Below are 66,701 nucleotides of genomic sequence, written 5' to 3'. Positions count from 1 at the left end.
CATCATGGTTATCAAAAGCAATCTGAGACAAATTTCAAGCTAGCTTCCCAAAGCTCAGTTTTGACTCTATGCAGGACAGGAGAAGAAATGGGTGAGGTTTTGACACCGATCTTTACCTCCAGGAGTAAACTTACTCGTACAGTATTGATGGTATCTGTCCCAAGCGATAGCTGCTATGAAGTGAAGGCTGGCAAGAGCTGTCATGAAGCCCTGAAAACCATGAGTCTGGCAACCGTCTGAGCCGTAAGGCCAGTACCTGCATGGAGGAGGTGAAGTTGTTATGAAAGCTTGAATTTATGGCAAGAAGATGTGCCACATATGGCTATATTAAGCTTGATCTCACATTACTGAAACTAGGGTTGCTTTTGAAAGCCTTACTAAGGCTTAAGAAAGCTTTTGAAAGCATAAATAAGGCTTTTAAAACTGTGGGAAAGTTACGGAATTCTCACTTGCTATGCATCTACTCTGTGCACATTGGTGATCGTTGGCCTGATTCACAGCTTTGAACAGAAAAACATAGGAATGGATAAAGAAAAATAGCTTTTAAGACATTAAGGTTGGATTGCCAGACTGAAGAATTACTTTCATTAACTTCTGACTGTATCTGTGAATGTTACACTTTGTTTACTTTCTTCTGTGTTTAGCTATGTCTCTTTCACTGACAAAGCCATAGACAATACAATTTTATTTTTTTTCTGTAGAATGCACTATTGGCTACGCATTTATCTTTTTAGTTGTATGGAGGAATTTTTCTTCCATAATAATAATTGCTATAAGGCACTTTACATAAGTTTGCTCAGTGGGGGTGATTGCTTCAATCAATGAAGAAATGCAGCCTGAATTGCTTTCCTACATTGATAACTTTTTAACACTTGGCAGAAGTTGGTAGAGTACCAGTTGTTTTTAAAGCAAACAGTTTTTGAAGGCAATGTTCATATCCTAGAACAATATAAAGTGATGTTGGTGACAATACACATCATTTACTGCATATCGACTTGATATTGAGACAGCTAGCTAAGCAGACAGAGAATAACGTAATAATGAAACTTGCAATCACACAAAAAGTCTCACTTTAATACGAATATTGATGGTTTGCTTTGTATCAAATGCACTTTTTGATTAGAACATCTTTGTTTCTCATTCAGAGAAGTTACTCAAGGTAAGAGTAATGTTACCTCAAAATAATAATACTCAAGTAGAGGTAAAAAGCTTGGTGCAGCAGCTATAGCTGGAAGAACATTTTGTTCAAAGAGTTAGTCAATGAAATGAAACTGATTAAATGAGTTACTACACATCTCTGCCAAGTGGCTTGTTAAACTGAACTTGACTGCTTTGTTTTCATTGAACTGGAATGCATTGACTAGGTCACTCGAAACAACTGTTGCTGTTTAGATTGTTGCTTCTGCTTGGAAGGAGTCAGTGTTTTTCTGAAAAAAAAAAAAAAAAAAAAAAAAAAACTCCCTTCCTAAGTTGCAGCTCAGACAGACTGAATCAAAGAATAAAGCAATATTTTTCTCCATTGATTTTCCTTTTCCTTTCCAAGCCTTGCAGTGCCAGCCGCTGAGAAATATCCCCAGAACATGATAGTGGCACAACCATGCTTCATGGTTGTGGTGACAGGAAATGTTTGCTGTTTGCCAAACATAGTGTGTTGCTAATTACCAAAAGGCAAAGTTTATTTCTCATAATCCCAAAAAGAATTTCAGATGATATTTCCTAAGATCTTGTTGCCAGCATTAACTTAAGAATAACCCATGTGAGAGCTGTTGCATTTAGAGTCTATCCTATCTGAGCCACTGAACCTTTAAACCCCAAGGTCTGAGTTACTTGGAGTTTCCTTTTGTCTTCATGTTGTTATTGTAGTAAGAAAATAGACTTCCTAGACGTGTTGTAACATTAATCACTAAATGCACAGCTTCTCTCTCAAAAATTAAATCTCTTCTTTTTCCAGCAGGGATTTGGAGTCATTAATCCATGCTTTGATCGTCTCTTGGCTGGATTATTGCAATTCTCTTTAACAGACATATCCAGTTCACCCTGTCACACCTTCATCTTGTCCAAACTGTGGTGGTCTAATTTTTGACAAAGGAGCAATGAGTCTTCACTCCTGTTACAGTCTTTGCATTGTTTTTTTTTATTTTTTATTTTTATTTCAGGGTCAATTTTAGCATTCTTTTATTTGTTTTTAAGTCTCTTAAAGTCATAAAATCAGCATATTTGTCCAGCCGACTGCAGCCCTATGCTCCATTTCCCTTCAGGCCAGCTGACCAGATGCTGCAAGTGCTTCCTAAACCAAGGAGGAAATTGAGATGTGATTGAACTTTTTCTCTTGTGGCTCCAATTCTCTGCAATGAAATGGCTCTGTACATAAGACAAGCTAATAACTCAGTTGATATTTTTTGAAAACAAACTTTTTTTCTTAGGGCTTTAGCAAATTGTAGGCTGTTCTATCTGTCTGTCTGTCTGTCTGTCTGTCTGTCTGTCTGTCTGTCTGTCTGTCTGTCTGTCTGTCTGTCTGTCTGTCTGTCTGTCTGTCTGTCTGTCTGTCTATCTATCTATCTATCTATCTATCTATCTATCTATCTATCTATCTATCTATCTATCTATCTATCTATCTATCTATCTATCTATCTATCTATCTATCTATCTAATCTCAGGAGGAAGTCTACCGACAACTCTCTCAGGTCCTAATTTTAATCAGCATTGTTTTCTCATTTCACCGCTTAACATATAGCCACAAGAGGCCCAACCCTTGCAATTATGAAAACAATGCTTACATAACTTACCTCAGAAAGCTGGAAAAAGCTGCGATTGTGGCATTCATGCAGATGCCGATGTCAGCCATGGCTAAACTGAACACCAGGAAATTGCTGGGGGTCCTTAGTTCTCTCACTTTGAGGAAAGCCACGATTGTCACCGCGTTTAGAAGGAAGCCCAGCAGACCTTTTGGCAGAGCGGAAAAGAAATGTTTACAGCCTTATGTATAAAAGCCAGTGCGCACATCGTCGGTCATTACGACACAGGCAAACAGCGGCATCACGTCAGATGATTGCATCCATTTGTTTGTTTACACAACACCAGAGGATTTATTATTCAGAAATGACAGGAATAACGCGCTGACACCATATGGGATCAGTGTCCGAGAAGTGACAGGTTCTGGGTAAATGTGTAAATGTGGTAATGTGGAGCATCGTGGGCACTTTTGATGTCTGGACGGATTCCCAGAGAAAACACTCACCCTCCACAAGCAGACAAGATCCCAGCGAAAACACATCGAACTCGGAGAAACCCTCCGGCAAAGGGTACGACGTGACCATCCTGGCTGCGAGTTGACGCTGTATGTTTCCTGTCCGCTCAGTCTGCTCATTTACAGTTCGCCTCGATGTGATTGTACAGGGTCCGCTTATAAAGGGACATTTCACGTGAAAAGCATGCTTTATTATGTAAAGCCCCCCACCCTCTCCCTTTCTCACTCCCTCTCGCTCTCTGTCTGTCGCCCCAATCCGCGCAGGAATGTCTTAATGAACATAACCGCACAAACCGTGGCGCTTAATGCGCGTTTGCTCCCGTCGCAACAATAAAGCCCTCAGCGAGTTACACAACAAGCCTTTGTGCGTTGCTGTCCCGATGATGATGCAGCCGCTGCAGCTGAGAAAATGGGTTTGATGTCCGCGGTTCTCAACAGGTGTCCGTGAGGATGCGGTCTACCATCAAAGTAAAATATGCACGTTTAAAAGCAACGATTCTGGAGGATTTGCGTTTGACTTCCCTTAGCCAATGCCTTGCAGATCCTTCCTCTGCAATAACAGCTGCCAAACCTTTGGGGGTGTGTGTCTATCAGGTTTGCACGTCTGAACAATGACATTTGTGCCCATTCTTTGCAAAATAGCTCAGAGTAGATGGGTGCCTGTAAACACGATTTCTTTAAATCTGATCTAAACTTTTGCGTTGTAGCTCTGCTTGTATTTTGTTTTAGATTGTTGTCCTGCTGAACTTTCATCTCAAGTCTTTTGCTGCCAGTAACAGTTTTCTTTCATAGTTATTATTCTGACCAACTTCCCTTTTTTATGATTAAGAAACACAACACAACAGCATAAACCACTATGTTTTATGGTAGAAATAGTGTGATGTATAGACATTCCCAGAAGAGTTGTATTTAACATGAGTTGGGTTTAGGTGACTTTTGAAAACCGCACTTAATTTTATTTTGGGGTTTCAGTCAATCAATCAAAGTTATTTGTATAGCACCTTTAACAACAAGGCAATTCAAAATGCTTTGCACCACAAAACCACAAAAAAAATTATACTAACATACAGTCGAGAAACCAGTAACAAACATTACATTTTATCGAGTGTCATCTTCAAGATTCTCAATACTGATCATAATCAAAGTAAAGGGGGCTTTCAGATAATTATGTGCATAAAATAATCATAATAAAAAAACAATCAAATATGCTCTACTTTCTCTCAAAATCTCAGTAAAATAGTCACAAAGTGTTATTGTATTTTATTTATTTTCATTTTTTATATAAAAATTTTTTTTAACTTAGGACAGTGCTCATACTCTTTCACTTATTGACCCAAAGCAATTTCAGTGAATTAGCAACAGAGGCACTGGGGATGCTGTTTTGTATCCTCCTTAATCCTTGATCGGACTTGCAGGGCCCTCTGAAACAGTCGGCCATCTTTTCGTGCAGCTTCAGCTTTTGACAGACACATTGACCTTTAAGGGATTAAGCCCACTGTGTATTTGTTTACAATGATAGCGGATAAACTAAATCATTTTTTGAACCCACAGATGTTTTAACCAAAGCTTTACTCAAGCTGAAGTTCCTCTGCTGTGACCCTGGCAGACAGGAAGATCGGATGCATTGTAGCTGTGACTAAAATATGGCTCAAAAATAGCTGGTTAAAAACAGTGTAAATTGCATAAAGTGTTAGCATTACCCCAAACCTAAAATAGAGTAAATAGCTTATAATTTGTTAGCTGTTAAATGCATCTGCAGATTTTCGTGCCACTGGGCTGAGGGGAAACAAACATGACATTGTTCTACTGTGAGGATTACATGAAAAAACGCTGGTGAAATATAGATGGAAATATGTAGTGTTCAGTCACATGATATCAAGAATCACATGATACAAACAAAGTTTAATACAAAAGATTAGAATTTTTTCTTATTTTTTTAATTGAGTTGTACAAACCCAAAAGATGTTTTTAAATTACCTTATTCAAGTAATCTAGCAAATTTTACTGTAAACTGTAAACTGTAAAAGTGATGATTCATGATGAATATGGTAGATCTGCATCATGCTGATAAATTGCAAAACATGTGGTATCGGTTGTGTTAGGGGTGTTCAGAGGACCCTTTGGGTTTCTTGAAATAATTTTGTGTCACTAGATAACAGTTTGTTTTGCTGCCCAAATTATAGTTTAATAATTTAGCTTATTTGCTGCTTGATCTCTTTTCTTCCACAAGCCTCTCAGCTAGAATGTGGGTCATAATGCTCCAACTTATGTCAGTTTGACTCAAGATTATTCACAAATATATATGTCAGTTCATGTGCAGAATTTCAAACTTCACTCTTTTTATAAAATTTTACTAAGTCAAAGTGAAACACAAAAATGTCTTCTAACAATCAAAACTTTGACTCCAGGAAAAAGGTCTGCCAATATAACATGCCATCTTCCCTTCTCTCTTCTTAGCTGGAAGAAATCCACTGTCTGTTGTGCTAAGAAAGAAAATATTGGATGTAGCTTCCCCTTTGACACTGTCCTACTTTTTCATTGAAATATATGAGACACAGAAAGACTTTGAACAGAATATGTTTTATCTTTTTAATTAAATTGTAATTATTGATGGCCTTTCTGTATTTGGAGAAAGTACTTGTTAATGTAGGGTTAGGGTTAATGATTACCTTTTACTGTTCCATGAAAAACATTTCCATAAATGTTGTAATACATATTATGCATTTACACATATCTTAAAACTGTCATAAGAAAGCCTTCAGATCGCTTGGCAGGACCAACACACGTGTTTTAAAAACCTTTCAACAGCAGAGCCACCTTGTGGTAAAACAAAGCGATGTTCGCTTACATCTCAGCTGTCACAGTAAGGCTGAAATGAACAGCCAACAATTCAGTGCAGAAAGAAAACATCCCAGTGGATTATGACCGTTTCGGAAGTGTTTTTTTTCTTTCTTTTTTTTTTTTTTACTGATGATAAATAGGGACGTCTCCGCGCAGCCTATCAGATTCCGGGATGCTATACGCATCAAAATGAAACGAACGCCAGTTCTTCCTCTAATCCCAGTCTATCCTTTTTATCTCTGGACTCACAGCAGTCAGATCACTATGGGACAGCAAAGCGGGGGAACAAAGCCATGCAGGCGATAGTTCTTTACACGAGAGAGAAAAAATAAGTCTGTTTAAATTTGAGTGAGGCGCAAAGTGGGCGCGCAGGCACACTGCGTATGCGTAAAAGTGGGCCAAGATGTTCCGCGTCCTGCTCCTGGGGCTCTGCGTGGCCACGCTGGAGCTTCCCTCCCCAGTGAGCTCCTGTCCTTCGCAGTGCAGCTGTTTTTACCATAACTTGAGTGACGGATCCAAGGCTAGGTAAGGAAACTACAGAACAAACTACGACCCTGCGTGGTTTATGCGCACGGGTGCATCTCTTCGGATGATTAGATCTAAACCTGAGGACAGATGTTTCAGTAGAGGTGAACTGTGTACAAACGGTAACAATTTAGAGTTAATCTCAATCAAATTTGATCTTTCACAAGATTATCTGTTAAAAGCATTCTTTGCATTATTTCTCAACAATATTTTCCACGATGTTTTTTTTTCTTACCTCACCTGAGTGTGCACGTAACTGAATTTATATGTTGTCATCCAGTTTTATTAAATTAACAATTGATAAAACATTTTTATCCTGCCTGTCAAATATAATTTATGAATATTGGTTTGCCCTTTTCAGAAGCGTGATATGCAATGATCCCGACATATCTCTTGTGCCAGTCGGGTTTCCTGTTGACACATCCAAACTGCGGATCGAGAAAACAGCCATCCAGCAAATCCCAAGCGAAGCCTTCAGCTACCTCTCCAGTCTGGAATTCCTCTGGATGTCTTTCAACACCCTGTCGGCTCTGAGCCCGGAAAGCTTTCGGGGACTGTTCAACCTGGAAGAGCTTCGTCTGGACGGGAATGCCCTCACTGCCTTTCCCTGGGAGTCTCTCATGGACATGCCCAGCCTCAGACTTCTTGATTTGCACAACAACCAGCTCACCTCGCTGCCCGCGGAAGCCACCACATACATCAAGAACCTCACCTACCTGGACCTGTCCAGCAACAGTTTGCTGACCCTGCCGATCGAGGTGCTGACCAACTGGCTGGCTACAAAGCCCGTGCAGGGCCCCGAGAGCTCCAAGATGATTCTTGGTAAGAAGGGACACACGGGCGTCTCTAGGAGGTTTATGAGCTGGATTGTCCTGGGGTGGAACAGCCCATTTAAAAACCATAATAAAATGTCAAATATTTTGGAATAGTAAGATCTCATTTACTACCATTAAAAGATACAAACAAGAATATAAATAAATAAATAAATAAATAAATAAATAAATAAATAAATAAATAAATAAATAATAATAATAATAATAATAATAATAATAATAATAATAATAATAATAATAATAATAATAATAATAATAATAATAATAATAATAATAAAAACTACTCTCCCATGTCACCTGTGCATACCTGCCCTCCAATACACACATAACTTAGCAGTGTATTTTGCTCACTTTATTATATTTCTGTGTGTAATGGAGAATTGCTCTTTGATGGCTGCAGGACAAACAAAATATTTTTAAGCGGCACATAATCTCAACCCTGACCTCAATTTATTTTTAAAATATCCTGCTTAATTCTGAATAATCTCTCTCTGTATTTTTTTTTTTTAAAATGTGCTGCTTCATGATTGCAGTAACACTTAAATGCACTTATCTAACAAAAAGTTTGGACTTTCACATTAGCCAGTGCAAACTTTGTATAGACAAGTAAGACATTTTTAAGAATCATTCATCTGTTTTAACATCTTTTGTGGCACCATTAGTTTGCTTACCAAATGAAAAGGTGAAAATACTTCTTCAAATACATGTATGCATAACAGCCCATGCATGATCTGTACTGAGAGTTTGAACTTAAAACTCAAATATATACAGACCGTAAAAGAAATTAGAACAACAAAATATTAGTACACATTACTGTTTCAATATCTTACACATCATCATCATCATCATCATCAATGTTGTCATTATTGCCATAATCATAACTATGTAGTTTCTGAATTAAATGTAAATCCTCTTACAGGATTATCATCATAGCATCACAATCAGCCATCTGCAGGCCGCTCTTTCACTTTGCACACAGCTGCACTTTTCTGTCTCCTCCTCAAGTTTTGCCTGTTTCTGTTCACCCACAGGTCTCCATGACAACCCCTGGGTGTGCGATTGCCGACTCTATGACCTGGTCCAGTTCCAGAAGTCCCCCACGCTTTCCGTGGCATTTATTGACACAAGACTCCGCTGTTCGGCACCAGAGAGCTTCTCAGGGGTCTTGTTCAGCGATGCAGAGCTGCGTCAGTGTCAGCTCCCACGCGTCCACACAGCAGTGGCACGAGTCCGGAGTGCGGTTGGGAACAATGTTCTCCTTCGCTGTGGGACCATTGGCGTACCGGTGCCAGATCTGACATGGCGCAGGGCTGATGGACAAATGCTTAATGGAACAGGTTAGCTAGTCTTTAGTCTTATCAGCGGTAATTCTGAAATAAACAATGCTCAGGTCGAGCTCTTCATTTTCACCACTAATGCATAAATACAGATCCTATAATTTACAAATAGATTAAAGGATTTACAAATCCTCAATTAATCTACAGTACTTCATACATGGGTTGGACATTTACTGTATCACAATAGTTGCAATGAATTTCAAAATGCGCTTTAATGAATCTCAATAACCTGGTCCAAGTTTGAGCAAAGTATTTCAGATTTACAGATACAATATAAAAGACCTTTGAATTTCCAATTTCAAACTTGATTTCAAATGCCGTGGGGCACTGAAAAGGCTCATTTAAAGTACTGGGGAAAGAAATCTAAAGACATTCAAGACTCATGGCTGCTATGGATTCTGACATGTTTCTTCATCTTACATGTTCTTATAGTGTTTACACTGTAGACAACACAAAGCTTTCCCATTGTCTACCAGCTGGGCATGAAAAAAGCAATAAAAACCATTCAGAAGTAAAACCAACAAACAGTTTCTCATTTGGAACAGATAGATGCCTTTTTCTTTTGCATTTGGTTTATGCTGCTCAGCAACAGGTATTCCTGGGCAGGCAACCATGTGAGTCAAATCAGCTACCACCACAGGGTCTCTGTGTATTGTACATGTGTTAGGAGGATTTTTATACTCTGTGGTCTTGTTGTTAATTAAACAGAGAGCTACTACTAGATCCAGTTGGATTGTAAGTCTGATTGACAGCTGCCGTCTTTACAGACAGTTACACAACATAGACGGCAATTGATGAATAAATATTGTGTAATCAGCTGCCTGGCATTATTTTCTTTTTATTAGCAGAGATCTTCTCTCAGAATCAGGTTCCTATTAGATTTTTGCCATTCTAAAATGTTGTTTTGCTTTCATAATTGCATAATAAAGCATATTCATATCTCTCTTCTACCACAGTACAACAAGAGACATCTAAAGAAGGAATCACCTGGTCCATCCTCAGCGTCCCAGCTGTGTCCTACCGCGATTCAGGAAAATTCATCTGCAAGGCATCAAACTATGCAGGGAATGCAGAGGCTGTCATTTCTCTGGTTGTCTCTAACCCACCAAGACCCGAAGGGAACCAGACAAACACCGACAAGAAGGTCAAAGTCAAGAAGCCAAACCCAGTGGGTAAAGCAGCCTACCAGGAGAAACTGGTGGCCAGATATGTAGTTCCAACTTCCACCTCATCAGCTTTGGCTGCTATGGATTCTGACATGTTACCTGCTGACTCCGAACAGGTCAGCTACACCCTAACTGATGGAGCCACCCAGGATCCCTCCACATCCCCCAACTCAGATGCACTACTGGATCTGGAGAAGACAAATCTCAGCAACCTGGCGGCGAACACTTCATCCTTACAGCAGGACCCAGACAGGGTGGTCCGCTCTGTGAAGGTGGTGGGTGACACTGACAATACAATATCTCTGAACTGGAGAGCACCTAAAGCAAAGAACACAACTGCCTTCAGTGTGCTGTATGCTGTGTTTGGGGAGCGGGACATGAGAAAGATCAACGTTGGAGCGGGACAAACCCGTGTAACTATAGACGGGTTGGTGCCCAGGACGAAGTACATTGCCTGTGTATGTGTGAAGGGGCTCATTCCCAAGAAGGAACAGTGTGTGATATTTTCTACTGATGAAGCAGCTAGTGCAACTGGCACCCAGAAGCTGATCAATGTGATTGTGATCACTGTGGCCTGTATCATTGCAGTCCCCCTCACTGTCATTGTGTGCTGTGGGGCGCTGAAGAGGCGCATTAAAAAGTACTGGGGAAAGAAATCCAAAGACATTCAAGACTCATATGTGACTTTTGAAACACTGTCCCCTGGCACAAAGGCCAAAGGGCTTGAGGGTGAGTACTTAAACAGACTGAATCAAGAGGAGTCCAACAGATTGCTGTCAGCCCGCTCCAGCCTGGACTCCGAGTCAACAGCAAAGATCGAGGGACAACCTAACGAGTACTTCTGCTGACGTCATGCTCCAGCTCTGGCTCCTGCTCCACGCCATCTTCCGCGCAGTCACCCACATCTGCATCCGCATCCGCATAGCAATCCGAAGCCCAATGTCCATCCGCACCATTCTCGTCACCGCCAACACTTTCACCCTCATCCATATCCCCAGCACAATCCTTACTTTCACCCCACACAACATCCTGACGTCAGTCCTCCTCCCACACGCTCCCATACACCCACACCATGGGATTCCCCTCCACCGGTTCCTCCTCGCTGGATACTGCCACCGACTCCACCGCCACAGAGGCCCAACTTCTATCAAAGGACTTTTGCACGTTGCACAATAATGGAAATATCAGTTTAAAAGAAAAAAAATTGGAGCGTTCTGGAAAAGCCTGTCCTTCTTGCAGATGCTCTGCTGTGCATCCGAACATCCATTACTAGCAAGACTTGCTTTTACGTGTAGAAGAATGTTTGCATCACAAAGTATAAGGAAAAAAGTAACATTTGAAGCTACTTGCACGACCCAGCGAAAAAAAACCCTTCTTATTCTAACCTGATTTAAAGGGAACACAATGGTACACACTCCATTGTACATAATATATGTATGTGTATGATTTGTAAATATCGACTGAACCATGTACACTTACATATGCTGTTAATTCTGTGCCTCTGTATATATCTGTCATTAGTTCAGAGAAGATATACACATAGGCATGGTTCAACACTGGTGAGTGGAGGGCAGCTGGAGCTGGAGAGAAGTACAGAAAGGAGTGAACTATGACACAATGTAAATAAGATGGAAATGAAAAGTTAAATCAGTTTTATTCCCCAGCAATGAGAAATGTAAAAAAACAACAACTATGTATCCATTCAATGCCAGCTAGAGGCATCATGACCCTCATTTAATGTAGATCTTTTCATTCCGATCATACCGCACATTTAAAGATGATTAAATAAACTTTTATATATATTTACCTGATATTGTGTGTTCATACTAGTGAGTTACTTAACCTCAACACAACCATTACATTATTTTTTTAATCATATTTCAGCTCAGCATATTTTTATACTGTCTTGTATGTTCTCATTGCTCAAAATGTACCAACTCTTGACCCTCAGGTTTCCTTCTAGTGATGACCTGAATTAATTTTTCCATCAAATCTGATGAAGAAAAGCATACTCAGATCATGCTGCTACCACTTTTTACTAAAAATAATTCTTTCTTTTGGTCATAATCCACATCTCATGATGGTACATGAGGTTTTTGATATTGTTTTCATAACAAAATAGTCTGGCTCTAAACGTTGCCAAAAGTTAAATGCCTTTTTATTGTATTTCTTGATCTTTATGTTGGTGTTTGTTTACAAATATTCTTAAGCAAACCTCTGAGGCCTCTACAGAACAGGTGAAATTATACTAAATGTCATGAATTGTAGTGGTGGAACCGGTGAGGCGAAATGCAGCAGACCCAGATGAGATGAAAGATGATGAGTTTAATGGTGATGATTAACCAGAACAGTTCAACAACCTGGCAGCACTGCTCATCGCAGGTAGCAACAGGTAGCAACAGGAAGCACGAATGGACAAAACTGACACACGGCAGAAACTGACGTAAGGAGACGTTACAAGACGTAGGATCCGACAAGGACACAGGTGGGGTTAAATACACAGAGGGTAATCAAGGAAGGAGACACACCTGGAAAACAATCAAGGGAAGACAGGACAACACGGAGACTCAGAGACACAGGAAACGCAAAATAAACACACAGAAAAACACGGAACATGACACTAAAATTAAATTACACATTATTTGGTGAAATCTATAGGCAGTTGATTGCATTGAATATTATTTAGGGGAATCAGAGGAAAAGTGGCGAAACAAAAAAGAATGCCTCATTTTTTTGGCATTTTATTTATAAAAAGTAAATTTCCCTCCATAAAAGAAGATAACAACCAATATTCCCCAATATTTTAATGTGACAGATTGTGGGAAAGTTCCAATGTATCTTTAGAGAAAAATAGGCTTCCACACTTATCAACAAACAATTATATTTCTGTACTATGGAGTAGCTACAGCCAATTTCTATATAATTCCTTGCAGTTGTACTTTCCCTGACCTACAAGACAGGTATACCGAGCTGATGCCAAAGCTGATACCCGAGAATTAGACGTTCCTTCTTCCTGAACATGTCAGGGATTAAGTTTAATAGGCTTCTGTTGTCTGCTGCCATGGGCATCTCTTTACCACACATACAAACCTCAGACTTCGTCACGGACTATGGACACAATGATTTACCTTCTGGTTGTAATGTTAATAAAAGCTGTACCATGTAGAAGTTATGCTCGATGTTTAAGTGGGTGCAGCTGTATTGATGATCGTCATGGAAGGTAAGACCGGATTTTATTTGGCGCCGTCTTGCTATTTTTTGATGCGCTTATCTGTCTCCGTAAATGGGTCTGATTTCTAGACGAGTTTTGCCAAAAAAGTAAGAGATGAACATGAATACTCTAGTAGTGGTGATCTAGTGACATCCAGTCATTTGTATAAAAGAAAACCAATTTTAGTTGATCAAATACGCTTTTCCACAGGTCACTCATATGTATGGAAGAAAGCGCCTTCGGGGCCATTCCCGACAACCTTCCAGACGATTTGATCAAAATACGGATAGAAAAATCCCACTTCACTGAAATCCCGAGAGGAGCTTTTTCCAAAACACCCGCAGTGGAAAACCTGTGGCTGAACTTTAACGACATCACAGTTATAAACTCAAAAGGTCTGGAGGGTTTGCGGAACCTCACCGAGCTCCGTCTGCAGGGGAACAAGCTGCGATCAGTACCATGGACAGCGTTCGAGGACACACAGAACCTCAAGATCCTGGACCTGAAGCACAACCAGTTGGACGTCCTCCCGGAGCACGCCCTCAAATTTCTACCAGGGCTCACATATTTAGATTTATCCTTCAACCAGCTCACGGTCATATCGAAAGAAGTCTTCCAGAACTGGCCTCTTTACCAGAAAATACAAAACGCAGAGGAGCGGGATGTCACAGCGTCCAGGACGAACGTCGTCCTGGCGCTGCACGACAACGCCTGGCTTTGCGACTGCCGCCTGAAGGGCCTCGTGGAGTTCATCACATCTTTGAGTCCTCCGATCATACTGATGAACTCTTACCTAACCTGCTCAGGGCCGGACTTTAGGGCGGGCAAGTTCTTCCACGAGATCGAGCTGCAGGCGTGCACGAAACCAGTGGTCAGTACGCCGAAGGCGAACATGAGCCTGCCTCTGGGATCCAACCTCACCCTGCACTGCAACGCCAAGGCGAGGCCGGACCCTGCTGTGTGGTGGACATATGGTCTGAAGATAATCAGAGGATTTCATGGTAAGAGTGTGATGGACTGTCAGCTATACTGCAGCTAAGGCGATAAAATTGTGTGAAATTAGATACTTAAACTTACATTTTAATCACAAACCTATAATGCTTATGCCAGAAAGAGTTACATCTGGATATTTGGTATTTATAATAATAAGCGTCATGCTGTGAGACCGCTCTACATCACCATTCATTTAAATTGTTGTAGATTGAAGGGCAGCTGTTTACATAATAATGTCGGGTCATGGTGTTACAGAGTAAAGCTCATTTCACTTGATCTTTATACTGGAAAGTTTCCTGCTGTCCATGACTTTAAACAAGAATCTATGTCTTAAAGTATCAACATAAATATCTACAGTAGCAATATTTGGCAATGTTGCTTTATTTAAACTAACATACACCAACAAAATCAGACCCTCAACATAAAACAAGAGCTGAGCAGCAGCATGTTCTGCATCCAATAAGCAAATAACCCTGCCTTAGTTGCTTAGTTGCCCTCCCCAAACAAAGGGAAATATTGCTATAAACATCTGTTATCTTCATCAGGAATAAAGCTAGGGTTTATTAATCAAATTATAACATATCTGTTGTCATTTGCAGCCGTTTACATAATGATCAAGCAAATAATGATTGGCATTACCATCAATCCATTTACATTACATGCAAATAATTATCGGAAGGCACAAATACTAATACATCTGATTTAAAATTAAACAGCTGAAATGTGGAAAAGCATATGATCAATCCATATACAAGAATTTTTAGAGTTTAAAATTTAGCTACATTGTTTAATATAATTTCCAATCCATTTATAATTTGGGCCTTTCACTTTAATGGAATCCCTGAGAAGAAGAGCGCTTCAAAATTTTTTAAATGAATCTTTAAATAATTTTGTATGTATTACATAACATTTTTGCCCTGCAGAAATAAGTAACTACACATATATTTTCTTTATTTTCTCAGAGTCCCAAGAAAGAGTTTCCGATGACACCATCAGATCCCACCTGGTGATTCCGTCCCTTAGTGCAGCAGACCGTGGGGTCTACACCTGCACTGCCTTGAACTTCATTGGGAACTCCTCGGCGAGCGTCCTCCTGGATGTCATCTCTACTGACAGTTCCTCGTCATCTCACGTTGCAGGCTTCCCAGCTGCATCGGACGTTGCAGATCAAAATGTCTTCATTGACATTCGCATTGCCAAGCAGACAGTGCGTGGCATCTCAATTGAGTGGTTCGCCGCACTAGAACGGCCCTCCGAGACATGGTTTACCATTCACTTTGGTCAAGCTGGTAATGATAAGAAAGAAATGACCTACATTGGGCCAGGTATTCACTCCTACTCTATCTCAGATCTGATACCTGCCACCAAATACGAAATCTGTGTAACTCTAAAGAACCAGATGCCCCGACCAGGCCAGTGCATTGTGTTTGTGACAGGAACTGACATCACAGAGATGGAACAGAGGGAGAAGCTAATCCATATAGTGGTGATAGTTTTAGCCATGGTGCTGGCCGTGCCGATAGGCATGTACGTCTGCACCACTGACACTCGAATTCCCTGCTATGAGGTCATCATAGAGTCATGGAAGAGACGGCAGAGAGAAAGCAACTCATCTGGGATGGAACGGGAGAGACAGGGCACTTTTGACAGCCTGCAGGCCGCCAGTGATGAGGAGCTGGTCAATAAAGATTTCAATGAAGACAGACAGGTGAGGAGGAGGTCTGAAGACAGATTGCGTAAAGGCAAAGCTGATCAGAGCAGACTGACCGCTGAACTATATTGAATTAATAGCACATGAAACATGTCAATTTGTAACCAAAATATTTCTTTGATACATATTCTTTTAGATTTATAATTTAGATGTTTGTGAAGTTAGAATTTTTGCAAAAAATACTATAAAAAATGATAAGATTTTCAAAAGCGACAGATGTAAAAAGAACAAAGTCAAATAAATTATATTAAATCATTCTTTTATTTAGGAAACTGATTAAGTATTCAGTTGAAATATTTTGTGGGCAGCTGCAGCATTTCACAATTCAATCATGCAATTCTGAAATTGTTTAGGTCAAGCTATTGTATTCACGGGTAAAAAAAATATTTTCATAAGTCTGAATACAGTTCTGGAAAAAATGAAGAGCCCACTGCATTGAACCACACTGAAAACCTCCAGGTTATTCCACCAAAGATTGATGTCTGAACTCTTCCTGAGTTAAAACATAATTATTTTTGTTTCTAAAAGAAGATGAACATGTTTTCTGTGCATTATTTTAGGTCTGAAAGCTTTCCATCTTTTTTGTTATTTTGACCATTTCTCATTTTCTGCAAATAAATACTAAATTGTTGCTTGAAATTTCTGAGACATGTTGCCTGTAGTTCATTTAATAAAAGAACAATGCTTGTTTTACTCAAACATATACCTATAAAAAGTAAAATCCAAGAATCTTTATTTTTTAGTGGTTTTTTTCCAGAGCTGTATGCATGTCAAGCCAAAAATGGAGTCTGAGGGAACTTAGAATTTTAATGTGTTATCATTATATTTAAGTTTTGCAAATTTAAAGATTAGCAACTCAAATTTTCCTTGATTAATTTCCAGCACATCTCTCTACCGATGACTCAAAGTAAGGACATATTTAGGACATAATAATAAATGTGATTAGGTTGCTCTTTAGAAAACATTTTCAAATGCTTTAGTTGGTGATAAATGTCCAATTACCATCACCGAAAGCCACAAAGTTCGCTTTCTCTTTACTGTTTACCTGTTAGTGGTCATAATGTTATTGCTTTTTGAGAAACTCAATAAAACTCACAAAAGTTCTTGTTTATATGAAGAATAAATAGAATTTTATTGATCCCACTTAAAATACAAATGAAGTCCTTCAGTTTTTCAATTGGCCAACTGTTGACTTTTATTTCTCCATTTATTCATTTTGTAAAGTTACAACATTCTTCACAAAAATAAATAATAATAAAAAATAAATAATAATAATAATAATAATAATAATAATAATAATAATAATAATAATAATAATAATAATAATAATAATAATAATAATAATAATAATAATAATAATAATAATAATAATAATAATAATAATAGTGAATTAATGCCTTATTACCTTGGGTAATTTTTTTATCTGAATTGTTCACTTAGGGTTTCTCCACTTATTTACTATTTTAATCACATCTTTAATTCAGGCTAGTAATGTACAAACATGTTTTCAACTATGCATTTGTAGATCATGACACAGTTTCATGGTTTGGTTTTAATTCTCTCTTTCTCCATTCTAGGCCAAGGAGGTTGTTGGAAAGATGTGAAAGATGACTGTTGAGTCCCCGTGGTATTTCAAGGATTTGCAATAGTATAGAAAATTTACACATTTATATATTCTACCGTGTGTTTGTTTCTCTCATCATCACTTATTTGCTGATTGAATTTGAATTATGAATTTGCTACTTTGACAATGATTGAAAGTGATGGGAATAAACTTCTACTGTGGGGTTCTGTTGGCTGGTTTCAGTTTTTAGACATATTGGACAGAAGGTAGCCAGCTTCCTAAAATGCTTTTTAAATGAATGTCTTGACTAGTGTATGTGTATGTGTTCTGTTCATATAGTGTAATATTTCTCTAGATATTTGTCTCATAGAATGTCTACATAAGACATCTAGCTGTCGTTTCATTGAAACATTTTATGTTTGTCTTCCTTTTGCCAAAATCTTCCTTCCTTTTGCAATAAACCAAGTATGGAATTATTTTTAAGTAAAATTCTGTTTGATTTATCACTCATGACTTGTACGAAATGTATGTAAAATGTCCTTTTCTTGAGTAAAAACTACTGTAAAGCACTTCCTGTCAAGCTTGCTTATTCCACTAATGGATCTCTGCTTAATATGAGAAAGAAGACAATAAACATGAGGATTTATTGTATGGGCAGAGAACATTTCTCACTTTTAAGGTTGTAATTTAGTAGACCCATAACTAGCAGGAAAAACACAACTGTTTGCGGCTCATTACAATGCTATAAACACAGACTGACTGAAATAAAATAACTTATTTCAGCTACAAGCTTAAGTTTTCACACTGACAAACACAACTTTTCAGATTTCTGAATTGATCTAATGATGTTTGTCTATAAAACAAAACTCAGTTCTACCACCATCTCCTTATTTTTGCCTCTCTATTTTAAGCATACATGTACAGTTATAAAAAGAAAATACAAAATATCATGAGGTTCATTTGTCAAAGCAAGTCAGATAGAATTTTTATTAAACCCCCAATTCTGTTATTTGGTTTGATATAGCTGTAAATCGAAAATTATAATTAACAAAAATGAAAGCTTCAACACTGTGCATAATTAATCTATGTAATGTGAGTAACATGAGAGCCGAGGTACTAAATAAAACGTACCTTTCAATAATAATGTAATTTGTTGAATATTGCTTTGCACATTTTCTGCAGCTCTCTCTCTTGACTCCAAAATGCAGCTACAAGTCACATTTGCACTGACCAGCTGGGACAGATGGCACTTCGGATATGCAGCAGCCAATGGCATTGTTCATTTGACATAATACCCAAACACTTGCAGCCTCTCTAACATCCCTCCCACTGTCACTACATGATCAGATCAGACAAACAAACCGCCCTATCTCTTGCATTTTCCTCTGCTCTCTTCTGTGACAGAAAGAGATCAGTTCAGCTGCGCTTGGATTCATTTAGGATCAAGGTTTAAAACAGCTGACTGAGATTGGCATCTCTCATTTTCTGCTAGGCAGATGTTTTGTTATTGTTCTTATGTGGTTATGTGATTTTGAGGGTGGTGTAAGGTCGCATAGGACAGAAGAAAATGGCTCTTTTATTATTCCCCAATTTCATTTGTTGTAACCACTGCTACAAGTTATTATTCATTCGTGTATTATTGACTTTATTATTCAATATTTGCTCTAAAAAATGACTTTTAGCTTAGTAGTATGATGTATAGTAGATGTAGTATAGTAGAGCTGGTAAACATTATTATTAAAATGATAATAAGAATATCATTTATTATTGATAACTTTTGATAATCCAAAAGTTATCAAGGATGATCTTTTATTTCATATTCGCTTTTAATGGTTAAAATGTTACCTTAAGGTATAATTCTGAAGGACATAAACAATGCAAATAAATAAAATGTCTCCACATTAAGTGAAAGGAATAACATTTTTTATTGAAAGCATAAATGTTTGAACAATAATGAAAAAAAATATTTACTGAAATATATATACCATAAAATGGTAAATGCATCAAATGTGAATATTATCGGTAATGCAGCGCTTCACATCTGCACAAAATATTCAAGACCTTCTTTGTTTGACCACTTTGGCTTTCTTCCCTCTGCCTGATCCTTACAGGACTATAAAATCTCTGGGAAGACGTTTGCATGCTAAGCAAACAATATATTCCCAGCAACAAATCTGGGTCAAATATGTCTTGTCAAAGTTAACACATCATTCAAGAAATAAGAGCTCAGTTATTACAATTATGAGATTGTTTGATCAACCACAACAAAAAATGATTATTCATTTAGAATTAGGATTTCAATAAGAACAATAATACATATGGCAGTTTTTTCCACTTATAAAAATTACATTATATACATGAAATAAAACAGGTCCATATTTTAGTTTAACTTATTTCAACTTATAAGAGCTTGCATTCATGCACACAGAACAGTGCACACACACATACACACACAGCTCTGTTAATGATTGACTTCATCTTTCTATCTATGCCAATTTTATTTGCAATCTCATCACAAGGTGTAAAGAGCGGCAGCTTGTTCTCTTCTGGCTGCAGTAGTGATGGTCTGGTGTTGACTAAACAATAAAAAACATTTCTCAGAAAACTGGACTTGCCAAAAGGACCTTGTGTTGAGATTGCTTATCTTTTTGAAGTGAGGTTATTAATTGTAATAGTTTCTTTATACCTGCATCCAAATGCTGCCACATTAGTGAATTTGTAGAAAATACAAAAAAACCCCTCCTTATATAGATGTGAGGACATCATTTATAATTCCTGATCCACTTCAATATCTGCTTATCTGCAAAGCATTGTGGCATTAATTTCTTCATAAGAACTTGCCACTCGAGGTCCACCAGTATTTTCAACAGAACTCCACCAGTAACTTTTTTTACTGTGATTGTGGCTGTTTTAGTGACATAACCAAACACATGGCAGATAAAGAAAACTGTAATTAAAACTTTGGGCAGAAGAAGAAAACAATACTTATTTTTTTAAAAGTACAGCATGTGAATATCAGCAGGTTTCCTTATATGGATAATTTATATCTCTCAGAACTCACAGCGATACGAACACTGTGTTGATATTGAGGCTGTAGTGAAAAGTTTGTATATGTAAAAGGCTTAAACAGCTGGTCAGATTTTCAACCTCTGCTGTTACATTTATTTCCACAGGTATGAACAGTTTTACTATAAGCCAATTTGCTAAAATAAACTAAAGCTGGGAGTCCATCTAGCTGGCTTTTAGGCTCCCTTCTGAGTTCTTCAAACTTTCCTATATGACATCTGTTTCTGGCAGGTAGAGGAACTATTACCAATAATGAACCTCACTTTACAAAATCTTAACAATCTCTTTTACGTGTTATAAAGTGATGCCATCTTCTTCTGCTCCAGTCTCATCTTCAGTTCTGAAACTAATGCTTTGTTTACAGTGTCCCTTCTGTCTATCGTCGGCCTCTGTTTGGGTTTGGGGACCACAACTGCAGAGACTGTGGGTACGGTCCAGTGTCGTTCTCCTGGTACATAGGTGGGCGGCGGAGGAGGTAAAGAAGGTGCACAGGGTGGTGGAGGCCAGTGTCTTACCACAGTACTGAAATTGTTGTTGTAGTTGACATTGTTCACAATCTCCTCTGGTTCTTGCTGTTCCTCTTGAACTGTGAAATCCTCTCTTGGAGTCTCTGATGACTTAAATGGGTTTTTGAAGTTCCAGAATGGTTGTTTCGGCGGCCTTCTCCGTACTCTGCGGGTGGGCAGGACCCGATTGGACTTTTTGTTGCGCAGGAATGTGGCGGTGGAGACGATGACTGTGACTAAGACCACAAGGCTAATGATACCAACGAGCATACCTATGATTTGTAATGAGTTGTTTCTATTCAGCTCTATAAATGATCCCAAAGGCCCCCCTTTCAGTTGAGTCTGTAAAAGAGCACAATCAGAATTCAAATCCATGGGACTGAAATCACACAAAGATTTACTGTTCTGTTGTCCTGGCATTGATTGATCGGTGATATGTTCAGAGTTATAAATTACTTATAGCTCTGTACTTTTAGCTTTTGGTTTATATGCTTCTTCAAGGCATTAATTAGAATTTTTCTTTAACTTTTTTAGGTTTTGACAAGACAAGATCAGAGAGGTTCATGGAGGAACCAATAGACCATTCAGCATTTGGGGAGAACAATATTAGAACTAAAAAAACCTTAAAAATATACTTTGAAAAATCCAATTCAAAAATGTAAAAGGAATAATTCCTTGTTGTACCATAATTAGAGTGACAAATCAAAATATAGGTGACAAACTTGCAGGTTTTGAAAGATTTTGCTCCCTCATGTACTCTTTTACAGACACAATCTTGCTGTACTACAAAGTCCTCTGAAAACAAATAGCTGCAAATTCTTGGAACCACAGAGTAAAAACAACAGTGCGGCTGTGCTGATGATCTCAAGGCAAGTTTCATTTATGGCACAGGCCTCCGTGCAATCTTTCTGATCTTGCCCTGAGGTTGTACACGAGTCTTTTTCACAGATTTCCAGTACATAGCGGTTGAAATGACGATTGTTAGGGAGACAGCGAAGGTCATGAGGGTCAAACAAATCCCAAACACTGCCCCAGGACGTTTCCTTAGACCCAGGAAATATGAGACAAATCTGGATTTGATCTGAAAACATCACAATTGCATCTATGAGACATTTGTAGCTGTAACTTTTCAAAAATATATATTTCAAGTAAATTCAGCACAGATCATTTCTAAATTTATGATTCCCTCTAAAAGAGTCAGACTTTGACGAAAAGTATGAATAAGGAAAAAATAAATGTTTGCAAACTACAGACAAACTATTACTTGACTTACAGCTTCAGTGATGTCAATCTTGACAACTGCAGTGGTGCTGAAGGATGGCTGACCCCGGTCACGAGCCTGGACTACCAGGGACCAACTGCAATCTCTCTTCTTGGTAATATTCTGAATGATAGCCATTGACTTGATGTAGGACTTTAACTTGATTTCTCCTGTGTCAGCATTTATGTCAAAGATGTTGTTGTCTGGCTCGGCCTTCATGATGGCGTACTCGATAACATTGTTGGGTACTTCTGCGTCGTCGTCCACAGCCTGTAGGGAAGCTGTTCTTACATACGGCAATTGTTCCAAAAAGTATGTTGGACTGAATTTTAATTTATCTGCATCCAGTAACACAGCAGTGCATACCTCTATTTTCACTGGGGCTCCAATCACCATGGTCTTCTCCAGGAAGTTATTGTTGAAAGCAGGTGGATGGTCATTCAGATCCAACACAGTCACAAAAACTTCAGCCAGGCTGTACTTTCCCTCAGCATCCTCTGCCTTCACATAGAAGTTATACTTAGATCTCACCTCAGCATCCAGACTCGCCCAGGGCTGGGTGTAAATGATCCCTGATGTAGGCTGGATCAGAAACCTGCAAATAAATAGAGTCGAATAGAAATATTCCTTACTTTCAAGTAAACATGTTACTCTAATAAAATATTACAGTATGACCAGGTACTCTTAAATAACCTGGATTGGTATTGGAAACAAAAAATGCCATAATTGGGACATCCCATTTCTTTTTAAACTTTAATAAAGTTCTAGTTAAACATAACTAGAACTTTGAAAAAAAAGAAGACTTCACATCTTCATGTTGTAACTGTGAATTAAAAGACAACACATAAAAGTTAACTCTAAGAAGTTTGTGATTCATTGTGAAAAAGCACATGGGTAAGCACAGCTAATTAAGAATACTGTTTCCTAGCAATTCAAAACATTTTGCAAATCTGTTAATCTGCAAAAAAATCCATTTGAGAAAATGAAACATTAATTTTGTTGAACCATTAAAATTTATGCATATAAGTCAACCTCAAAATTTTTGAGATTATCTCCAATTTACTTGAGAGTCAAGTATTGTGAGCTAATTGTTAAAAAACCAAAACAAAATAACCCTTTTAGCTTATGATTTTTTTTTCTGAAATAGCACTGTTGTTTTTCATAAGAATTACAGTCAGTTTGGCATTAGATCTTATTTACTGACTTGTTTGCATGACTAACAGTGAATTTTGCTGGAGTGCAAGGTACGCAGATGCAAAGAGCAGTCTATTTTCTCCTCCAATCCCATTAAGGGATTAAAGCAGACCAAGGCTGATACGTACTGCGTTGCTCTCTGACATCCAAACCATCCACAACCTTCAGTGAAAATCTGTAACCTCTGAAATTTGTCATTCTACAGTATGGCATTTTAGCCTTGAAGGATCAATTTGTTAAAAGTATAAAACAGAATAGATGTCAAATGTTTTTGATTAAACAAACATGTAAGCATAAGTGTTCCAAATCTCTCACTGATGCTTATTTTGGAAATCCTTTGCTCTGCCATGTGACATCACATATCGACTTAAACTCATTACTGCAGAGCTCAAAATCTGCATCAAATATTCAAAAAAATATGAACCACATGAGATGGTTACGGAGAGCAGGCCTTGTTAACAAAGCTCGTGTCATAATGTAAGAGTTTATTTTAATTTGTTTTTTAATTAAAGAAACAAGCAAACAAACAAATAAACAAAAGGACACATTTTCACTTTGAAAAGTTATTTTTGGTCCTTCATATGAAGGGATTTTAAAGTAACTAGAAATTTGGTGGACTTTCTTCACAAAGGAAGAACAAAGACCCTTTAGATGTTTCCCTGAAAGTAGAAATCAGTGGATTCGTGAGGTTACAACACTGAGAGGTATTGAAAGGAAAGAAATTTGAAAACAACAAATAGAAATAACCAAAAATATGAGATTATTTTGTTTCTATGGCAACAGATATCTTTGTGTTTGTTCTACAAATTTCCAGGTCCAGATCTATTAAAACGTTTGTGTTATTCAGTTGCGAAAACATGACACTGGCAATAAAGGCCACTTGGTTTTGTTGTTGTGACAACAAATTCTCTCTTACTTCATCACACATAGACAAAATGCACAAAAAAGCCACAAAATGTCATTTTTAAAGTGCCTAGTTGTTTGAGTACTTAACATAATGTATAAATTCTTTTTACAAAATTTATCTCAATTTAAACCTCTTTAATTGGTTGCCAAATGAGACTGGCTAAGTAGCAATTTATGTGGATATTTATTCCCTTACAAAGGGATTCATACTCCATAAGGCTTTTTCAAATTTTGTGACGTTACCACCACAAACTTCAACTTATTCTTCTGTGATTTAATGTACTACCTATGGTTGTATGGTAAACATGCAAAATACTGGGAGAGGCATCCAGATAATTACCCTGCACATAACATCTATAAAGTAAAAAACAAGGTGGTGGCAGCTTCTTGCTGAGGAGATTTTCTTTCTTAAGCGGGGACAGGAAAGCTGGTCTGATAGGTTTGATGGGAAGATGGAAGGAGCAACAGGAGAACAGCCTTAAACATACAGCCAGAACTACAATAGAATTGCTTTGTTTGAAGCACATGCAGGTGTTACACTGGCTAAGCAAGTCGAGATCCAAATTTATTTGAAAATATCTGGTAAGACTTGAAAATGGATATTTAACCAGGCCAGGTTCGAGCTACTTTGCAAGAATGGGCAAATATTTCAATGTCCAGGTCTGCAAAACTAGTGGAGACAACTCCCCAAAGTGTTCAGCTGTGACTGTAGAAAAGTGCTTCAAAAATGTGTGGAATTAGAATGAGTGTAGGGGATGAGATGGAGAGATGGATGGCTGGATTTTTATATATGCACCTCACATATTTGGAATTTTGCTAAATTTTTCTGAAACTCCTTTTAATACTACTTTCCAATTCTGCACTGCGCTCCCATTTAATCAGGTTTTATTTATCTTAAAAACATGAAAAAGTTAAACTTCTAACTTGTGCAAGGTGACTACTGCATTGATAATGTGATGAGTATGCTATAAAAAAGTCTACATACTGTAATAAAACAGAACAAAATTTCTTACAAATCTCGGCAGTACTCACATGTCAGCCCCCGATCCGTAGATAGAGTATTTGACTTCGCCCCAGGATCCTGAGTCTGGGTCTAAAGCCTGAAAACAATCACCAGCAACACATTAGCAAGTGGAAGAAAAAAAGTATGGTGTGATTATATTAGTGGAAGAAATTCCTTATACTCAATAGTTGAGTTTTTTTTTTTATAAAAAGATAATCTCATTCTATTTATCTTTTATTCACTTGAATCTTGAAAATGCAACTCAATTTGCTGGATAAACCAGTCATACGTATGTACGTACATGATGTTACAGGGGTTAGGCCTGAAAAGAGTTCCTATTTGATGACAGAATATTATCCTGAGCTTCGGCTAATCTGTCTGTCTGCAGCTGCTGGGAGGTCTGTTCAGCGTCTCCATGTGTCCAAGGTCACTTGTTGGCTGTTCTTTTATCTGATTGAAATTGCCAGGGATCAAGGCAAAGAGCCTGTGCGGTGTTTGCCCAAGGCCAGGACTTATTAGTCGGACTCCCTGTGGCTTTTGATCTGATATGAACCGACAGGGCAGAGGATGTGTTACAGCAAACATCAATCATTTCAGTGTGTCCTTTAAAGTTTTTGTTTTACACATGGACATATTTTTGCTGCTGTATGTCCTGCTACATGTTGGGGGCTGAGTAGGGGAGGGAGGTGAAGCCAGGGAATTTGCTGTTACACAACAAAATGAAAGTGATAGCCATCTGGCAGCTTACCTCGCCTAGCTTTTATCTACATGATTTCACATATTATCCCAACCCCCACTGCCCAAAGAGTCTACATTTAGAGAATTAAAGGGCCCTGTTGAGCATTTTGTCCAAATCACCACTGCGTTATAGCTCTGAGTGACGTATGTCCGTGCTTGCATGTATTTTTAGACAAGACAAGAAGTCTCTCACCGTGACTGACACCACATTTGAGCCGCCGGGTGAGTTTTCGGGAATTCTGGCGATGTAATAGTCGGAGGAAAATTTGGGAGCGTTGTCATTGGTGTCCAGAAGGTGAATGACGATGTGTGCTGTGGCGCTGAATCTTTCTGGAGTGTCAATCTCAACTGCGAGCAGCTGAAAAAGACAAAAATAGCTAAGAAATATTTTCAACTTCAAAACAGTTTTTTAGGCTATGGCAGGAAGAAAAACATTTTATCAGTGAATATATCATAATAGAGGGGTGTACATAAAATTCTCACAAGATGTTGGTGACAGGGCTTGTAATCTACAAACACCAATAGCTCATAATTGTGTTGAATAAGCTGGCATGATACAAATAAGAAGCTTTGAACTCTTGAAATAAATAAAAAACTATTTTGGTAATAAAAAGGTTAAGAAAGGTTGTGTATGGTCAGATACATTGCTCAAGCCACCTGCTTTCACACAGTCTTAAAATTTTGGAGGTTCTGTGAGACCCATCTATGAACTCTGACCTTCAGTTCTTTAAATAGATATTATTGGCAGACAGATGTGTCATCAGTAATACACTAAAAAGCAGCCCCCAACACTAGTGTGCCCACCCACAATTTTTACTGTTTATATGTTTTCGGGGTGATGCACAGTGATTCCTGCCTCCTCCAAAAATGGTGTGTGCAGTCACATTCTAATCAAACTATAGGTTCATAGTATTTTATTGTGGACCATTGGGCTTAACTATATTACTTTTTGTTTTCATGGAAAACAAAAATGTTTCTGCTAACTTTAGATCTTTTCTTTGAGTGGTCTTTGACTCATGGAAACCTTTTCTGAAAAGTCCAGATTAACCTTTTTATAGCACATCAAATAGGTCATAACCAGCTGGCAGGGAATAGGACTGTATTTTAAATCCTGATAGATTAAGGCATCTTCTTGTCTTTTGATCAATTTTTATATCTTCTTTGCTTCCTGTGCAATTATTTCCTGCTGTTTTTAAACTTTATTATGTCTAATCACATTTATGGACTTATTTGCTTCTATTGTGTATTGATCACTTGGGTTATCAATTATATAAATTTATGTCTGTAGTTTTGTCAGAAAAAATGTCTATTTAAGCAAACATTGACATTTTTACTTTTCCCACCATATTTTGTTGTCAAGAGGTTACCTTGTATGTTAGAAAGTGATGCTTCTCATAGTCCATCGCAGCAGAGTCCTCCACTAAGATTGTCACTTGGGCCTCATTGAGTACAGTTTGGGGGACGGCTCGCAGCATTCGCCCTGGTCCAATCAATCTTAGATTAAATTTGGCATTTGCACCCTGCAAGAGCATGAACATACATCAACATGCCATTCAAATATCCAACACATTTTATTCTCAACAAACAAAAAATCTGAGTTGCATGCTGTCTTTCCTGTTCAAGTAAAAGCTTTTTGTCCTTAATTGCAATAGTAATAAGAGTTAAACCACTCGGATAACAGCTTAAGTAATAATACCCTGAGTGAAACATGATGTTAGTGGACAAAAAGAGTCTGCTCTTGTGAGAGCATTATTGTGGAAAATCCATCCAGCATCATCCAGTGATGCAGCTTTTAAAAACAAAAGGCGCTTGCATAAGTTGACAAATGGCACAGCATGCACTTTTTTGTTCCTATCGACTTGATTTCAAATGCATGGGATATTAATGGGAATGGTTTTTGATAATGGTAGCTCTTTTTTGACAGCATGGCACTCTCCTAAGCACACAGTCATTGTTGATTAAACCTGCTTCTGATTAGAAAACAACATAATACTTTCACAAAATTAGTATCATTATATAACAAATCAGACCAGGCAGCCTGGAGTGATGATGGTGTTTTATTGTTAATGCTACATAATAATAGCTGCTGTGGTAACATTTCTATAAACAACAATTCTCTACAAGAGATCTCCTACCTTATCAGAGTCATTAACTGTGATTTGCAGCCCCCGGAGTATTTCTCCCTCTGGTGGATGCTCATACATGGTCAACTCAAACATATTCTGTGGACCATTCTCCCCATAAAAGGTTGGGGGGTTATTATTTAAATCCACCACACGTATCACCACTGTGGTCACTCCATAGTCCAAATCTTTGGCTTCTGGACTTATTTCTGTTGCCTGTTCAAGGGGACAATAATGGGTGATTTTGTTTGCACAAGATAAACATATGTTGCTATTTCAAATCACAATGGAGCAAAATGCTCAGTAAAAGCGAAACAAACAATAATGTCATAATTCAAAGAGCTTGAATGTTTGCTTTCTTTATAATTAAAGAAAAATGGGTTGTTGGAACTTGCATTACCCTGACTTTAATGTTGAAGATTTCTCTCTTCAGATAAATGGGAGCAACCAGCAGGGATATGCAACCACTTGTCTTATTAATGCCAAAAACACCGTCATCACCTAGTGAGACAAAAAAAAAAGGTAGATAAACACTCATTTATTTATTTTTATTAATTCTTACTTATTTATCTGTAAGTTCCCCTGCAAATTTTTGCTGGGAAGGCTCACCCTCTTCGAATGAATAACTAACTGGATTTGGGTTTCCCACATCTCCATCTTCGGCACTAACTGTAAATATTTCAGATCCCTGTCAAAGAAAAAAACTGAGAATCATTTACAAACATACAATAAGTCTCAAGTTATATTTTGATATCTAATGAACTATGGTACTTAAAAAATTTATGTAATGAAATTAGATTTGTAAATCTAAATTTCACTGAGAATCAGAGAGAGCTTCTAAATTCTACAAAATAAAAACTGTTTGTAATTGTGATCATTTTTAAGACTGCATTTGTCCCTGTTTCTTGCACATTGTTATGCTTTTCATGCCACTCAGTTCTATGTTGAAAAGTTTTTAGCAAAGACTTTTAGGGTGTCAGTGACTGTTAGATGGATTCTTGGATATTTCTTGATTTTTTTTTTTTTTTTTTTTTTTTGTCATTGTGGTCTATTCTAATAGCTTTAATAAGCTTAACAAATACGTTTTAAATACATCACAATGTGTGTAATTAATTTATTTAACAAATTAGTTTCACCTTTTGAATTGAGTCAGTTCACATGAACTCAATTAGCACTTTTATATGTCAAAACTTTAGAATAGACATGGGTGTTATATGCATAGTGTTAGAACGACAAATTATAATAAGCATATGGTGTGATTATGTGTTTCAATCAAAGTTTTTAGGAGATGTTTTGACACTCACCGGCATTGAGATTTCGTAAACGTAGCCAAAGTAGGGGTTTCCAATGAAAAAAGGTGGAGTGTCTTGTGCATCAATCACATTGACAGTGAGCGTCGCAGTGGATGACATAAATTGTTCCTTGCCATTCAAGTTGCCTCCCCCATCCTGAAACAAACACATTGAGATGTTCAAACAACTATTTATTTCCTAAAATTCATCTAAGAGATTTTTAAATAATAGTTTCATTAAACAAGTGTAATGCTTTGTTCTTTTCTGTCGTATGGCTCTAGAACACACTTTAATAGAAACTTGAAACAATGACATGTCATAAAACATCTAGCAGCTGAAGGTATAACTGATTCAAAACTACTCGCAGTCAAAACAGCTTCATCCAGTGAGGAAAGTGCTGAAGTGCAAGTCAGAAATAAACATTTTTGATAGAACTTGTACCTTTGCAATGACAGTGACAAAGTGTGCCTTTGTTTTCTCATAATCCAACATTTGTCCAGCTTTGATACGGAGGACTCCACTGTTTATGTCAATCGCAAACAAACTGGAGTGTGGTGACTGTAACAAAGAAAAGAGCAAGAAAAAAAAAAAGCAAGATTGAAATCTAGTAACACAAGCCTGTAACTGAAAACCCTCAGAAACTATAACACACGTGGATGTGGTCAGATGGAAGAATAATAAAAAAAATCTCCACAGCTGTTTGAATTAGCTAACATCTCTGTATCTGTCGATTTGAATGTGCTAAACCCCATGTGATTATAGACGTAGCAGACTGTAGAATGCTGGTATAATCACATGTGAACGCTTCACATTCATCTCTGTCTGTTACATTAGGGCCAGCTGTTCTATAGTCCAAATAGCCCAAAGTGCAAACTAGCACTACTCACCACCCAATGCCAAAGCAGCCCTCTAATCTTTCAGTACCTGACTCTAATGTGATTGTGATGTAATCCCTGCCTTCAAAATAACACCACCACATGCAAGCAAATGAACAAATGCGAATGTACAACGAAATATAAATGATACTAACTAGAAAAGAGATTCATCTATACATAGAGTTGGTCATGCAAATCAACATTAGCTTAGCTCATGAGTCATACCTGGAGATGGTAGGTAACTGAGCCTCCAGACCCCGTGTCTCTGTCCACAGCCTCCACTTTATAGATACTTCTACCAGATTCAGTTGTCTAAATTTTGCAAAGAGGACAAAGACAAGTTCACATTTATGTGATCACATTATTAGATAAGAGTCTCGTTTGGTTATGAAACTAAAACTCAGACATCAGTTTATCTTACTTCCAACACATCTATGATTGCAGGCATGTTTTGGAATTCAGGCTTTTCATCATTTGCATCCGTCACAAATATTGTGACTCGTTCAACAACCTGGAAAGAATAAAAAGGGTATATGATTTATTTTAAACAACAACCAGACTTCATCCTTAAAACCATCCACAACATTAAATGTACTGAAGGTTGAATTAAGCAACACTGAATATCTTGAGTTAGTTTGACTGGCCTTGAACATGAACTGGATGTGATTTTTCCAATTTGTGTACTTTAACCAAGACATTTCAAGTCACACTTATGCTTCTAGTATGTTTTTGGATGTTGAATATGTAATTGTAAAAAGAAGTTAGCTACTTTTATTGTCATTGAGGTGTTTCATATAATGAAAAAATATATACTGAATGCTGTTGGTCCTTAAACAGAAATTAGATTCAAGTATTATAGCAAAATCAGAGCACTAAAACACTAGAGGTCTGAAATCATGCAGAAAACTCTGATCAGTGCACCTCTAAGATTTACAGAGTACACATGCCTGATAAAAATGTCATTGTTGAAAAGCTGCATTTATTCCAAATAATTACAGAAGGTGTTGAAAAATCCTTCAAGTTTCTTATATCAACGACATTTCTGGCAAATGGTTTGTTTACTTGATTAATTATTTTTCTTTAAATACCTTGCTTCTTCCATCTGTGATGCTGATGTTAACATCAACTGAGTCTTGTTTCTACATAAAAAGAAAGAAAATTACATTTTGTAAAGGTTCAACAATGGTTGTGTGAATTTATATTTCAGTTTTGAGCTTACCTCTCTATCCATTGTTTCCACTAATGTAATATTTCCTGACTTTGGGTCTACTCTGAAGTACTCCTTTGACCCTGGGTCAAAGGAAAGACCATACCTCACCTCCTGGCCTTCAGGGTCTGTGCCGTTAAGTTGATAGATTTGTGTACCTAAAGAAAGAAAACACTTTATCATAAATCACAGTGACAAAGTGTCCTGACTGATAGAAGGTGAACCACGTTCACCATTATCAAGCAGTTTACTGACGTCAACAGATAGTGACGGCAGATGAGCATTTAACGAGAGGCAAATCTATCAAAGATTATCTTGCATTCTGAACTCTCAGACACCAAAGTTACCAAAGCCTCAAACTGTCATTACTTTAGAGAGGTGGATGAGTGGGGTCTGTCTCACCAACAGGGGTATCCTCAGAGAGGCTGAACAGGGCCAGATTCCCATTTTTGCTGGATGGGTCATTGTCGTAGAAATAGGGAGCAAAGTCTGCCTGAGCTGAGGATGAAAGCATTATTTCACCAAAGTTTGTGAAAAGAAATGCATTACAAAACATTTTTTTTGCATTTAGCTTTAAACAGAAACTAAAGCACCTTAAACTCTGGAATGTTTGTCCTTTCTGTCAGGTTTTGCAGCTAATCTTGTGATATACATAAATATACACATTTGTTTTCAAGACCCGTGGGCTGGGATTACGTCAGCCTGCTTAGCTGCCTCATCTAAACATAGTCAATACATTTTTACTTTATTTAGAATAGAATAGAATAGAATTCAACTTTATTGTCATTGCACTGTTACAAGTACAAGCAACAAAATGTAGTTTGCATCTATCAAGAAGTGCTATACAGGATATAAATATTTATTTACAGGTATACAAGACTAAATATAAATATAAATATGGGAGCTATATACACAGATTATACAGATTATACATTACACATGTATTTATTTAGCATATATCTACAGAAGTAATCATAGCTGCACTTCCTATATATTAATTTGACAAATTAATTAATATACTGAAATAAGCTTAACATTTATAAACAAAAAAATTCCACAAAACTTATAATTATAAATTTGTAAATACAAAAAAATCTATTTAAATAAAAAATGTACAAAATGATCATACCAGAGACTCTTAAAAGCGTCAACAATCTCATCTTATCTAATCACCTGTATATTGACTATTATTGAAGAAAACTTACCTAAGCAGGTTTGCACAAACACAAAAAGCAGTGGCAAATTAGAAATCTCCACATTCTTCATCCTACAAAATGTAGTAATGAAGCCGCACCATGAAGACAGCTCTGTTGAGAGTCATGCAGGCGCAGCTCACAAGGTGTTTTCCAATGGCTGCACAAGGCTAAAAGCAGATGCTTACCTGGTAATCCAATGACTGCTAAGATTTACTCAGTCCAACTGGGCTTCATCATGCAGAAAGCCATAGCATACCTCAGTCGGCAAAAATTAGGTAATATCAACAACTCTGTTAGGTTGTTTTATTTATTTTTCTTTTCGATAGTTTTGCTCAGAAACATGCTTTGATTTTCAGAAATAACAATTTCATTCTTCAGTCAGAAAATTGTAAAGGGAAAGGACTTTATGGACATAAGTTAATTGTGTAATCATGGTCTCGGTTGCTCTATTATGACAGTCATGATGGCCAAATAGTCCTGATTTAGTTTCATCAGACAACAGACACACCTTCGAAATTGAAGGTCTTTGTCCCTCTGTGCATTTATAAGCCGTTGTCTGGGTGTTTTATTTCTTTTGGAATAATAGCTTCCTCCTCCTTGAGTGGCTTTTCAGCCCATGTTTGTACAGAATATGTTTCACTGTGGATAATGGCTTCTGCCAGTATCTTCACTAGGTCTTTAGCTCTTGTTCTATGGTCTATTTGCATAGTTTGCCTCACACTGTATTAATTAAAATACATAGGGTGAAGTGGATACATTTCTTTCTTTGTACTGTGTTAATAATAATATTAATGTAATTATGTCGGTAAGAAAAGAAAAATTTACTTCAGTGGGGTAAATATGTTTTTAAAGTTTTTCTCTAACATCCTACAGATTCTAAATTTTACAAAATAAATCAATCAGTAAGTGAAATATCTCAGGGTTTTAGGCCACGTTGCCCTTTTTCACACCGAAACCTGTCTATTTCTAGAACATTGAATCTACACCACAACCTGAGGACAACAGGAAAAACCTCACAATAATCAGAAAATAGCCAAACCACTTAGTAAGTCTACTGCATATAGTTTTCATGCAGAAAAAATACAGAGACAAAAATAAGAATTTTTTAAAAAGATTTAAACTTCTGTTGCTCTCTAATCCCCAACAAGTTTTTGACATTGTAACAGTGTTTTCAAACACCTCCTCAACAAGACCTCTAACAGCTTTGACAAAACCAATCACCTCTTAACCTGCATCTTTGTGCTGTTGGTAACGTTGACGCTGCTCCTTCAGGTTTTGCTCTCCTGGTATCGGCAGATGGCAAGCCTGACGATTAACCCACTGTGCTCTAATCTCTCTTCATCTTGTAATGCACAAGCCCTCCATGTTGAAAACAGACTCCATCAAATGTGAATGCAGAGCACAATTAGAGCACAAGTGTAGTCATGTGAACAACACTGTTGGAATTGCAGTAATTGTGTGCAGCTATTTATTTTCCCAAGCAAATAGTGAACACTTTTTTTCAAATTTCTTCCTAACTGTTTTTATGCTCAGTTAAACTTTTATATTTTAAATACTAAAAATAATAAAACTAAAAAATATAAAATGTGATAGTAAATGGACATAAATATTTGTAATGTATTTTCAAGGATGGGATTAAATATATGTTTTAAAAAAAGGTCGCCGCTAGTATTTAGTCATCTTGTTAGTTTCTAATCCTGTGACTGGAATCAGTGCAGCACATGCTGATCTCTTGTCCTCTTGTTGCCAAAGTCATTACACTGTCCTGAAAGGAAACTTAAGAGCGATATTTATCTTTACAGCATATGGCTACATGTGAAACACTAGATTTAGATTAATGTCCTTGATGGAGATTGGCTAACCCTGTCTTTCCCTAGATGCAGTGTACGCTGAAGGATTTGTGTTCATCCACTGACTGATAGGACAACTCACCAGATGGACCAAAAGGATATGCTAACTTTAAAAGGTTTAGACACAACATGGAAACAAACAAATTTCAAGAAATCAAAAGGACCAGAGGAGGAATCATGGATAGTAATGGGATTTTCCCTCACATGTGAACAGCTGAAGAAAAGCAGACGATGTCTTACTTTTTGACCCGGACACATCAATCAGCCAGTCAGTCTTTATCTATAGAGCACTTTTCATTCACAATGAGGTAAATGAAAAAGGTTTAACTTATTCAAAAGAGATTCAATTGAATTACGGTATACCATGTTACAGGGTATAAACTTGCTTTTGAGATTTTTGAATATAATAATTAAACATTTTACAAGTACAAAACTGAAACAAACATACACACCTTTACACAAATATTCTAGAGAGCTGGATAACTAAAGAACCCCAAGCAGATCCAATTTCTTGCATAGATAAAAACATATGGGAAAATATTTTTCCTGTTTTGGTGGGCCTTGTAAGATCACGTTATCCGTTTGTATCTTGGAACACGATCCTGGCTGCTCATCAGGAAGCTATGTTAACAAGAAGAGCTTCAAGTTGCATTAGTTTGGCTCAAAGTTGTTTATGTGCCTCTAAAACATGAGGGCAAAAAAAAAGTTTAAGTAATCATGTAAATTACAACTAAGCAGTTTATCTGTAAGACATGAAAAACATTTTAGACCACAATATTCCCAAAGACAAAAATAAACCTACCTAAACACACACTCTAAAGAAATGATTTTCATTTCATAAGGAAGGCCAAACTTGTGATATCAAGGTGTAGTAAAGAAAAAAAAGAGATATTTGTTCTGGTTTGTATTTGACATAGAGATTTTAGGAGTGAATAAAAATATATTGAATAATAAATGATTGTTAATCATTGCTGTTTGAATAGAGCTTACCTGGCAGAACATGATTTACCAAACATGCACAGAAACACATCAGATCATATGAATCGTGCCAGTGTTAGTATTGAATCCCTCTGTTTGTATGAGCACCTGTTTGCAAGACGCCCAATTCAGCTTTGGCATTTTGGATTATTATCGATAATCTCTTGTGCATTTTGCCAAGGGCAGAAGTCCGCTTTTAGTCCCAGTCCACTCTAGAACTAGGTCATGTCTTTAATCTCTGCATGCAGAACACACTGTAGGTTAGCAGCCTTTTATGTTCATAAATCCCAGAGTGCTAAAGCAGAGTGAATACACAGTTTTAAATCATACAAAATCCTAAAATATATGACAAACCACTTCGGGACAAGTCATCATCATCTCAGATGAACTGAGATGATTATTAGCAGCTGTCCGTTGAAGAGCTAATATGATCCAAGTCTATCGCACGCATTCTTGTTGTATTTTATCTGCTTTGACCGTTTTTACAGATGTGTACTTTTATCTCTAGAATCTCAGCAGGCAGACAGTGTAATAGCATGGTGATTTACACAAATGAAAAGGTTTAATCCAATTGCAGCATGTTTAAACTGTAGTGTTTTTTTTTGCCAAATAAAAACCACTCAGTTTATCAGTAAAAATGATTTTCTCAGTTTTTTCTCATGCTCACATAATTCAGATCAAACATAAATGTTTTATAGGACAAAAACCACATGATCAACTTGAGTTACAGCTTTTGAATGATAACTTCAGCTATTAATAGAAACCTCTATGAAGCTCAATCAGGCTCTATGTGAAAAAGTAACTATTCAACCATGAATTTGACTGTAATCAATCAATTCAATTTCACAACCCCCAATGGGTAGACCTGTAGTCTCATGAAATCACTTTAATAAAATTTACCAAAAAATAGGAAGTGGGGTAAAAGATTTCTAAAAGGAACACATTAATGCCACAATTCAAGGATATTTGAAAACATAAAACAAAGTTATTGACATACAGTCATTTTGAAAGCTTTGGGACTGCAGTTAACCACAGTATGATCTACAAATTAAGAAATCATGGAATAAGTAGGAAACCCACAAAAGTTACTCCATTACATTTTGTAGTGGTCACAGAGGAACGTACGACAACATCTGCAGCAAAGTAGGCCTCAATAAAGATTAGGTTTCTTGATTCAACATGAAGAAAGTGACTGAGCATAAATGCCATAAATGGCTTCCAAACACATTACTGACTGAAAGCAACACAAAAGTCTTCTCACATTTCCCAATAGTCATCTCTATAATCTTCCATACTTTGGAGAAAATATTCTGCAAAATAATATTTCAGAAAATTAACAGGCTGACAAAAGTTGGCCCAAGAGGAATAAGTCAGGCAGCTAAATTATCACTGGCGTCGGATTCGTGCTGTGACAAAACTTTTTTCCATACAGAAACTTCCCTGTGCACTAATTGCAAAAACATGCCCCAGATTGCCAGAGTTCTCAGCACTAGCTCCCAAAGGGTTTACCATCACTACCCATCTATCCAAGCCGAGCGTAATTTGTTCTTTATGTCTTCTTCACACTTAAATTTTCCCATTTGAAAAAGTAGTATAATATGTTAAATATGGCAAAAATATTTATGAGTTAATTGGAATAATTACCAAGGTACATTGCATTGCTTGCAGATATTCAAATCTGCAAGCAATTTGCAATCTGTGATTGAGTTACGCTGCTGCCCCCTAGTGACAAAACGGTGGCAAACCACTGTAGTAAAAGTTCAAATACTTTTATTCTCACAACGGTCAAGTGATGATTTAAGATATGTGTATTTCTGAAGCCTATTATGTTATAAAAAAAAAATAAAAAAAAAAGCCGTGCAAACCTAGAGTGGGATTGTGGTGATAGTGTGTCAGCATATCACTTTTGAAAGTGTGTAAAGAGCTAGTTTTCTACTAGCACAAAAAATTATTTTTATAAGACAAAAACCAGAGCAAAGAGGTAGATCATAGCACTTTTATTTCTTTCAAATGTATAAGTTTACTTGCATTTCTTATGGATTTGGTGCAAATTCGTTTTAAATTGTGTGACTTGTTTTAGGCATCCTTCCAACAGCTTCTCTCACTAGTTTTTTTGGAATGTTCCTCCTGACTAACCTTGATTACACAGCCCTTCAGTTATTCAGTTTATGCCTCAATCTTATCATGCAATTACAAAAAAGACATAAAAACAGGCATAGTGCAATTGGCATAGTGTTTATCCACGATGGTCATGATAGTGAAATGTCACAACCCTTGCCTACATTTATGATCTACCAACACGGCTCCAGTGAGTCATTGCATTGTCAGAAGATCAAGACAAGACAAAACGGTAGCCCATGGGTAGGCTGACATCACCCTGAGCAACGAAACCACAAGGAGTGAATTGCTAAATTAAAAAAACAACAAACGAATCCAAAACTGATTTTCTAAAATTTAAATCTTAATTAAACAGTACATTTGATTATTCAATGCACCATGTACCAATGTACCCACTATGTAGCTGCTCTAGGGTGTGGAGGTTCAGGCTGATTATTAAGTCTGGAATTCAGAAAGACCATAGCTGTGCAATAATGGGCCACATCTTTATCCTTGTGGATCTTCTGAAGATGTTTGATGCAGTGAAGTGAAAATGATTCTCTGGTTTGCATGTGATTTTTGGATCTGGAGGACTTACACCTGTCCTCTCATGAAGTTTGTCAGGGGTGCAGTGGGAGTGTGGAGTATCTTAGTGGCTTTTAAGAAGGATCATTGAATGCCAAATGCAAGAATTATGTGGGTTGTTGCTTCTACTCTGTATGAGAAGAAGTTAGTTGAGTTAATTGGGCACCTAATCAGGATACATCCAAGGTCTCCCTTTGACAGTTTTCTGGGCATGTCCCACTGCAAAGGGGCCTTGAGAAAGACCCACAACTTGCTGGAGGACCAACAAATATCCCCTTAAGGCACTTTACAAAAAGAGTAATCCAATAATACAGATAGATTCAAAAGCAATTGCACACATCAGTTTATATATAGTGTATAAATTGGTAAAATAAAGTTTTCTATTCAAGGAAAGAATGTGGGGAGTTGCTGTGGGGTATCTTCCTTTCCCACCTACAAACAGGTGAGTTAAGAATAACATAATCATTTCTATTTGCAATGACTCAAATACTGACTCATCACTAAAAAGCATAGTTGCTCTACACTCCCTTACATAGGCAAACAGTGTTACTCCAAAGCCTTCTAGAGTTCAAATAAGGCTCCAGTTGTTTCCGAATAATTTTGCTTTACTCTGCTGTCTCCAAGTGGTCCAAGGCTGTTTATGCACTGGGAATGTAATTTTTTTGCTACTGGTTTAAAGGTATTTCTAATAACAAGCTTAATATTTAGTAATCTGCAATCACAGTGATATTGCCTCTTTCAACAGACTGGAGACATTGTGGTACATCAAGTAAGTGAAGACTGAATCACTTTCAGGATGTGTGCTTGGCTTATCTTGTGACAATCAATGGAGTCAACAAATTCCACTTTATAGAAAAACAAATTGTCATATCTACTGTCAACAGTCATATTCACAGTCATTCATGTAACAACAGATCACTTTGATACTCTTTAACGTAATTCCAAACACTATCGTTCATGCCAGTTAAACTAATTGATTAATTCACCCTCATTAGCTTACTGCAAGCCCTTGTGATAAACAAAACACCTAAAGAGGAATGGACCCCTTTTAAAGAAAGAAATTAACTACAGAACTACTATACGATAGCACTTTGAACTGCTTTGTTGCTGAAATGTGCTTTACAAAAATTCTTTACGTGGTTTCGACCTCAAACAACTTAACTCTAGTGTCTCTCTTCGTAACTGAAACAAGAACCTAAACACAAAAGAGAAACTTAATTACTCATATCAGTTAAGGGAAGTAGCAAATAAAAGCCAGCAGCAAGAAAAGGCTCAGGAACAGGAGTTTACACATCTAAGAGTTGCTATTACAAAACACTGAAATGTGAGCGGAACAGGCATATCCGACCAAGACCTACAAACAATCCTCAGAAACACCTTCTGTCAGAAAGTGGGTCAAAAATATCATCAAGCTATAGTGGAAGCAAATTAATAAACAGCCTTGCTTTAAAGGCAGTTCGAAACATACCCAAAATTTAGCTCAATAAGAGTGAAATAGAAGTTATGTGTTTTTTTTTTTACGGTGTAAGTAAAAATCTGATTTCGGCTCTACGATTCTTTACGAGTAGAAATTAAAATTCTTATTACTGAGATTTCTAGACATAAATCTGAAAACAAGCTCTCGAAGGCATTGCGGCGTTTTGCCTAATACGTCAGGTGAAAATCAGAAGTCTCTTTGGCTTCTTCGGTCCACCTTCCTCTCTCTTAATTTGGCCTGGGGGGTAGCTTCTTGTAGATGCCTGCACTCTGCATCCGGCAGAGGAGAGGAGCCCGCGTCCCAGCACACATGCAATACAATGAGGCAGTGTGTCCGCCACGGAGAAGACAAAGCTGCAGGATGCGTCGAGGAGACGGGAATTTGTGCAGGACCAGGGACGTTTTAATCGACTGCACTGCTGAAGGTTTGTTAAACCCGCTACCTAAAAAAGAAAGAGAAAAAAAAGTCCCATGCGTTTTTTTTTTTTTTTTTTGCTTTTTGTTTTTTTTTTCTGACAGGAAATGAGTGAGAGAACTGGTCGAAAATAAAACACGAAGCGCGACAGCCTCGGACGCGGAGAGCTTAATAAGCATTAGTTCGCATATCAAGCGTTTCAGATGTTAAATATTGATAAAGCCTGCATAACTTTTACTTCTTCTATAGTAGTCATAAGTGGAATTTATACTCATCTTAATGTACTGAATATAGATCTAAGGATAAGGGAAAGCAGAAGGATATAGTATATAATTCTTAGAACAAACCAGTATTTGACATAGACTAAACTAGATTCAATTTTAAACTTTTCTCTTTTTTTCCCAGACAGAACAGTATAAAAGTAGTCAGTCATCAAGCCGTATTTACATAGCGGACGCCCCCTCCCCCTCGACGACTGCATGATATTGAACAACACAGACGCCACATTCACATGGTGGCTGTTGGTCAATATAGCAGTGCTATAACATCCAAAATGAATCAAGTGGTTTTAAATAAAATCACATTCTTTATTTCATGTATACCATTTGACAGTCACTCAAAGTCTTCAAAAACTCTTTGAACAGAAAGCTTTCAGAAATGATAATTGACAGCTTTCGGTAACCCCACAGATGCTTCTCCAGTGCTCTGAAGGCAGCCATTAATGTAATTTGTAGAGAGATAAGAAACAGTGATATGTGTTTCTGCTTGAAGAGATACTCAGATGTACTCCAGTGACTCATGTAGGAGTGTCTGCTCAAACGTTTCCCGGTTGTGGCTGTGGCTAACTTATTTACGATAATTGGGTGATATAGAGTTAAAGACCTATCAATTACTAAGAAACTACTGGAAAGTTGTGGATGTCTTATTAATTGTCTTGGCAGGACTAAGAGTGTATTTAGTTCTCAATGCATCAAACTGTCAATATGTTTTCATACTGCAATAAAAATGATTTACTACAAAGGTTGGACTACTTTTAGCTTCAGGGCATAATTTTTCTGGCAGTAGACACCATTTCTCAACTGTGGGAATATTATTCAAAAGAACTGGTTCTTCAAGATTTGAATGAAATCAACTACTTGCAAGATTGTTGAGACATGCCTTTATTACAGCCTGGGTTTAATATTTACTTAGAAAATGTTGGATGTTGGAGATAACTACCTAGACATTGTTGACCATTTTTTACAGAAAGGAAACATAACAGATCTGTATAGGTATTCATTGGAACGATACAATGGATTTAGAGCAAAACATGCCATTTTGCAGTTATTAAATTCAGCTTATGCTTAGTGCACCAAATTACAACAAATTTGATTTCTATGAACTTTGCAAGAAACATGTTTTTAATTAAATTCTATAAATACACAGTAAATCATATGTACACCAAAAAAAACAATTATATGATTGAAATATGGCACATTGCAGTACAAGGCAGTTTAAAAAGATTATAAAACCAATAGATCAAAAGTTATAAGCAAAGTTGCAAGCTTTTTCAAGGACTCTGACCAAACTAGACAAAAGTTCACAGACATAATTATTCAGCGAATTGTATCCATTATGGACAAAGAACAGAGAGGTCATAAAGTTAATAGTTGAAAAAGAAATCAGTTAATGGAATGTTCTGGAGATATAGTGAAATGTTAAAGAAGGAAGAGTCACAAAAATGTAAATGTTAATCATAACATAATCATAATTTCAAGCAAAAGTGTGGAAAATAAACATCTTCCTGAAAATCTGCTTCAGGTCTTTCCCTAGAGTTGATATCTAATAGACAGCAGAATAAATATGAGCATATCCTCTTATAGCGATAATAGTATGTCCCAAATGTTTGTCAGTTAATATAAATATAAACCATAAATGCTTGGATTTCGTAGTGCATTTACTGAATTTAAAAAAAAAGTATTTTTTTTTTGCATTTGATCTGTTAATTACTAATCAAAACAGATCAAGGGAATATAAGACAATTGTGATCTTTGTCCAATTAATGAGCATATCTTCAATATGTTGCAGCATGAATCTGTAGTCTCTACATACAACCAAAACAAGGACTAGACTCTCGAGCTCCAGTTCCAAAACCAGGACTCAAGAATGAGGACTAAGTATGCAGTCATCTTCATCTGCATTGTGGCCCTGGTCATCATCGAAAAAGAAAGCAATATCATATCAAGGTAAAAAAATATACATATATATCAACAACCTATTGCAAACTTTTTGCAATGTCATATTTTCAAGAAAAATTGTTGAGTCTACTAACATAAAAAATAAAATTCCACTTTGATTACTCCAAAAAGTCATTTTGGGTATTTACCTTCATTAGTAAAAGGCCCATTTCTCTGCCTTTATATCTTTTCTTTTTAACTTTTTGTAACCATCAACTATAGCTACTCTTGTTTCCACGTTATTGGACTGTTTTACATTGTCTTTAGGCAGTGAAAGCTTAAGTTTTCTACACAAATCTAAATGCATCAGGGTTTCTGTGAAATCTGCACATGATGCCATCAGTTAGAAGTGCCATGTCTGTGAGAATTTCATATCCTCCTCAAACCAACAAAAAAAAAAACTGTGACCAAAGCAGGAAACAGGTGTGCCTTATTTCTCAGTCGTTGGAACTGTGACAGTAAACCACATGTTTGAACACATCTTTTGGATATCTGAAAAATATAAATTTTGTCGGAATCTTATTACATCACAACCAGAATATTTGCACACAATGTACAGAAGTGTCAAATATGCAGATTTCAGTAAAGATTAAAATTATTTTCACCATTATTATAAATTAATGTAAACTAAAACACTGCAATGTTTATCCCTGTGATTCTATGAATGAGATCCTCCTTTATTTCATCACGTCAGCTACATTTTTTGGAAAATGAAACCATTATTGGTTATTTTTTGTAAAGCCTACCTGGTTTGATAACAGTACTGATTGCTATTTATCAGCTCTAATATTCCATGCTAGAAAAATTGTAACTTTTTTTTAATATAAAAGTTTGTACTTAGCTCTTAGAACTGAATTTACCCCCTTTTATAACTCCTGCTGGGTTGTGCAGCAATGTCTGCATACCAGCATACCACACTATCAGGGTCCAGTGACTGCTGAATATTACTTAACCCATTCACATCTGGCCTGGATGTAAAACTATGTTTTTACTGTTTTGTAATTCTTACTACACACTGCAGCATCACATGTTGAAAAAGCCATTTATCAGGGTTGCTACAGTCTTGAAAAGTCTGGATTTTTCAGGTTTGCTGTTGACCTGCCAGTAATGTTGTCAACACCCCATTGTTGAACTTTGTGTTTATTTACATGGTAGAGATGCAGAAATGAGGCTTTTACTAGCTCTTACAAATCTTAACTATTTTGACATCTCAGCTGTCAATTTGACTTTTGGCTGATTCCAAACGTCTTTTGCCTCTAACTTTAACTGAGTTTTACTAAATTCTAAAATGCATCAAGAAACATGTTGTTGGCTGATGCAATAAAAGATGGGGGTTCTTAATTTTGATGCATTTAATGAATTAGAAAAAAACACTTTTCAGTAATCGAACAAGTTATCACCAATGGAAGCTGATGAAGGGAAAATTGCTTAATCTTCATCTTTGGCTGATTGATGGGTGCAACTCCAAAGTAGCTGTTATCTGATGAGTCATATAAGAGTAAGGCATGTATTATTGAGACGACCACAACTATCATCATGGGACTAAACTGATAAGTGTGGCAGGGAGAGTATTTATCAGAAGCTAAAGGTCTTGGGGCATGAGTTACTTCTTACTTCTTTGCATTAGTTGTTGGTTTATCTGACTAAATTTCTATTAAAAATTTAATTACATGGACATTTGTAGTTGCATTGTGACAGATAATGTTTCATACATTTTAACATTTCATGCTCAATTATATATTTTTTTTTACCAGGGTCTCGGATAAGCTGATCCAAAGGCAGATACCACAACAAACTCCAAAGACTCCTCAGAATGACAACAATACAGCATCCAAAGATTATGTGGATGTTCTAAAAGTGCTGCTTGGCCAACAACCCGCTACAAAAAACAACCAAGCAAACCTCCTAGAAAAGAAAGAAGTGGATGAAACGGGCGAAATAAATGTAAAAGGAAGCAGCAGTGGTCGCAAGCATGTGTTGCTCATGGCTAGCACACGGACAGGATCATCGTTCGTGGGGGAGTTTTTCAATCAACAGGGAGAGACAATGTTTTATTTGTTTGAACCTCTGTGGCATGTTGAGCGCCTGTTGGCCACAGAAGCAGAGGTGAACAATTCAACGGCTTTGCCAGGAATCTATGGGGACATCCTTCAGGCGCTGTTCCTCTGTAATTTCTCTCCCCTTGAAAAGTTTATCTCTCCATCACCGCAGAACCACATCACCCCTAATCTTTTCCGCAGAGAGTCAAGTTTAGCTCTCTGTGAAGAACCTGTTTGTACTCCTGCACTCAAAGATGTTTTTGAGAGGTACTGTCCAAATACTACTAAACCAATTTTGAAGCTGCAGAATGGTAGAACAAGGGATCTGAAATGTCTTGTACTGTTAATGCCTCTTTTTAAACAGAATTTTACAAAGGTTCTAGTAATTATGTAGGTGCCCTGTTGCCTTGCAGCAAGGAGGTCCTGGGTTCGATTCCCGGCCCGGGGTCTTTCTGCATGGAGTTTGCATGTTCTCCCTGTGCATGCATGGGTTCTCCAGCTTCCTCCCACAGTCCAAAAACATGACTGTCAGTTTAATTGGTCTCTCTAAATTCTCCCTAGGTGTGAGTGTGTGTGCATGGTTGTTTGTCCTGTATGTCTCTGTGTTGCCCTGAGACAGACTGGCGACCTGTCCAGGATGTACCCCGCCTCTTGCCCAAAACTTTTGCTGGAGATAGGCACCAGCATCCCTCTTGACCCCACTAGGGACAAGGGTGTTAGAAAATGGATGGATGGATGGATGAATTTAGTAATTATATTTACTGTGTTTGTCCTTACAGTGCTTTACAAAAGCATAACTTTCCTTGAACTTATTCTTTCAAGGTGTTCTTAAACTAACAAACACTTTCGGTAAATTTAGTAAACTTATTTTTTATCATTTAAATTCCCTGTTAAAACTCAGAACCAACTCTCTGAAACACATTTGTCTGATGAAAGTATGTATTGTTTTAGGTATCACTGCAAGATTCGCCAGTGTGGACCACTGAACTTGACTCTTGCATCTGAGTCCTGCCTCTCCAAACAACACCATGCCATCAAGGCGGTCCGTGTGCGACAGCTGGACACACTGCAGCCCTTGGTGGAGGACCCCCACCTGAACGTCGCCGTTATCCAGCTGGTTCGAGATCCACGAGCCATCTTAGTTTCACGCATGGTGGCCTTTCCCTCAAAATACCAGACATGGAAAGCCTGGGCACAGGATGGACAGGTGCCTGAAGACGACGACGAGGTGAAGAGGCTAAAAGGAAACTGTGACCAAGTTAGGATATCTGCAGAATTGGGACTCAGCAAGCCCCAATGGCTAAAGGGGCGCTACATGTTGGTGCGTTATGAGGATATTGCTCGGTACCCGATGCAGAAGGCCGAGGAGATGTACAAGTTTACAGGGATACCTTTCAGCTCCCGAGCAAGGGAGTGGATCCTCAGGAACACACAGACTACAGAGGGAGCCAGTGGAATATATTCCACACAGAAGAACTCTTCAGAGCAGGCGGACAAATGGAGGACTAGCATTCCCTTTACGCTGGTTCAGGTTGTACAGAAGGTGTGCGGTCCTACTATGAAGCTGTTTGGGTACAGATTTGTGGATGATGAAAAGACACTGAGTAATAAGTCTGTCAGTTTGCTTGAGGATAAACAATTTTCATAATAAAGTGGAGTTTCTACAAAGACTGAGGCATGGAATGAGGTAGGGTGCATCCTGCACAGCCTGGCAGGTCATCGCAGGAAAACAGAGACAAACAATATCATTCACAGAAACACTCATACCTGAAAGGCAATTTTTGAGACCAAACAACTTAGCATGCATGGCTTTGTCCTCTGAGAGGAAACCAGGGAGAATCTGTGTATTCACAAGAAAAATATTCAAGCTACATGTAGAAAGACCCTGGTCAGGATTGAAGAAATGTCGCATAAAAAAAAAAATAGTACGTATAACAAATACATACATATAAACCAAAGCAACAAGCACCATGTTAACCATGTGCCTAACCTTACCAACAGATAGCCTCTCTTTAAAGGAAATACCTCATATGCACACTGCGATTCGAGTTTATCTAACTGGCATCTCAGTTTGATAAACTGGCACTTTCTGCCATTGTATTTTTTTAGTCAAATATCTGATAAGTCAGAATTTTTCAGTGATCACTGTATGAGATTTATGGTTTTAATTTAAGATTATAGCATTTTCAGAGATAAACTAAAGTGTGATATTAATATTAGAACAGCCTCTGCAGTACACTGTAAAAAAAGGAAAAAAAAATCTAATTTACAGTAAAATACTGATAACTGTGGCCGGGAATACCAATCTAAGTCAGTTAAGAGTATCAACTGCCAATAAAGGGCCCCAGTCTGAAATATCATTACTTTTGATAAAATCAGTGTAAATGACTGACAACTCCCCTTTCAAAGTGAATTAAAACAATCCATTGAATCCATTCTGTCTCACTTAACTCATGTACCATAAATTTTCTGGACACTACAGCAACCTGAACAAAGGGTTAAATGGGAAAATTGCTTCAATGTTTTGATATAGTTTTATCTAATAGCTTTTATCTTGTGTTATTAAAAATTTAATATAATTCAAACCATTGCTTCTGATGACAAGGTTTTTATGTTGAGATCCTTTCTGTAGTAATAAGATTATCTTAACATGATTCCTCTGTTTTTATTGTATGTCTTGAGGATAATTTTGCCCATTGCATAATTTTGTGCAGTTCCAATGAACTACGTTTTATTTGAAATTAAAAATACAAACTGATATGCTTCATAAACATGGCTCATACAGACAGTTACTGCAGCCAACACAACTTCTGTTTAATTGTTAATATAATTGTAAAATGTTTAACAAATTAATTTGCTGGACAGATTAATGTACAACAAAGTTTGCAGGCAATACAAAACAAACAAAAATATGTTTAAAAATGAACCCATGCAAACACATCTGCACATTTTGGTAGGGGTATAACTGACATTAAATTATATCAAGTTGTCTATCAGAGTTCAGTCTAGGGCTCCTATACTGATTATTGATATTTAGAATCAGATTGGGACATTCATCATATATTCACAAATATTTACTAATATTATAATTGAAACTGGACTAGACAGCTAAGGTCTCATTTTAACAGATGGAGTGTGTTTTAGTAGTTTAGAAATCTTACTCAGGTAAAGTGAAACAATAGTTTCTTGTGTCCATGAGGAGCATTCATACACTGTGTTCCTCGGTGTATGTCTATGATAATACTCAGAACTTTAAAAAAAGTGATTTTAAAGGGTTTTAAACTAATCTAGAAAACACTATATATGAAACATCACTTATCTCAGATGGCTTTTCCTCGCACCAGCCAAAGATTTCCTACCTCCTAGTGAATGAGAGGCTTTAAGTGAAGCTTCTTTTCTAATAACATGTTATTTCTGTCACCATGCTGCCTGAACAAGAGATTTAGCTGTTAAACTACAGTATGATACCCTACGACAGACTGGCGACCTGTCCAGGGTGAACCCCACCTCTCGCCTGGAACGTGGCTGGAGATTGGCACCAGCAACCCTCCTGACCCCATTAGCGACAAGGGTGAACAGAAAATGGATGGATGGATGGACTACATTATGAGCTCCTCGAGAAATTTTGTCTATGAAGTTTGGTTTGTATTTGCTGGTAAAATTAAGGTCATCATATTTTTCAAGGAAATTTAGAACCAACATTTATTCAACCTTCAGAAATATATGTGGTTTTTTTGCCGAATGCTATAAGTGTGCATGCCTCAAACCATATCTCTGTAAAACACAGGTGGTGTTGTATAAAGGTAACTACTGTGACTATGATTCAATGACATCTTTGTGTTCAGCTTGGCTGAGACCCCAGAATGCTGCCATGCTGCTTAAGGAAAGGAGTTTGCTGCAGAGATTCATATAGAGCAGATTATTTTCACCTAAAAAGAATCTAAAATCAATACTTAATATACCTGATTGCCAAGGACACACAAATACCTGACTTTAAAACTGTTAGTGTTTGGAGTTTCTTTTGGAATTAATATAATCAATAATGTATATATTTTTTCTGTAACAAGTCTCAGTTTGTATCTTCATTTCTGAAATCTAGAAGTAAGTATTTCAGGTTTCTTATGCTAACGGTTAAAATGATGTAATTCTTTTAAGAAATTTTAAAACTTAAGAACATACAAATATTATTTGTTTGATTTACCCAAATTCTAGCTTTTCACATTTTGCCTCAGGTTATGCACACAGGATTCATTTTAACTCTAACCTAATGCTAATCAGCCTCTCATGCAAAACCTGTTTTCCTCTGTTATCATCATGTTTTTTACATTTTCTACAAAATTTATCCCCAGTTTAATTGTAATTTTCTATACCTTGCCATATTTTTTGCTGAATGTTTGCTATAAGTAATTTTTTTTTCTTTTGTATATTTATTTGCATGATTACTAGAAGTGACAAGGATGGAGTATCATTTTCTAGGGTTGGTTTTCATTGCATGGTGCAAGCCTACTACTGCCTATACTGTTTTGCTGCCATATTTATTGTTTACAGGTGACCCTAGATGCATAGTAATAGATTACACCTAATTTATTAGAGCAGTATCACACAAACGTTATTCTGCTGAAATGATGATTAAATTCCTTTAGATGTGAACAGTTTGTACCAATGAATAAATATTTTGTCACACATGATGAGCTACAGCTTCAACAACAGAAAATTTTAAAATTATTTTATTATATATGATGCTTATTCATAAGACTGTTCATACCCCTTGAACATTTTCACAATTTGCCATGTAACAGCCACAAATTTGAAATTATTTTATAAGGGTTTGGAGTGATAGTAAAAATGTGTTGTGAAATCAGATTCAGTCCCCATTAAGGGATGTTTTCTTATAGCCTAACTTTACTACATAATTCCCCATAACTTTATCGCTGGCCTGTGTGCTGCTGTAAATATCTTGGAAAGACTACATATTTTTTCTCTATCTTAAAAGCTCCGTGTTTCTGTGAAAAAAATAATCTGAAGTTTGTTGTTACAGTATGACAAAATGGGGTGTGGAGGAAAAATCTGTATGGTGACAGATCAGGCTGAGACTCTGGCAAATGGCAAAGAGCAAAGCTTTATTCTGCTGAAATGATGGAAAATTCCTTTAGAAGCTGCACTGAGTTCTGATTTGGAGCTGCAAGCCCTCACAATATATAGAACTCATGTTATACAATGCAATTCCATACAATACAATACAATACAATTCCAGTTTCAGTTGAACAATATACAAGCCACTTAACCACACTGGAGGGTAAATTAACTCTTTGGATGATAAACATCTTCTTGTTCAAGTATGTGAGTTTCCAAAAATTAGGTTTACTAATGGAACAATTTTGCATAACAAGAACATTGTCAAAGCAGAATATCCAGAAGGTCCACCAATTTCTTAAAACTCTGAGCTGGTGGTTTTCTATAGAGAAACTTCTTAAGACTCAAGGCTTATTCCATCACACTATATCTATCTAAACTATCAGCCTGCTGCTATTGCTAAAGGGAGAGGTCAACAGAAAAGCTTATCTAACTGGTTCTGCAGCCTCATACTCTAACAGATTGAACAAAACTAATGTGGTTAAATAAGTAAAAGAATTAAATAAATTTATTAAAAGACATAATAAACAATTTTTACTTTACAGGGGTGTTCCTATTTATATTTACTTGGAAGTGGCTTAGCCACGTTATATTTTTATAACTATTTGCAAATCTATTTGCAGTCACATCAAATCTTGTTTTGACAATACTAAGTCTTAAAGACCAGAGAAAAGAAAAACTTACACATATTATAGCCCAATGTAGTATTTCATTACACTTTGAACGTCCTTAATGAACAGAACATCTTCTGACTTTGTGTCTTTATATGCACAGAGGATGAGGTATGCATTGATCAAATGAGGATGAATGTAGAATTGTTTAAATGCACCCTGTTGCCTGCGATTCCCATTTGGCAGTGTGTGAATTACGCTGAGACAGGGAACCCATTCAGCTCCACATTCCTCATCGTTAATGTCCCAGCTGCTGCGAAGCACTTTGGAGTTACGACAGCTGCTGGTCAAGGAGATCATTCTACTTAAGATGTTTCTGGATCAGCACAAGTAGTGTTTTTTTTTTCTTTTCATTATTATTTTTCGGCAATAGTTTCTTGTTCGGGAATCGATCAAGGGCATCTGCATTGATGACTAAATTGGTGATGGCCGCCATTGTGTGGTGGCCATCACAGTGGTTTTAAAACTTAAGTTCTTTGAAGATATTTATTGAAACTGCTCGTCGTAGTAAGTTGTGATAGTGATAAGTTTGTTTATTACAAATGGGAGCTGCCATTGTTTGATGCTACTCAAAAAGTGAGTTGAAATGTATGAGGTGAGAGGAAACATCTAATGTGAAGTTGTGAATAAACATTCAGAATCATGAGGGTATGGCAGGATGCCATTTATGCATGTCACCAAAACGGCTACCAGCAAAAAAGCTAATTTCACCCTTTAATTATGTATTTTAAATCTTGTAAAGGAAGAAAAATGTCTTAACTCCAGCTATAAAACTTTTTTTAGAATTCAAGTAAAGTGGGTTTTCCTTTTTTTGTGACTAAATATCTAATTTAAGAAAGTTGTTTATGGAGAATGATTGTCAATAGCAAAGAAGATATTCATACATTTATTTATTCAACTATTATGGCTATATTACATGTGATAGCCAGTGTACACATTGATTGATTGATTGATTGATAATGCATCCAAAAATTTTTATGTTTAAGTTGTTTTTGGGCCAGTAAAAAATGCTAAATTGAGAAAACAACAAATAATTACAAGCATAGCTCTTTTCTTTACAAGTGTTGCTGTTTCATAAGAAACTGCAGCTGTAGCTGCCCAGCCAAACAGAAACTGTTGGGATTCACTTCTGACATTAACACACAAAACAAAAAGGTTGAGATATAAGTTGGGGGATAACAGAAAACAATTTTTTGTCATAGTTGTGCAGAGAATAACTAAAACGTTTTAATACAAAAACAAAGAGATCCAAAAACAAAGATATCATTGAATTTGCTGCCATTTGTCAGTGTGTCAGGTTATATTATACTCCGGAGGTAAAGGGTTGTTTTCAATAGGGATTGACAGATGTATCAGCCTAATTTCAGTATCACTCAATATTTATTTTTTCTCTGCCACTGCCTGTGGTCAAATAGGATAAAATCAAAAGTGGTGGACAGCGGCAAATTAGTATTGGATGTGTCCTAAATGTGTCAGACTGATTTTATCATAAAACCTGTCCCCAGATTTCACATTACACAACACTAAGATCTTCATTTTTTCAAAAGATTTTAAACTGTTATGAAAAAGAAAGCAAACAAATTTTTATCAGGGCAACATAAGTCATTTGCTAAGTTGATCAGTTTAAGAGAACACTAAGACCAGTTTGAGAGAATCTTGTTTCATCTAATAAACATTTAAGCGAATCAAAACCATCACATTAATTCTTCAGTAATGTCATGTAAAATTTAGTCCTTAAAATTTTCTGGCATATTTTTGGGCCTTTTGGAAATATCAGATGATTCCAAGGATCTGATGGACAGATGCCACCAAATAACTAGAATTTCTTTGCATTGGGATATGAGGTGTTACTTTGTGTGATATTTAAGTATGCATCTGGTTGTCAGTCGGGTTATATTTGAGTGAAGCCTTATTTTTTTTTACTTTTGTGGCACTAATCAGTATGTGAAATTGAATCAATCACAGTTAATCACATATATTTCCACACAAGGCCAGGCAAGTTTGTTCAGCATTTTTGGTTCAATATATGTTTGCATTTTGTATTTTTTCAGGTTTTCTCTTGTCTGATGTAAAGATTGGTTTTATGATCTGAAAAAAAAGCAGTAGGAATCTATAAGGAGTAAATATGTTTCATATATAAGTAAATTTGTCCTCAGTCATCTCAGTATTTACAAAAAAAACAAAACACTTTCAGATGATTTTCATGCAATATTTCCAACATTTGGCTTTCTTCGCACTGAATGACAAATGTCATAGTGCTTCAGGCACTATGACATTTAGATGCACAATGTGCTTTTGAGCACACATGGATTCAATGATGCTGCTTGTGCTCCAGAAAGGAGAGGAAAGAGAGCTGAGAAAACAGGAAACCCACCCTCCCTTGTTCAGCTTCTGTGGCTTCAATTCATACTCCGCCTTTCATAAACGTCTTCTCTAAAACCCTTGTGCATGACCTGAACTGAGGCCAATTAAAAAAAAATGTTCCTAACAACAAAAAACAGAAATATTTCAGCGTGTTGCTATTTCAACAAGTTATTTATTTTCTTTTTTTTCCTGCCTTGTGCTCTTTGAGATGATGACAGTCACTTTCCAGTCACACCACCACGATGCTCTAGTTCAGCTTTCCAGTCCCCATTTAAAGACAAACACACACTCTTGGTACCTCTTTCATTGCACACTAAATTTCCTCTTAGTGGCTGCCTGTCAGAAGGTAAATAAATCCTGTGGATGGTGTGGAACACTGAGAGCCCTCATATGGCTCAGATGTTGCTCAATGAGTCCTTGTTTGTGCTCCTATAAGTTGTGTCAGTCGGCAAGTACAGCCAGGCTCCATATGATTTAACATGATTTAAATCTGAAACCATGAACTTTCATGGGTGTTCATAATGGTTTATAATGATCTTCAAAACACGTTTCTGATATTTGAAAGACAGAAAACAAAGCTGTTGCCACGATACAGTTATTTCAAGTGAGTCCTGTAGAGGGCAGCAGACGCTTAAATATCAATAAGATTAGTTGTTTTCTTCCATGTGCCTTTTTGTAAATACAACACTACATGTTTGCATGCAGCACAAAGCTCACGTGTAACTTGATTTGTCCTTGATGTATCCTGTGTCCTGTTATGTGGTCTAAAAACTCAAGATTAAGTTATGACCATTTACATCTTGTTTTCAAATGTTTGTCCACTATTATCAAGTGGACAAAAATTGGGAGAGGAGAGAGTGGTAAAGAGTGCTAATTTAAAACACATGGTGTCTTGCAAAAGTACTCAAAACACTTGAACTTTATGTTTTGCAACATTACAATCTCAAACGTTAGCGTATTTTCCTGGGATTTTATGAAAGAAAGCTGAATGAATTATTAGGAAACATTTTACATGATTTTAAATGAAAAAGCCAGCGCTCAGGTGGGAGAATCTGTTGACAGGAAAACTATTAGTCATGCTCTCCACAAGTCTGGCCTTGATGGCAGGGTGGTGAAAGAAAACGGATGTTGAAAGAAAGCTAAAAGACTTCAAGCATGTTGGGGAAACAGCAAAAGAAAAAAAAAAACTTGCTTTGGTCAGATGAGACCAAAGCTGAACATTTTGACCTAAATTTAGAATACAATGTTTGGTGCAAAATCAACACTGCAGATCACCCAAAAGCTATACCCAGTGTGAACATAATGGTTGAGTCATCATGGTGTGGGGATGCTTTTCTTCACCAGGAAGAGTGAATATTTTCAGAGATAACACAAATATATTTGAGTTAAATGCAGGTCAGTTCTGGAGAAAACCTGCTAGAAACTGCAAAAGACTGGACTAAAGATTGATCTTCCACCAGGACAACAACCCTTCACACACACCCAGAGTGACCATGGCATAGTGTGGATCAAAAGCATATTCATGCATTAAAATGTCCCAGTAACTACCAATTTTAAACTCAAACTAATAATTTCAGGCAAACTTGAAAATGTATGTTACCTTTCCATTCAATCTGATTGAACTTGAGCTCTTTTGCAAGGAATTATGGGGGAGGAAATGTACAGTCTCTTGATTTGCAAGAGATCCAAAGTGTTGCTTTCATACAGGCTAGAACTCAGAAATGACATCACTCAGTTTTGGATATCACTTTAATTTCATTTAAAAGCACCAGCCTCAATACACAAACATCTCTTTTTTTAAAATGACAGGTGGAGAACCCTTCAGGGGAAATTGTTCCAGACTCACCTGCACCATTGTTTCAGCTGCTCTTCCTGTGTGAGGAGCCCATGTTGTTTGAATACAATGGGGTCAGGAAAATCACAGCTCCCATCAGACAGACACTCCATCATTGTGACAGAGACGACTGGCAAGAAACACTATGAATGCTCACTGCCTAACAGTTCCTTTTGCAAAACAGACAAAAATGTATAGAACGTATTCAATACTAATATGTTGGTGGATATCCTGAGTTTCTGTACTCTGTATTTTAAATGTATTTCACACCTTAGCATCATAATTACACTTGCCATTGTAGTTGTCCAGAATATACGCACAACAAAACCTAAGTGGATTACAAAACACCATAACCATGTGTTTCATCCAATAGGGGAAATGCATTAAAGGTGTTGGAATGGTACATGTTTACAGAAGGGCATTTTAATGATTCTAATGTGTTTTTGTATGACTTCAAATATTTAAAAATGTTAAACTGTTCTCAGCTAATTTCAAATATAACTCATTTTGTTGCATTTTTGTTTGTTTGTGTCTTAACAAAAAACGACAAAGCTAAGCAATTATAACAATACAAAACAAACAACAACTTGAGTTGTCTTTTGCAACGATCTCATTGATTACTGATGTATAATGGTCTGTTTTAAGAACCACGCATGTGTTACAAACAAATACACATAATGATTATTTCTAAAATATTTTGAAGAATTAGCCAGGATATATAACCAATATGACTCAAACAACACAACCCTTTGGCTGCAGCGTCTTCTGCAGAGACAGACGTTTTGCAAATAATGTATCATATGGTTAGCTTTAATAGTCCTTCCATCCATTCCTAAATATGTCAAAAGTCATGTGCACAGTCAAGTTATTTTTGTTGACAACAACATATAACAGTGTTCAGTTAAATGTGTGCTTGATGTGAACGCCCCATCAGAGAGATGTCAGAGTTGTGGATTAAAGCTCACTCTGGGAATGTCAGCTTTGTCAGATAAAGCCGTCCTAATGCCGACACAATAATCTGTAAAGTTAACTGAGCTACACAGAACTCGACTGCTTAATTTAATCCATTTAGATTTTTTTTTCTCCAATATATAAATCTTGGGAATGCAATGAAAAAAAATATGGTACTTCTTTATCATTTTACCATGAGATTATTTCCAGTTTATTCTAATTAGTTTTATAAGAAGAAAATAAAATCTCTGTTGCTTTCAGTACACCACTGAATAATAAGTGGACTTCCATTTCAGCCCACATTATGTCCTTAAAGGCAGTCCTCACTGTTAGCTTATCCTGTGTTGTCTCTTCTGCTCCCCTTTGTTGATCAGTCTCACCGACCTCCTCTCAAGTTACATGAGCTATGATTAGCAATTTCAACCATTATGTATACTCCATGCATAATTCATGCTCTTTGTTCCTCTGACTAAAAGGACGTGGGCCAAAAAAGGAATCCCTGCTTGTTATGACAAACTTACCTAGGGGAGAGCTAAAATAATAGTAATGCATTGCCATGCGACCATTGAAGAGTTTTTTAATTTGAAAAAAGGAATGTTATTGGCTTGGATTGCCTCGCTATGATTCATGAAATGATGAACTGTGGAAGGTGTTGGGTCTTTAGCTCCTAAATATTCTTATGACCTGCAGGTTAAAAATGACTGTTCAGATGCAAGGCTATATTGGAGATGGTGTAACTCTAAGGTAACTTTTGAAATATAGACTTTGTTTGTAGGGACATTTAGAAAAATCCAAAATATGCAGAACCTTACCAAACATCAGGACCCTACTTTTATTCAAGCAAGAAACCCCAGAAATCTTCTTTGACTGCAGTATTTCAAAAATGTCTGTGCTTTCCTATTTGACTTAATATTCATGTCTTCACTCATTCTGAGTCACTGACCATGGGAATCGTTACATTTTAAAATCCCTCCATCCCAGTCCCTGTGTGGGTGTAAGTCTGATTTTCAAATGGCACACATGGACACACACACACACAGACTTGGTGAGGTTACAGGGTTGTGTCTGCTTTATGGTGTAGCCACCCTTTGATTCGCCGCTCAATGAAACTTGTGACTGTTTTAATTAAAGGGAAAGTACAGTGACAGCGTAGCATGCGGACATAAAGGGGTGCTAATGCTTTTCTTCCTGTCGACACAAGGTTGGCCTCTTTTTCTCAGCAAAACCATTCCCTCCAGTTCATTTTCTTTGCCCCCTTCCTTTTGTTTTTTTAAACATTTCATTGCTGAGGTCTGTCGCTAGAAACAGAAAAAAAAATTTTGGACCCAACTAGGTGAGATATCATTATGTCCTCAGTTCAAATGCATTCCCTGTGAAAATATGTGTTTTTAGGGTGTTAACTTCAGAGGCTTTTCTTAAAGACATCTAAATGAGACAAATGTTGTTAAACTGCTCATTGTGTCTCACTCAGGACGGCCCCTCAGTCAGTTACAGCGTCTCGCAAAAGTATTCAGTCCCCTGTAGGCCTGGGGGTGTTGACCTGCTGTGACCCTTTGTCCGAGTCTCTGGTCTTCTGCAGGGCAATCCTGGAAGGTTTTCTTCTTCTCATTCATTCTGACTAGCTGCTCTGTAGATGCTGAAGAAAAGCCTGCCCACAGCATAATTCTGCTACCACCACAGAGGTTATGGAGTGCTCACAGTGCTACTAGTTTTACATGTATTTGTCCATGTTCCTACAGCAATTCAATTTTGAGCTAATCTGACTCGATCGCCTTCTTCCTCATATTTACTGTCTTGAAACATAACAATTTTTTAAAAAATAAATATGGTTACTCATCAAGTGACTTTCGCATCTGAGCTGTGGCTTACAGTAGCTCCTCATTTGTAGCTCTGGGCTTGTTATGCTGTGTCTTTCTTTTATAGATCTTGACCATTGTGTCAGTTCAGGTGGACCATAATGTTTGACAGAATAAAGTGTGAAGAATATAAACATTACAAATAACTTTTCAAATTTTTTACTTATAAAACATTTTGACAGTCATAGGACATTTTAATTTCGCTTTACAAATATGTGCTGCTTTGCATTGCTCCCACAAAAAACTTAAATGACACACAATAAAGTTGAATGTTCTGTCGTGGCTAAATCTGGAAACATTCAAGGAGAGTGAATACTTTTGCAAGGCGCTGCATAGATTAAATCTTATTTTCTCATTATCGTCAGAGACTCGGAGGATGTTAAGGGGAAGTTTGGACATTCGTTTCTAAGTCGAATCAGACAGAATTGTACTCTTTGGTCAACGGTCTGCATCTAAAACAGCTGACAGCTGTCTCTGGGTTCCCATGTTAGTCACACAGGTACAGTTCTCTGTTGTCTCTGTCTTCTGACAGATGCTTCACATGAGGTTTGTGTATGGCGATGTGTGACAAGTCCTCTCTTCCTCTGGGGATCAATGTCTGTCCTGTTCTCTTGCCAATCTGATGTTTATCTGCTGATGATCAATCACACCGCTGACAGCACAAGGGTTAGTGTTACCATCCTTGCTGCCTCTGGCTGGCTGTCTGCAGGCTGAACACAGAGGACAGGTAAAAACTAATAAGAGTCAGAGTCTTAATTAAGCATGCTGCACTTTATGATCAATTATGTAAATATGATCCTTCTGTAAAAAAAAGCATTTCTTATTTTATTATTTGCTTTAAAGGATGGTTCTAAGAAAATATGTTTTTTGTTTATGATTCTATATTTTGAAGAGTTACAAAGTTTAAACTTTTTAAGCTATTTTTATTTATATAAACTTAATAAATTCAAAACAATGAAAGAAAAAAAAACAACATCTTAACTTCTGAATTGAAAAGGCAAAAAATAGAAGGGAAAAGGAACTTGATACTGTACACAGTTTTCTGTCTACCAGCCCAAACTAAAGCTTCTGAATGGCTTCTCCACACTTTAAATACATGATTGATGATCAGCCACTATACTACCAGCAAATGGGCCTGAGTTGGGATTTTTGCTCCTAATGCAGGTGTCAGTAATCCTTCTCAGCCTCTTCAGATGACGGCTTTAGCCCGAGGAAATGCTTGACCAGATTCTTCCCTTGCTGCATAGAAACGGTGTAATCTCTCAATTCTTGACACAGCAAATAAACACTGCACAGAAGGAGAGCCTCGCAACTTTATCTCTTCCTTCCTTCCACATTGTCCTGCTGACAAGTTCCAGAGGAAGAGAAAAGAGGAGACATATTTCTCAGGTCAGAAGCCCAAAGGGGCCGTGGCATGGGACTGAAGGTTAAGTGCATGTACTAATCCTCGCAAAAAAGGAACATAACACCATGCATATGACACTGCAAATACTTCTTCTTGACCTTCCATTTGGTTTCCTTCTCTGCCTCAAAGAAGGCAGAGAAGGCCTCGGCGTCTTATCCCATTACAAAATACGAGGAGACAAATCTGTCTGTGACATGTCACTCAAATTACTGTAGCCTCACACCTAATTGGAGGTTAATCTCTTTTAACCTGTCTCATAAATTATTTCTTGATACAACTGAAAATCCAGCAGAATCACCCAGTCTTCATGTCAACAAGGAAGAACACAGTTTGTTCAGAAAAGGACCATACAGTCTCCTCCAAGAGATAATCTGCAGATTTGTCTGACTTGGCTTTATGAAAACAGCAGCTAGCTGCACCATAATCTGTTCTGCCTTTCAAATATATTTATCAATGGTAAGGTAAGATGAATAATATGATAATTATAAAACGTTATATCAAGTTCTTTCTGCATTGGGTAATTCAAATAAAATTAACCTTACCACGTTTGTTTATTATTACATCTAATTTTCTGCACTAAATGATGCTACTGTGAAACGGCATAAAAAGTTGACAGTGTTTGTTTTTTCTGGACTTGGGTCACATACATTTTTTAACTAAACCGGGTTGAGTCCAGTTCACCGGTGAGGAGCCACGTCCGGTACAACATTTCCTGCCTGGCTTCAACAAATACACAAACTTATCTTGGTATTCTAAGATTGTTTAATTGTTAAAAATTAAAGGGACACAGTGTGTTTCTGATCAAGCTTTATTTCAGTCATTATTTTGTGCAAGTTTCAATTACTTTGTTTATACATCTAGATAGTTTTAAATTGAATTTGAAGGAAACCATGAAACAATAAACATAAAACAAGAAAAAAAATTAAAAAAATCCTCTGTCATTTATTTTATTCCTGTTCCAGCTTTGGTAAGATAATATGACAAAATAAATACACATAAACAAAGAAACAATAAATAAATATATTAATACAATATGAAATAATAAAAGGAGAATAATCTAGAAATATTTTTTAAATATTTAACCCCCAACCCCCAAAAAAAGAAAAATTATTGTTCTTATCTACTGGCAGATCATTTAATCTTTTTTTTTTTTTTTTAGATGGAATTTGGTATTTAAAACACAGAACAGGTGTTCTATGAAAATGGCCTCTCCATACTTTAAATACACAATAGGACCAAAATGGCTGATAAGTGTGTGAACTGAAATTCAGATGGTAGATTACCTAAAACAAACCAAAGAACAAGCAAACCAAATCTCCAAAAGAAGGAATGAACTGATGATGAATCTACCATTCAGGTTGAGTTTTCTCCTCTTTCTCCAAAGAAATTATTTTTGTCTTTTGCCCCTAAGGGGCAGCAGAGGCCTGCTTTAAGAGCTGCTACGTACTCCATGAGCAATGAGAGTCAATTGAGAACCCATCATTTCATGATCAACAATCACTTAGAAAGGATCAAAGAGTATAACATAATAATAATAATATTAATAATAACAATAATAATAATAATAAATGGTTTATTCTGAGCTTTTTTGATCTTTGTAAAATTTTCTTATGAAAGTCCAACATGTGAACATGGACAGCTTTCAATCAGCGAACTAGTCTTCTTTCTTTCAGCAAACGAGTTGATAGAGATTCTGGGTGGGCTTCACGGTGAAAGTGGAGGCCCATCAGTTTGACTTTATAAAGCGAAATCTTTTATTTTTGTAGTTTGAATTTTTCAACAATAGGAAAAGATTTAACAAGGAAGAGCCGTGACGTTGATGATGAGTGAGAAATGTTACTGGTTTTAGTTCTGTGACTCAGGAAATTGGAACCTGCAGAAGATTAATAAAGAGAAGAGATCTGTGGAGCTACGCCGGAGAGCCAGCGCTAGATGAAAGTGGGAACGCTCTCCCACAGCTGTCAGCAGTTTTTAATGTGAACTTTGTTATTCATCGGCAGAGCTGTTGACCAAATTTCCATAGTTAGATGACTTCATGTTTCCCAACTGTCACGTGTGTGTGGCATCAAAGCCCAGAATTGGGTTTTCCGTCTTTGTATATTTGTAACTGAATTCTTTAATCATGTTATGTATCAATCATCTTGCATTAAAAATGCTTTCTTTTTTTAGTAAACTGTAACTTGAGACTCCTGGAGTCTAAATTGACTTCAAGAGCAAGTGCAAAGTTGTTCACTGAACCTGTTTAACACGACTAAAAGTGTTTGAATCTGGAATACAGGTGAGGTTTCATGTAGAATACAGTCATCTTTAGCCTTTACACAACACTGTAATTGAATCAAGCCATGATCTTTCCTCCCCGTAGTTATTTTAAGACATGAATGACACAACAAAAATTGAAATGCACTACCCTCCCTCCTTTTCCATTTCAACAAAAGGTCAGAAATTCAATCACCACCACTACTATTGCTATAATAATGTATGTATGGGGAACACGAGCACAGTTACTGACCACCAAATTTTTTTTGCTGCCTGTGGTCATTTTGTCCTGCCTAAGAACAGAGGCGTTTCTCACTGGAGTTATTCATTAATCCCAGTAGCCTGCGAATACAGCACCAACACACTCTTTCATACTCAGCTCTGTCGCGTTTGTTTTAAAATCCAAATTGGTGGGAATAAAGGATCATTTTACATTTGTTGCATTTACTTTGGAATTACATTGCGAAATATTTTGAAACCACACAACTTGTTTTTAGAAACACTTCTTCATTTCACATTGTATTTTCTTTTTAAAAATATTTTCTTATTTTGTTCAGCATTAGATCTTGATGCTGAACAAGATTCATTGGTTGATTTGAAATAATGTAAGTTGAACACTAGGACAATAAAGAGTGGCTGAACAATGGGGAAGAGGGAAAGTTATGTCCCCTGCAAAAATTTGGCCAAACAGTCTGGTATGCATAAGATTAAAAAATAATAATAATAATAATAATTTCATTGAGTAGTCAAAACGATTCAATAAATTGCATAATAATCGTAATTTATTCTTCTGTAAGATTTTTGTTGTTTTATATTTCACCATTTTTAAATGCCCATCCCTTGTATTTAATAAAATTCATAACATTGACTTTCAGTTTTGTTGTACCACCCCTAAGATTATCACAGGCACCCATCAGGTCTCCCCTTTGGAAAGTTCCTCTGGAGCTGCATGTGGTCATAAATTGAGGTGATAATTCAGAAATGAGTAAGATAAGGCCGTAAAGGAGTGTCATGACACCGGGGCAAACGAGAACAAGTGAGGAAATGCAGAGTGATAGAAAAAAAGCAAAGGATGAAAGACAAAGGGGAATTCGGCAGAAACGAGCAGGCTCATTAATGCACCGACACAGCTTTCATTAGCTCCCAAGAACAAGGTAAACAAATATAAACCAGAAAGAATAAGATGCAACTGAAATAATTGACAAAACACAATCAAGAGATTAGAGAAACTAACTGAGCTTCAGTGGCAATAACTCATTCTCAGTCTGAGAGGTTTTTTATTAAGCTAAGCTGCAGTGAAGGCACACAAATTGCACGTGTTTTGTTGCTTTGTATTTCATTGCCAGGTTGAAACTGTGTGTGACAATAAGAAACTAGTTTTAAAATTCCTCTTCAATAAAATGTAAAAACGGAAAGAAAATATTACGTTTTAGAGCATCAGTAATCCAAATATCAGGAATGTGCTTTGGATATATCCTGTAAAATGACTCTCTTTCTATTTGTATGGTAATAAAAAAAAATCTGCCCTGACATTATATCACAAACGTCTTTTGGAAAGATCCTTTCCACCTTTTTTTTTTTTTTTTTTTTTGCAAAGAAGAGACAAATGCTCCCTATTGTGTTTTTTTATTTCCCAGTATGCTTGCTGTTTCTTCCATCAGGCATTTTAAAACCCTTGCATCTATTACCTTTCACCGGGTAAATACCTAACGCTGGAAACATTTGTCAACGTATGCAGCTGGCTGAACAGAATAGATTATTAGAAACAGAGGGGAAAAAACACACTGCCTCTCCAAACAGTGCAGAGCTTTCCATGCAAAGTCAGATTCTTCACCTCAGACATAAGGAAGCAGCAAAAATAGCAGCTCTGGCAGTTTGCACATCCACCGACACAGTGAAGTAGTCCTTTTTATTCCTAGAGAGCGACTGGAAAGACAAATTAATAATGTACTGTATTCAAACAACACACAGTAATTACACATCTTGAACACTGAGCCAAGAGCGAGCAGATTTGATTTGCTGGTCAGAGGTTATGCTGGGTCTGTGTGCTAAAGGTGCAAATGATGAGCTGTTGCGTGAGGAATTTATGTGGTTTGTACTGTGGTGTTTACATCAAGCCTCATTAGAGATTTATCGCTGACGCAATGCAGCTCATTCACTCTGAAAGCTGGGGCCAACACAATGGAAAGCCATGAGCGTGAAAACACTTATTGTGAATTACTGAAGGAAAATACGGAAATACAATCAACCTAATGGCAAACAGGCAAAAAAGGAAGCTTCACATTCCAAAACGAGATGTCTAATTTGGCCTTTTTATGATGTATCTTACAGTTTAAATGAAATTTGCTTGATTGTGTTAAAAAGTAGTTTAGGAGTTGGATACGTGTATTTGATGTGCTTACATTTTGTCTAAATTGACAAAAAAAAACAAAAAAACAAACAAAAAAAAAGATTTTCGCTGCAGAAATAAAGCAAAACAGTTGGTGGGTTAGTCTGCATTAAACATTTTGAACTATCTAAAATATGCGCAATAAAGCAGCCTCTGGCAATAGTCCGCTGCGGTGGCAGAGGCAAAATGAGATTTGCTATAGTAAAGGAACACATAGTGGCCCCCTGTTATAGGTCCTGTGGCCAGCGCTGTGCAAACAGCAGAAAGTTGCGGCGTGTGAAGGGTAATGGGACATCCAACGCCAGGGGACAGCAGGCAGCAGAGTCACACACCGCAGCCGAAAGAAAGATGAAGTAATCTCAGGAAACAAGTAGACACACTCCACTTCGAATTTTGCCCCAAACAAGATTAAAGTGACATTATTCTATGAGAGTGTGGCAAGAGTATTAATCTTACACATTGAGGCAGAGGCTGAACAAACAAAAGCAGCCTGCAACAGTATGAGAGTACATTCTTTATTTTGTCAGCATGTGGTTAGATTTAGAAGTAGCCATGAGAACCTTATCATCTCCTTTTGCATTACGCTGAGAGGACCACTGCCCCCGTTTTAGTGATTTCATGGCACATCTGATGAGTAGCCTGCACACTTTACTAGAATGATGCATTTTTATTGTACAGGAAAAAGTCGGCTGTCAATGCGGAAGGGTGGTTTGCAAGTTGCTTGCAAGCATATATTAAAGGACATAAAAAAGCTAAAATTGTTCAGAAACCAATAACAGACACTGCACAAACTTTTACATAAACATAGCATGTGTTATGCCATATATACTACAAAATAGAGTCATTTTAATTGAATTACATTTCTTTATTGAGTGGGAAAAATACCCCAAATTCAGATTTTTTTATTTATTTTATTTTTTACAAATCTATTAGTAGCACACTTATTGATATTCCAAACAATTGCTCTAACCTAAGCGTAAATGAAAGATGTTTGGAAACTATCTTTCACTCTTAAAACTTGTTGAGTGACAGAAATAGTGATCTTTCTTTGTTTTTCTTCAAAATAGTAAAGACAAGAGAACATACCGTTCAAGTAATGTAGATGCATGTCCATCGGCATAAGTCTGGCAATGACTACCGGAAAATGAAGGCTTGTCTGAACCTGCTCACATTTTCACCCAAAGTAATGATTAGAAAGGTTAAACCAACCAGTGACATGTACAGCTGGGAAAGGACCCAAGTCACTCTTGCCCTAGTGAGGGAAAAGTAAAAACAAAAGATACAATAACAGACAGAATGTGAGCTTTTACATAAATGTGGAAAGTTTTATTCTATAAGTGCAAATATTGTCACACTCATCATCTTTGCTTGAGCTGGACAGTTTCTACCTAAAAGGTGCCTGTCTTTTCTGTCCTCTCCAGAAAATGAAATAGGCCTATGTTTCTGATTCTACTGGTATCCCAGCAACACAGGAAGTCATGGATTACCAATCAAATGTTGACAGTGGCCCACCTACAAAGATTAAACATGTACTTATTGTGAATTTGTCAAAAAATAGTTACATTTGACCACTGGATTCTCTCCCCTCCAACCTCTAAAATGAATAAATATTAAATTAAACCATTAGTGTGAGACTGAAATTAAAGATTTATTTATTTTTTTTTACTCATCTTTACCAGGGGGTCGCAATAATTAAACATGGATACCTGTCACAAAACCTCCAAAAGCACAGAAACTTTGTACCAAGCTAAAGAAGATCCCCACCCATACCATTTAGGAATTCATTGGGTTCAAATCTACCAAATGAGTGTTGCATTGAGGTTTTGTTTGCAACCTGTTGCATAAATAAGTCAGTCTTTAAACCCTACTGAGTAAGACAGAGCTTTAATGAGTGGGGTTTAAGCCCCTCCGCCCCTCTACTCTTCCACTCTCAGCTTGGTCTCCTAATGAGCCATCATCATGCAAAACTGCCAGCTTGATACACATTAATTGGATTTTCACTTTTTTCACCAATTAATTGACCAGCATTGTCATGTTGGCCAGCCTCCGAGGGCTCCTAAGAAAACGGGGCAGCTTCCCCTTTTCACTCTCACCGACTCTAATAGCCACCAACTTGAGAGGAGAAACATTTTTCTTTTCTTTTCTTCTTTACAACCGAGATCAGCTATCTCATTAAAGGCTTATGGCATTTGTTGGAGCCCCTTCCCTTTGTGGAGAGAAACTGTTTGTGTGCTGCTCAGCTGAAGCCTTTTACAGTTTGTTAACCTGCCTCTGCCAGTGCCAGGAACCCTGGGGGGAAAAGCCTGATGTGCAGTGAGTGACTTAGATTCCTTGTGCCCTAGAGGACAGACCACAGGGTTAGGGAGTGCAATCCCACGCCACCTTGTTCAACAACCACCAAAACAAGAAATGAATGCAGCCATGGCATTTCACAATGGTTATTTGATATGTTGACACATCAGTGGTGTTTCGAATTCTGCCAGGGGGATTTTTTTTTTTTTTCACATGAATCCTTGCAGTTCAAATCCACTTGAGGAATGTGCGATGGGACAAATATCTGAGTCTCTGAGTGCCGGGATTAATCCTGGATAGAGGATCAAAAAAACTGGACAAACTAATGTGACCTCCGGTTATTCAATAACTGAATACTGACATTTGAAGGGCTGATTCTAGTTATGTTTTCTTAACTTGTGTTCTCTCTGGAACCGCTTAAATATTAACATTTAAATCTATCTAAGGTTGAGTCTGTGTTGATGACAGAAATACCAGTGACATATCTCCATTTTGCCAGTAATGCATAAAATCTGAGTAAAACCTTTGCTAATGATTGCAGTCATAACAAATGGCATGTTATGTAATTTGGCCATTTATACATGTAGTCTCTCTATAGATATGTATGTGTACCATTACTGAATCATTTTGACAATACATACATACAGTCTAACCGTGACTGTAAAGATTGCATTCTCCACTTGCCGCAAAACGAGAGTTAAAAATGGAAAATCATGTATTTACGTACAATAGATTAACAATAAAACATATCTGAAAACATTTATATGGCATCATATTGCGAAACACTCAAAATAATCTATTCACTTTATTGAAAAAGAACGAAAAAAACCCCATCAGGTTGGGTGTTCTTTTTTCCTGAACCACAACCTGGAAGAAACTTTTTGCATCAGTAGCTTTTAGAGAACAATGGCTACTATTGATCCAACATTTCATTTTGACAATCATTTAATGTAATGGGTGTCTAAATGGGTGCAGTGTGATAGTGAAGAAATGTATTTCAACTTTCTACAAAAACAACCACTACCATGGCTCAATGACGTCCATGAAAATCAACTCTGTCAGTTGCTCTTTGTAAAAGGGTTGTAATGTAAAAGTAATA

The 66,701-nt window shown here is 37.0% G+C and overlaps 5 protein-coding genes across 7 annotated transcripts in view; 3 read left to right on the top strand and 2 right to left on the bottom strand.

Moving 5' to 3' along the window:
* The window catches only part of rgra (retinal G protein coupled receptor a), an 8,755-nt gene extending 4,921 nt beyond the window's left edge, over positions 1 to 3,834 (bottom strand). Inside the window, exons 1-3 of the mRNA XM_044137450.1 lie at positions 3,239 to 3,834; positions 2,787 to 2,943; positions 135 to 256 (exon numbers count right to left, since the gene is read on the bottom strand). Of these exons, the coding sequence (XP_043993385.1) occupies positions 135 to 256; positions 2,787 to 2,943; positions 3,239 to 3,317 (358 nt within the window). The 5' untranslated portion in view covers positions 3,318 to 3,834. The remainder of the gene's footprint in view (positions 1 to 134; positions 257 to 2,786; positions 2,944 to 3,238) is intronic.
* Positions 3,835 to 6,475: 2,641 nt separating this feature from the next.
* lrit1a (leucine-rich repeat, immunoglobulin-like and transmembrane domains 1a) lies at positions 6,476 to 11,709 on the top strand. Of its 2 annotated transcripts, XM_044137449.1 has the most exons (5): positions 6,476 to 6,613; positions 6,975 to 7,435; positions 8,478 to 8,783; positions 9,740 to 9,951; positions 10,066 to 11,709. In XM_044137449.1, exons 1-5 carry the CDS (start codon positions 6,492 to 6,494, stop codon positions 10,795 to 10,797), a joined length of 1,833 nt encoding a protein of 610 aa, XP_043993384.1. In that variant the 5' UTR covers positions 6,476 to 6,491; the 3' UTR covers positions 10,798 to 11,709. The 2 variants fall into 2 exon arrangements, with proteins under 2 accessions (XP_043993384.1, XP_043993383.1); XM_044137448.1 differs by having other exon boundaries at positions 9,740 to 11,709.
* Positions 11,710 to 13,059: 1,350 nt separating this feature from the next.
* On the top strand, positions 13,060 to 15,936 carry lrit2 (leucine-rich repeat, immunoglobulin-like and transmembrane domains 2). The gene is made up of 3 exons (XM_044137447.1): positions 13,060 to 13,169; positions 13,371 to 14,161; positions 15,116 to 15,936. Exons 1-3 carry the CDS (start codon positions 13,060 to 13,062, stop codon positions 15,934 to 15,936), a joined length of 1,722 nt encoding a protein of 573 aa, XP_043993382.1.
* Positions 15,937 to 20,672: 4,736 nt separating this feature from the next.
* cdhr1a (cadherin-related family member 1a) lies at positions 20,673 to 32,902 on the bottom strand. The gene is made up of 17 exons (XM_044137446.1): positions 32,805 to 32,902; positions 32,002 to 32,097; positions 31,612 to 31,757; positions 31,481 to 31,531; positions 30,814 to 30,903; positions 30,618 to 30,704; positions 29,959 to 30,075; positions 29,530 to 29,673; positions 28,835 to 28,913; positions 28,626 to 28,726; positions 28,238 to 28,441; positions 27,470 to 27,622; positions 26,296 to 26,460; positions 25,394 to 25,461; positions 22,628 to 22,856; positions 22,274 to 22,531; positions 20,673 to 21,342 (listed from the first exon to the last, which is right to left on the bottom strand). The coding sequence occupies exons 1-17, from the start codon at positions 32,863 to 32,865 to the stop codon at positions 20,782 to 20,784; spliced, it is 2,610 nt and encodes an 869-aa protein (XP_043993381.1). The 5' UTR covers positions 32,866 to 32,902; the 3' UTR covers positions 20,673 to 20,781.
* Positions 32,903 to 40,075: 7,173 nt separating this feature from the next.
* On the top strand, positions 40,076 to 47,244 carry chst3a (carbohydrate (chondroitin 6) sulfotransferase 3a). 2 transcript variants are annotated; one of them, XM_044137444.1, is made up of 4 exons: positions 40,076 to 40,206; positions 42,264 to 42,421; positions 44,167 to 44,718; positions 45,403 to 47,244. In XM_044137444.1, the coding sequence occupies exons 2-4, from the start codon at positions 42,342 to 42,344 to the stop codon at positions 46,097 to 46,099; spliced, it is 1,329 nt and encodes a 442-aa protein (XP_043993379.1). In that variant the 5' UTR covers positions 40,076 to 40,206; positions 42,264 to 42,341; the 3' UTR covers positions 46,100 to 47,244. The 2 variants fall into 2 exon arrangements, with proteins under 2 accessions (XP_043993379.1, XP_043993380.1); XM_044137445.1 differs by lacking the exon at positions 40,076 to 40,206 and having other exon boundaries at positions 42,237 to 42,421.
* The last annotated feature ends 19,457 nt before the right edge of the window (positions 47,245 to 66,701 follow it).

This window comes from Gambusia affinis, linkage group LG13 (assembly GCF_019740435.1).
Source record: "Gambusia affinis linkage group LG13, SWU_Gaff_1.0, whole genome shotgun sequence".
NCBI classification, from domain to species: Eukaryota; Metazoa; Chordata; class Actinopteri; order Cyprinodontiformes; family Poeciliidae; genus Gambusia; species Gambusia affinis.
This window is presented reverse-complemented; position numbering and strand designations above follow the sequence as displayed.

Coding starts and splice junctions, on each gene's coding strand:
- lrit1a (XM_044137448.1), top strand. CDS start 6,492: ATGTTCCGCGTCCTGCTCCTGGGGCTCTGCGTGGCCACGCTGGAGCTT. Junction 7,436..8,477: donor GAGCTCCAAGATGATTCTTG/GTAAGAAGGGAC, acceptor GTTCACCCACAG/GTCTCCATGACAACCCCTGG. Junction 8,784..9,739: donor ACAAATGCTTAATGGAACAG/GTTAGCTAGTCT, acceptor CTTCTACCACAG/TACAACAAGAGACATCTAAA.
- lrit2 (XM_044137447.1), top strand. CDS start 13,060: ATGGACACAATGATTTACCTTCTGGTTGTAATGTTAATAAAAGCTGTA. Junction 13,170..13,370: donor ATTGATGATCGTCATGGAAG/GTAAGACCGGAT, acceptor GCTTTTCCACAG/GTCACTCATATGTATGGAAG. Junction 14,162..15,115: donor GATAATCAGAGGATTTCATG/GTAAGAGTGTGA, acceptor TTATTTTCTCAG/AGTCCCAAGAAAGAGTTTCC.
- chst3a (XM_044137444.1), top strand. CDS start 42,342: ATGAGGACTAAGTATGCAGTCATCTTCATCTGCATTGTGGCCCTGGTC. Junction 42,422..44,166: donor GAAAGCAATATCATATCAAG/GTAAAAAAATAT, acceptor TTTTTTTACCAG/GGTCTCGGATAAGCTGATCC. Junction 44,719..45,402: donor CTCAAAGATGTTTTTGAGAG/GTACTGTCCAAA, acceptor GTATTGTTTTAG/GTATCACTGCAAGATTCGCC.
- cdhr1a (XM_044137446.1), bottom strand. CDS start 32,865: ATGAAGAATGTGGAGATTTCTAATTTGCCACTGCTTTTTGTGTTTGTG. Junction 30,705..30,813: donor CAATCATAGATGTGTTGGAA/GTAAGATAAACT, acceptor TGCAAAATTTAG/ACAACTGAATCTGGTAGAAG. Junction 25,462..26,295: donor CAAATGTGGTGTCAGTCACG/GTGAGAGACTTC, acceptor GATTGTTTTCAG/GCTTTAGACCCAGACTCAGG.